At 38.3% G+C, this 57,735-nt stretch overlaps 4 protein-coding genes across 4 annotated transcripts; 2 read left to right on the top strand and 2 right to left on the bottom strand.

The window, feature by feature from the left end:
- Positions 1-7,642: 7,642 nt before the first annotated feature.
- Positions 7,643-8,080, bottom strand: LOC127748566 (uncharacterized). Its single transcript, XM_052263400.1, has one exon. The coding sequence runs from the start codon at positions 8,078-8,080 to the stop codon at positions 7,643-7,645; it is 438 nt and encodes a 145-aa protein (XP_052119360.1).
- Positions 8,081-23,527: 15,447 nt separating this feature from the next.
- Positions 23,528-26,253, top strand: LOC107492306 (U-box domain-containing protein 19-like). The gene has a single exon (XM_016113306.3). The coding sequence runs from the start codon at positions 23,690-23,692 to the stop codon at positions 25,772-25,774; it is 2,085 nt and encodes a 694-aa protein (XP_015968792.1). The 5' UTR covers positions 23,528-23,689; the 3' UTR covers positions 25,775-26,253.
- Positions 26,254-26,428: 175 nt separating this feature from the next.
- Positions 26,429-28,434, top strand: LOC127748565 (bidirectional sugar transporter SWEET5). The gene is made up of 6 exons (XM_052263396.1): positions 26,429-26,471; positions 26,802-26,838; positions 26,926-27,142; positions 27,313-27,474; positions 27,718-27,837; positions 28,330-28,434. Exons 1-6 carry the CDS (start codon positions 26,429-26,431, stop codon positions 28,432-28,434), a joined length of 684 nt encoding a protein of 227 aa, XP_052119356.1.
- A 1,897-nt stretch (positions 28,435-30,331) lies between these two features.
- Positions 30,332-34,063, bottom strand: LOC107492315 (serine/threonine-protein kinase STY13). The gene is made up of 6 exons (XM_016113319.3): positions 33,566-34,063; positions 32,915-33,036; positions 31,628-31,824; positions 31,352-31,526; positions 30,935-31,069; positions 30,332-30,841 (listed from the first exon to the last, which is right to left on the bottom strand). The coding sequence occupies exons 1-6, from the start codon at positions 33,900-33,902 to the stop codon at positions 30,635-30,637; spliced, it is 1,173 nt and encodes a 390-aa protein (XP_015968805.1). The 5' UTR covers positions 33,903-34,063; the 3' UTR covers positions 30,332-30,634.
- Between the last annotated feature and the right edge of the window lie 23,672 nt (positions 34,064-57,735).

Genomic DNA, 57,735 nt, shown 5'->3' with positions numbered 1-57,735 from the left:
CTGGTTGAGACGCCTGTAATCAATGCAGACTCTCCAAGCGTTCTGTACTCTAGTTGCTATGAGCTCTCCATGCTCATTCTTCACTGTAGTGACTCCAGACTTCTTGGGCACCACTTGTACTGGGCAAACCCATTCACTGTCTAAAATGGGATAGATGATACCTGCTTCCAATAGTCTGGTCACTTTCTTTTTGACAACTTCCAAAATAGTGGGATTCAGTCTTCTCTGGGGTTGGCGGACAGGTCTTGCTCCCTCTTCTAAAAATATTCTATGCTCACATACTTGAGGGTTGATGCCTACTATGTCTGCCAAACTCCACCCAATTGCTTTCTTGTGCTTCCTCGGCACACTAAGTAACTACTCTTCTTGTTCAGGAGTGAGGTCCTGTGCAATAATAACTGGAAACTTATGCTGGTTCTCAAGGTAAGCATATTTGAGGTGTGGAGGAAGAGGTTTCAATTCCAACTTCTGGTTATGGTCTGGCTCTGGATTATCTGGAACTGGTGGTAGTGGTAGAGTGCCTGCATTGTCCTCGGAATTCCCCACACTTGGATCTCGTCCAGTATACCTTTCTTCCAACTCTTCCTGGTGCATTTCAGCTATAGTTTCATCTATGACATCACATTGGAAGATAGAACGATCTTCTGGAGGGCTGTTTATGACTCCATTCAGATTGAAGATTACCATTCGGCCATCTATCTCAAAGGATTATGTTCCTGAAAAAGCATCTAATTTGAATTTTGATGTCTTCAGGAATGGTCTCCCAAGTAGGATTGATGATGGCTTATCCGAGTCATTATGGGGCATCTCCAAGATATAGAAATCAGTGGGAAATGTGAGCCCTTTAATGTTCACTAAAACATCTTCAGCAACTCCAGCCACTGTGATAATGCTTTTATCTGCTAACACAAAACGAGCTGCCGACCTTTTTAAGGGAGGGAGCCTCAAAACATCATTTACAGATAAAGGCATTATACTAACACGTGCTCCTAAATCACACATGCAATCATAAATTACTACACTACTAATAGTACAACTAACTATACAAGGACCTGGGTCACTACATTTTTCAGGTAAATTTCCCATTAAAGCAGATATAGAACTTCCTAAAGGAATAGTTTCTAATTCATTAATTTTGTCTTTATGTATNNNNTTACCTCAACCTTTTTGAAGATTTCTACCATTTTGGGGTCAGGTTCCAACTGCTTCCTGGGCTTCCTTGCAAGTTGTGGAAATGGAATGGGAGTGGTGTTTCCTGCAGTGTTTGCACCTTTTGGTGCTTCCTCCTGTGGTTGAGCTTCTTCTTCTTCAGCTATATCCTGTACGTCCTCTTCCTCTTCAACATCTTCTATTTCTACGACCTCTTCAGCTGAGGCGTGTTCTGGTGGGCTTGGCTCCTTCTGATTCCTCTCCTGCAATGTGGTTCTGGACCTTAGGGTGATGGCATTAATACCACCCTTTGGGTTGGGTAATGGTTGAGAGGGGAGTCCACCAGAACTTGAGGACTGATTGTTGGAGTTATTCATTGATCCAATCTGTGAGACAAGGGCTTAAAAAGTAGAATTCAAACCATTCAAAGTAGAAGTAAGGTTGTTTTCCATGGCCGGTTGCCTCCGATCAATAGATTGTAGTAATTCATCATTAGGAGATGAAGAGGGATAAGTGATCTGAGAGGTCTGCTAAGATGCTTGTGGCTGTCTTACATGAGGTGCTCTATAAGACTGATTCTGATTCTGTTGCCTGAAATTGTTATTGTTATTCCACCTCTGATTTCCATTGTTATCTCTGCCTCCTCTGTAATGATTATCTCTCCAACTCTGATTAGAATTATCTCTCCAGCCATGGTTAGAAGTATCCTGCCATCCTTGGTTGTAGTTGCCACCTTGATTGTACCCTTGATTGGGGTGGTCATAAAAGTTATGAGTGGCTGCTACAGTGTTTTCTTCTTGTTGGAGTTGCGGACACTCATCGGTATAGTGACTGTAATCTGCACAGACTCCGCACACTCTTTGTGGAACCAACTGCTGGCTATGCTGTGGTGGAGAGGGCTGAACTTGCTGAGGTTGTTGTTAATTCAGTTGCATCTGCTTCAGCAAGTTAGTCATTTCACATAAGCTCTAGGCTATAGCAGTAGTCTCTTTATTAGTGGATACCTCCGCAACAGCTCTTAACCGACTTTGTCTCTGCCTATGATTCCTAGTAGAGTCAGCTAAGTCTCTGATCAATTACCATACTTCTTCTGTAGTCTTGTATTTTTTCATAGAACCATTGCAAGCACCTTCCAGTGTGGTCCTATCTTGAGATCTCAAACACTGTGTAAAGTAACTGAGCAAAACTATCTTGTCAATCATATGATGGGGACATGCATCTCGAAGTGTATTGAAGCGTTCCAAGTATTCATAGAGGGTCTCAGATTCATCCTGAACGATCATAGACATGTCCTTCCTCAGCTTATCGGCAACTTCAGCTGGAAAGAATTTATCCAGAAATTCTCTACTAAGTGTATCCCAGTTGGAAACAGTTTCTCTGGGTTGAGTGTAGTACCACTCTCTTGCCTTTCCCTCCAGAGAGAATGGGAAGGCTTTCAGTAGAATAGAGATTTCATCAGTGCCATCACGCTTAACAGTAGAACAAGCGGTTTGGAAATTCCTAAGATGCTTGATAGGCTCTTGAGCAGGTAAGCCATGAAATTTGGGCATCAAGTTGAGTAGTGAAGATTTTATTTCAAAATCTACAGCTACTGTTGGGTGGTGCGCCTAGAATGGTTGGAGCGTAAAATCAGGGGCTCCTTCCTCCTGGATAGTGACTCTTCTGGGCGCTGCCATGTCACCTGCACGTAAATGAACTGGATTAGTAGAGAGGGGGTTTGTTTCTTCCTTAGATGACGGTTCAGGTTCGTCCTCAAAGAGGAGTTACCTATGCCTATCTTGCCTTATATGTGAAAGAGTTCTTTCAATTTCAGGGTCAAATGCTGGCAAGCTTGGATCAGGAAGCAAACGCGCCATTTAACGAAAGAAACGTATAGTTCATAGTGATAGAATGAAAAGAAAAAAAATTGCAATAAAAATAAATACCAATCAATAAATTAACACACTGTTGCAACTCCCCGGCAACGGCGCCAAAAATTGATGCGGCGGAAATTGGTGAATTAAAAATTATTAAAATGTGTACGTTGCAAGTATAGTTCTTAACTCACCAGAAATCCACTTATCAATTTAGAAAGATGTCACAGAAATTTAAAATTGAAATACTGGAAGTATGAATCCCAGGTCGTCTCCCAACGAGTTGCAGAAAAGTGTGTTATTTTTATTAATCAGATGTTTTCAAAAAAAAAGGTTTGAGTTGAGTAAACGGGAAATTAAATTGGAGAATTTGAATAATAATAATAAAGGCCTTGACTGGGAGTTAATTAGTTGGAAGTCCCGCTATTGTTGGATTACTCTCTAGATTAATTGATAATTAAAGGTTATCCTGTTTAGTTATCTATTACCAGGTAAGGGAAAGTCAAACAAGTTGGGATGCTATGCCCGTTCACAAGTTGCAACCCACTTAATTAAAAGGGATTGGTATTAGTGACTGGAGGGCAAGCCAACAATAAACCCAATTACAATCTTTCTTTTAAGCCTTCCAACTCAATTGGTTCCTTTCAATCAACTCCCCATCAAGTTAGGGAACTACTCGCTCATTGTGGATGTAAAATTCATAACATAAGAAAAGGAATTAATGAAAGACATTGTAAATAAAAATAAAAAATAATCAATTAAAAATAAAAGTCATCCTTGTATTAAATAAATCCTAATAATATTCCAATGGTAAAATTAACAAAGCAAAGGACATGGAAGAGTAAAGCCAAGTAAAGAAAACGAACTAGAATGACGAAGTCTTGATGAGGTAATAACTCTTCTCAGTATCCCAATGCAAAAAGTGGTAGAAAAATCAAATCCTAAAAACTATGAATGTCTAGAGAAAAAAACCTAGAGGAGGAGTAAAAACTAGATCTAAAACTAAAACTGTGTAGAATGAATGTTGTCTCTGGTTTCTGCATGTTCTCTGGCTCTAGTCTGTTGTTCTGGGCTAAGAACTGGGTCAAAATAGGGCCCGAAATCGCCCCCAGTAGAATCTGCAGATTATGCAGATTGCGCACGTCATGCGATCACGTCTTCCATGCGGACACGTCATTCGCGTTTTTCCCTGCCACGCGTTCGCGTCGTCCAGACCTCTGCGTCACTTGTGCTTTTCCATTCCGCGCGGTCGCGTGAGCCCTGCGGCCACGCCACTACGATTTCTCCTCTTTCGCGTGAACGCATGAGCCATGCGGCCGCGTCACTTCTCGCTGGTTATCTCCTCTATTTCTTGTGTTCCTTCCATTTTTGCTAGCTTCCTTTCCAATCTCCAACTCATCCATGCCCTATAGAGCCTGAAACACTTAACACACAGATCACGGCATCGAATGGGATAAAGGAGAACTAAAATGCATAATTAAAAAGTCTTTAGGAAGCAGTTTTCAACCATGTAATAATTTCAGGAAGAAAATATAAATGCATGCTAAATTAATGAATAAGTCACTAAGGATCATAGTAAAACCACACAATTAAACACAATATAAACCATAAAATAGTGGTTTATCAACCTCCCCACACTTAAACATTAGCATGTCTTCATGCTTAATTGAAGGAGATAAGATAAATAAGTATGAACATGCAGAAACTTATGCAATGCAATGCAACCTATATATATGAATTGCAACTATATGATTCTTGCCCACTTGATCAAAAGTATATAAGCTCTTCAAAACAATTGCAAATCAAATTCCACTATTTCTATCATTATATAGTAAGACAGATAAAAGTGCAAGAAGATAGCTCATTGAAAGCGGGGAACATGGAAATTCAAGCATTGGAAATCACTCTATCCTTCTCTAATTATGCTCTCTAACTTTTGTTTTTATCCTAACCAATCAACAACAGTTAATATACCAATGCAAATATCATGAGGTCTTTTTAAGGTTGTAATGGGGCCAAGGTAAGGATAGGGATATATATATATATATATGATAATTTTGCCCCCTTATTTATTTATTGATGATTTTTTTTGTATGCAGATGCAGATGCATGAAAGTACTGAGAAAGAGAAGAGTTATTAAATGGAAAAACTAAGAAGAAAAGAACGATCATACCATGGTGGGTTGTCTCCCACCTAGCACTTTGCTTTAACGTCCGTAAGTTGGACGCCCCACTAGCTCAATCTTCTGCCATGTGGGGATCTTCCAAGAGGAAGATCTCAAGCTCTTTGTTTTTCTGTAGTTTCTCTCCATGGTACAGCTTCAGACGTTGTCCATTAACTTTGATAAGTTCAGAGCTTGAAGGGTGGCTGAGGTGATAAACTTCGTATGGTTCGGCCTTCTCTACTCTATATGGACCTTCCCATCTTGATCTCAACTTGCCTGGCATGAGCCTCAGTCGAGATTTGTAAAGGAGGACTAAATCCCCAGGCTGGAACTCTTTTTTTTTTATGTTCTGATCATGTACAGCCTTCATCTTCTCCTTGTATATTCTTGAGTTCTCATAAGCTTCTAGGCGAAGGCTCTCCAGTTCTTGCAGTTGCAACTTTCTTTCAACACCGGCTTCCTCAAATCCTATGTTGCACTCCTTGACTGCCCAAAAGGCTCTGTGCTCTACTTCAACTGGGAGATGAAAAGCTTTTCCATAAATTAAGCGGAAAGGACTCATCCCAATGGGTGTTTTATATGCTGTCCTGTATGCCCATAGTGCATCTTGTATCCTGGTGCTCCAGTCTTTTCTATGAGGTTTGACTATCTTCTGCAAGATATGCTTTATCTCTCTGTTTGACACCTCGGCTTGCCCATTGGTCTGAGGATGGTATGCTGTTGCAACCTTATGAATTATCCCATGTTTCTTCATTAATCCTGTGAGTCTCCTGTTACAAAAATGGGTGCCTTGATCGCTCACGATTGCTCGTGGTGATCCAAAGCAGCAAATAATATGGTTTCTCACAAAGGAAACAATAGTGTTAGCATCATCAGTGTGGGTAGGAATTGCTTTCACCCATTTGGAAACGTAATCCACAGTTAACAATATATAAAAATGACCATTAGAATTTAGAAACGGACCCATGAAGTCAATGCCCAAACATAAAAAATTTCACAAAAAAAGCATAATTTGTTGAGGCATCTCATCCCTCCTGGATATATTACCAAATTTTTGGCATGGGTGGCAAGATTTACAAAACTCAGCAGCGTCTCTAAAAAGAGTAGGCCACCAGAAATCCACAGTCTAAGATCTTTCTAGTTGTTCTTTGAGGGCCAAAATGTCCTCCACTCTCAGATGAGTGACATGCCTCTAAAATGGACTGGAATTTTGATTGAGGCACACAACGTCTAATTACCTGATCAGCGCCACATCTCCACAAATATGGGTCATCCCATATATAATATTTATACTCGCTTTTCAGCTTGTCCCTTTGATGCTTAGAAAAGTGTGGGGGAAATGTGCGGCTAACTAGATAATTAGCTACAGGTGCGTACCAAGGGGCTACTTCAGATACTGCTTGCAGGTTATCCAGTGGGAAATTATCATCTATAGGAGTAGAATCATCCTTAATGTGCTCAAGGCGACTCAAGTGGTCTGCCACTAGATTCTAGTTACCACTCCTATCCTTTATTTCTAAATCAAATTCTTGTAATAGCAGTATCCAACGTATGAGCCTTGGTTTGGACTCCTTTTTAGCTAATAGATACTTTAAATCTGCATGGTCCGAATACACTACTACTCTAGTACCAAGTAAATAAGCTCAGAATTTATCCAGAGCAAAAACAATAGCAAGAAGCTCTTTCTCAGTAGTAGTATAATTGAACTAGGTAGCGTCTAAAGTCTTAGACGCATAAGCAATAACAAAAGGATCCTTACCTTCATGCTGAGCCAGCGCTACTCCTACTGCATGGTTGGAAGCATCGCACATGATTTCAAACGGTTGGCTCCAGTCTGGTCCTCGCACAATTGGAGCTTGAGTCAGGTCGGTCTTTATCTTATCAAACGCTTGTTTGCAATCCTCACTGAACTCGAACTAAATATCCTTCTGCAGTAATCTGGATAAGGGAAGTGCTACCTTACTGAAGTCCTTAATAAATCTCCTGTAAAAACCTGCATGGCCAAGGAACGAACGAACTTCCCTCACAGAGGAGGGGTAAGGTAAACTAGAAATAATATTCACCTTTGCTGGGTCTACAGAAATGCCAGTATTAGATACAACATGTCCTAATACAATCCCTTGTTTTACCATAAAGTGACATTTTTCAAAATTTAATACAAGGTTTGTATTGACACATCTATCTAATACTCTAGATAGTCCATCTGAGCAAAGGCTAAAAAAATCACCATAAACGCTAAAATCATCTATAAAAACTTCCATACAGTCCTCAATAAGATCAGAGAAAAGACTCATCATGCACCTCTGAAAAGTAGCTGGTGCATTGCACAAGCCAAAGGGCATTCTCTTGTAAGCATAAGTCCTAAAAGGACATGTAAAAGCAGTCTTTCTAAAAGGTCTTGGTCGGAGCTCTGTCCTTGGAGTGCTCCCTCGGCCTTTCCCCGCTACCGGGCTGTCGAGCTTGGTTGTAGGCGGGCTACCGCTTGTTGGCTGCCACGACCTGGCTAACTTCTTCATCATTGATATACTCCCTAGCCACGTTTTGGATTTCTTGCATCATCCACACGGGCTTGGTGGTAAGGTGCTTCCTGAAATCCTCGTTCAGCAACCCATTCGTCAAGCATAAACTGGCCACCGAGTCGGTTAGGCCGTCGATCTCCAAGCACTCATCGTTGAATCTGTCTAGGTATTTCCTGGTCGGCTCGCCGGCTCTTTGCGTTACCCTGAGGAGGTTGATCGGGTATTTTTCTTTTGCAATGCGGGTAGTAAACTGAACTAGGAAGGCGTGGGTGATGTCTGAAAACGCGACCACGGAGCCTTGTGGGAGCCTGTTGAACCACCGAATTGCAGTCCCTGCCAAGGTGACCGGGAATGCGCGACATCTCACTTCGTTGCCTACCCCTTCCAGATTCATCTTGGCCTCGAAGGCCGTCAGATGCTCCTATGGGTCTTGGGTCCCATCATACCTCATGTTCGTTGGCTTATCGAAGTGCTTCGACAGCAGGACCTCGAGGATAGAATGATGGAAGGGGGTTGCTCCCATGATTATGAGACGTCGTGTTCTCCTTGGTCTTTCTCTGTCGTCCTCTTGGTTCACCTCCGTGGCTTGTCTCCTCGTGGGTCGGGTATAAATCATGGGATCTCTCCGTCTTCTTGGCACCTCCCTGCTTTTCCCTCGATGACTTTTTGATTCTGATCGGGGGCTCGGTGTGCGTCTGGAGCGACTTCTTCGGGGACTTCTCTCCCTCCTTTGAGGGGATCGGGAGCAATTCTGTTCGGGAGCTGGTTGGTGATGCGCCCGACTCGCCAGCTCGCGTTTCAGGTTCTGGACCCTGTGTCGCAGTTCCTGCAATATTCTGGCACTGTCACTGCCTATTCCTCCAAAAGGGTGTCTCTCTTGGAAGCGCGAGGATGGCTCGGGTTGTCGTAGAGGGGACCTCGTGCGCTCGCGGGAGGAAGTCAGAAAGTCCATTCAGGCCAATCCCACAGACGATGCCAATGTTCGGTATCTCAGGATCCCTGATGGGTTAGTGAAGTGTCCCGACTGAGGAAGTAGGGATTAGCCTGACTCGGAATCTGTGTGCAAGATGCAGGGGTTGGCGATCTCCCGAGCTCTTCGTGAGGAGAGGGATGGTGCCACCTGCAATGACACTCCGACGCCCCAAGTCAGAAGGTATCCAGGTGGTATGAGAGTAGGGTGATGATAACGTACCTTGGAGAAGGGGTAGGACCCTCCCCATATATACCCTGTCAGTAGGATGAACCCCATAGGTGAGGTCTCCTTCTAGGAAGCTTCTTTTCCCACAGCTGTCATGTGATTGGCAGTAGGGATACAGATATTCGGGTTGTGATTCAGACGGGTTACGCCCGACAATTTGTCCGATCAGATCAGATTTCTCGTAGTCCAGATCGGTCAATCTGCCAACTAGGCTGGGCGTAACAATAAAAAATTTACAAAATCTTTTCAAAAGGAAAACTTTGTAACCACATCCAGTATCCAAAACTTTGTAACTACAATAAAGTTTTCAATAATTATTTGCTTTTCAAAAGGAAAGCTTTTCATTTCAAATGCATGAGAATAGTTTTCACGCTACATTCAAACAAATAATGGATATTCTGGGGGTACAACATTGTTATTGTATACCTATAGACACTGTATACTACCGAAGGAAGGAAGAGCTTTACACATACACGGTAGTGTCAGCTGATATGTATTCCTTCCCCCTTATTTATTTTTTATTATTCTAAACTCTTTTTGATTGCTAGTGCAAAATTGTTGATACATAGAAATTAAATTTTTGTTTATTATTCAATCTAATTAAGAACATTTAAAAGAAAAAGTGATCAATCAGATAAACACTGTCATTATTTTAAAACCTTTTCATCAAAGTGTGCCTAAGTGTGAAAGGCTGGTGGTATATTTAAGTAGTTAAATCCATATTATAATCCTTAGTTTCGTGTCGTCGTGGCAATACAAGAAGCTAAGCCTGGAAGAATGTTTGCTAAATAATATTAATCAACGCGTAAGAATAGACATGGCATGAAAACGACACTGCTTATTGCATTGTGAATCTATGATTTTCCAACTTTAACCATGTATCTAATGCATGTTTTTGGTTCTTTTGTTTTTTCAAAGGAGGCCAAAATCAGGTATTAAATATCTAAATTTAGGATAAATACATAGTAACTTTTGAGTAATAAAGATAATTTTTGTTCGTGTGTGTATCCAATGAAACAATACAAGTCCTTTCTGAAATTAAGAGAGTTTACTAGCTTTGGTTTTAATTTGTATCTGAGTAATTAACCTGTGTCCAGTGTGGATCTTACTTGGTAGTGCTATTTTATTTATTCCTTTTGTCATCGGTCAAAACAAAAAATATTTTAATTTGGTAGTTAATGATGTATAAAGAAACAAAACAAAACAAGATAGAATATTTTACTTGGGTTGAATTTATTGTCCCTTTCTTTGTGCTATAGCGTCTCACAACCAAAAATGACTATGACTTGTAAATTGTAATTTATTTCTCCATTATTTTAGTTAACATATATAGAGTCAGATTTTTCTTGTCATGTAGTAATCAGATCTTATTACTTTTTTCCGTCAAAATAATTGTGATCTAAGTTGCAAACGCGTAAGATGGGGCATCACGGGATTGGTCCACGTCAAGGTTGAGATTTTCATCAATATCATAATTAGATTAGCAAATTATTCAAGAAGCCATTGCATGGGATTGTGGCCACAAAATATAGGATTAACAATGTGAAAATACGGACTATGGAATAGGTAATGATATAAATTTGAAGTAATGTGATAAGGGCCCATTGGAGTTCCTCTGCCAGTTACTTTGACTATGTAATAATAATAATAAGAAGATTCCAATTTCCAAGACTAGAACTCCATGGCAATGCTTCTTAAATGCACGCATACAGTTTTGTATCTCATAAGCCGATGAAATTACGAGAAAATTCCAATTAGTTGTAGTACAAGTATTATATTAAAATTTAATTAGGTGGATATTCCAATAAAAATTTTGTAATTGTCTTCATATATATATATATGTATATATATATATATATATATATGAATATATTATGATATTATTCCGGATAAAAGAGAACATAACTGATGAAACAATTATGGCTATAACTAATTTTATGGGGTAACAGCTAGATACCACAACAGCTACGTTACCAAAATCTATAATCGCTGAATCTCGGCAATAATGTGTTACAACAAGCACTAAATGTCGAAAAAACGACAGCTCCAAAGAGCAAAGACGAAAAAAGGGATAAGTGACCAATAAGTAAACACAAGAGAAATTTACTTTACTACCTAGCACACTACTGATTTTAGTATCGGAGTGTCTTGCAGGTTACGTGTCCACCCGGCCTGGTTCTACACTTGACAAAGTTGGGATCCCTTGTCTCCACCTCTTTAGATCGTGACCTCGCTTCGAGCACGAACATTTGGCGCCATCTATGGGGATCCCGCTTTAAGCAAGAATCATGGCCGAACAACAGATTCATTCCACCGTCAATTTAAGAACGCTGTTGAAAAGCCAACAACAGGAGGATGGACATGAGACGGATGTCACACTAAATCACGAGGAAGTCCCTTCCCGTTACAAAAATCATGAACTTATTAACCCAAAACCCGTCATATCACTGGTTTCAGAGATGAATATCATCATGCCATGCAAGAAATGCGACATAGGGTGTAAGAATTAGAACGCTACTAATTAGAGCTTCAACAACAGTTGGCTGAGTATTCATTATTCAAGCAATCCCGTTCTCAGAGTCGCCCGACCAGGGAACGAGAAGAACATCATCCCGGAACTCATAAATAAAGGCGAAAACTTTAGAGGGGTTTACCTTCTCCCCCACATTGTAGAGACAAGAGAAGGTCACCCGACGACACAGCGATTCTCGGGCAAGAGAAGAATCACGATCTATCCAGTCTAAAAGAAGGTGGACTCCACATAGGAGTCCAATACCTAAAAGGCATAAGGAATCTCGAAAACACATCATCATGGGTCAGACTCCATTTGCCTCCTATGTTCTTCAAGATCGATTGCCAAAGCATTTTGACAAGCCTTTCCGATAACATTGTCAGGACTAGTAATTGTGTGGTTTAATATATTATCTTTCAGATCGATCTCTTCTTTTGTTGTCATCAAGGTCGAATTTCTGGCTCACTTCACCACCAGAATGACTCAGGCAAAACACCCAATCTCTCTATTGGGAGTGGAACAAAGGGTGGGTGAGAGTATCCGAGATTAGCTTGATCGGTTCAATAAGACGCTTCTAGAAGTGAACACGTGAACCCCAGAGATCGTATGCTTGTATTTGATTTTTGGGTGGTTGGAAAGGGACTTCCGTAGGCACTTAACTTCCAGAAATGTAAGATCCATAGAAGAAATCCACCAGATCACTTTGGAATACATGTGAGATGAGGACGTTTCGAAGGTGGTTTCTACTAAAAGAAAGAACTCAGTGCCGTCTCCTTAGAAATGTGAGACTTCGGGACAAACCTCATCTCCAAAACCTCTAATCCCACGGATCAAAAAGTTTGCCTCCTACACCCGTTTAGTAGTATCTCTTGTTGAGGCTTATCAACAAGTCTCCCCCCGAGGCATACTACCAAAAGCGAAGCTGATCCAACCCAGGTTCTCATTGAACAAGTCTCAATATTACGACTACCACAAGTCCTATGGTCACAAGACTGAGGACTGTATTGATTTAAAATATGCTTTGGAGCAAGCGGTCCAACTAGTACGACCGCCTTTGAGGATAGATATCAGGAAACCAGGAACCCACAGAATTCTAGACCCATGGATAGCATGGAAGACACAGCCCAGGTCGTGGTCAATGTGGTGGTTGGAAGGAATAGTTTGCCAAGATCTAACAATGCTGTCAAAAGAGATGTTAAAGCCGCGACCTCAGAAGTCCTCAAAGTAACTAGCATTCCAGCAGTATAGTTCACAACAGAAGACTTCCAGATTGCCACATTGGATGAGGACGAACCCCTAGTCATTGCGGCCAGATTGGGTAATGGCATTGTGAAGAGGATTTTCGTCGATACCAGCACGGAATCAAATCTTCTCTTTAAAAATTCATTTGATGTCCTAGGATCAACACTTAAAACCTCACCTCCCAGGGGTTGTTGGCTTGGGAGATCATTATATCAAGCCGAATAGAGCTGTAGGCCTCTTTTTTACCATAGGGGAGGGCATGAACATTAGGGTAGTACAGGCTGAGTTTGTTGTCCTTCAAGATTCTACCACCTACAATATAATTCTGGGAAGAAAAACACTTAATGATTTGTGCACGTTAATCTCGACTAAGTTTTTGGTCATGAAGTTCTTAACAGCAAAAAATCGGGTTGCAATGATCTGAGGAGATCGGGTGTCCACAGTCAAATGCAACAAAGCTATTCTTACACTCCGAGATAAGGCCAAAGAGTCTACTGGAATCTTCCTTGTTGACTTGGACTCTTGAGTTCAAGAGAACCCGAGGCCAGAGCCTAACGGAGAGCTTGAAAAATTTTATATTTGGGACAAGACAGAAAATACACCATGATTAATAAAGAATTGCCTTACCCCCTGAAATCGGAGCTTCAGAATTTCTTGAGAGGTAATATAGATCCATTTGCTTAGGAGCTTGGTGATATGACCGGAATAGACATTGCATTCATGTCCCATCAACTGGCTATTGATCCCGCCTTCAAACCGGTTGCGCAACGACATCGAAAGATGTTACTCGACCGAGCAGCCGAGGTCAAAAGCCAAGTTCAGGGACTATTGGATGCCGGGTTCATCCGAGAATTGAATTATTCAACTTGGCTATCAAATGTGGCGATGGTGAAAAAGTCTAATGAGAAATGGCGAATGTGTATAGACTACACGGATTTAAACAAAGCATGTCCAAAGGACTGTTTTCCTCTACCTAACATAGATAACATGATCGACTCATCCTCGGGATATCAGATACTAAGCTTCCTAGATGCTTATCGTGGTTATAACCAAATTCTGATGCACAGAGCCGACGAGGATAAAATAGCTTTCATCACCCCTGAGAGGATTTAATGCTATACTATAATGCCTTTCGGATTAAAAAATGTAGGAGCAATATACCAAAGGCTAATGGTAAAGGTTTTCAAGAACCAGATCAGGAGGAATATGAAAGTATACATTGATGATATAATGATAAAAACCAACGAAGATTCCAACCAGATCAAAGACCTCAAAGAAGTGTTTGATTGTCTCCGACTTCATAGGATGAGGTTGAACCCCGCAAAGTGTGCCTTTGGAGTTTGGAGAGGTAAATTCTTGGGGTTCATGGTTACCCAAAGGGGCATAGAGGATAATCCCAAGAAGTGCCAAGCAATCTTGGATATGTCGAGTCCTCAGAATTTCAAAGAGGTTCCAAGGCCGACAGGTTGGTTGGCTGCTCTATCAAGAATTTTGGGAGCTTCCACCACTAAGCCCAAACCATTTTTTAATTTAATGAGAAAAGATGTTGATTTTGCTTGGACGGAGGAATGTGAGGCTGCTTTTCAACATTTTAAAAACTTACTCTCATCTTCTCCTATTTTGGCAAAACCTAAGCACGGCCAGCTTCTATACCTATATTTATCCATGACTGAAGAGACCCTAGCCTCAGCCTTGGTCTTGAAAGATCAGGATAAGCATCAATGTCCAGTGTATTTTGTTAGCAAGTTTCTTCAAGGACCCGAGCTACGATACTCGAAAATTGAAAAACTTGCTTTTGCATTACTCATATCAGCACATTGGTTACACCAATACTTTCAAAGCTACTTAATAATAGTGTGAACTAACTAACCAATTAAGATGTTTTTGCAAAAGCCTGACCTAGCAGGTTGGATGATGAACTGGTCCATTTAATTATCCCAATTTGATGTGCGTTATGAACCACACTGATTTGATGCACCACTATTTCGTAGTACATTTTGTGCTTAATTTAGGTGAATTTTATCCACTTTACCCACATTTATCCAATGAAATGGCATGGTTTTATAATTTTCTTCTAATTTGTACTTAAGTGTGAAAACATACCTTTTAGGCCTTTAATTGATTGGTTTTGATTCACCTTTGATTTCACTAGATGCCTTGATGTGTTTGTTAAGTGGATTTAGGTTAAAAAGGCTAGGGATGGATCAAAGGAATGAAGAGGAAAAGCATGCAAGTGGAGAAATCATAGGAAACCAAGGATTTGGGATGCTGAGATCAACGCACAAGCGCAGCTGACGCACACGCGTGGAGTTGAAGTCGCATGGCGACGTGTACGCGTACATGACGCGTACGCGTGGATAGAAAATTGCCAAGCGACGTGTACGCGTCGATGCTCGCACGTGACCTCATTAAAGTGAATCCACTTGGGGCGATTTCTGGGCTTCCCAGGCCTAAATCCAACTCACTTCTGATGCTATTAAACCCAAGAAATGAAGGGGGATGAATTATCTAGTTAACCAATTAGTTATAGTTTAGTTTGAGAAGTAGTTTAGAGTTAGTTTTTAAAGAGAGAAGCTCTCTCTTCTCTCTAGAATTAGGATTAGGATTAGGTTTAATTCTTCTTCTCATCTACTTCTCCTTCTCAATTTCTTGTTGATACATCTTGTTCTTCTATTCCTCCTTTATTTTGTTCACTTTGTAGTTGATACACTCTTGTTCCTTTTATTTTCTTTTAATGCAATTTGAGGTAATTCATGTTAATTGTGCCTTCTTTGATTGTTGTTGTTAATTCTTTGCATTTAGTAGTTGTTAGATTTCATTCTTGTTGTCATTTTACTATGCTTTCTTTTTATACCTTCCAAGTGTTTGATTAAATGCTTGAAAGGATGCTAGAGTAGAATTTTCTCCTCTTGGCTTAGGTTGAGTAATTGGTGACTCTTGAGTTATCAAGGTCTCTTGTTGATTGATAATTAGAAGTTGCTAATTGATTTGAATTCCACTAAAGCTAGTCTTTCCTTAGGAGTTGGCTAAGACTTCAGGAATCAATTTGATTTATCTACTTGACTTTCCTTCATAGTTAGAGGTTGACTAAGTGGGAGCAATGGACAATTCTTATCATAATTGATGATGATAATGAGGATAGGATTTCCAATTCTCATTCCTTGCTAAGAGCTCTCTTAGCTATTAGTTTTAGAGTAAAGGACAAATTCGTCCCTAACCCTTTTTACCGCGGACATTTTTGTCTCCGAGGATTAGAAAATACTTAAATGTCCCTGACCCCGTTAAAAATTGGACATTTTTACCCCTCCGTTTGAGTGTCTCCATTTGCCTTGACAGAAAACGGTGACGTGGCTCCCGTGGCGCTGAGCTGGCCGTAACGGGCTACCACATTGGATGGGCTTTCCAAAAGAGGACAAATTTGTCCCCAGAGTTGAAAATGCTGCCGTTTCTCCCCCATCCCCAATGTATGAAATCCTGGAGCCCTAATCCTTCGAATGCATTCTAAGGGTGAAGCGGGAGAAGGAAGAAAGGGAGCATTTCGACCATGGCATCCGAAGGTGTGTCCTCAAGCTCGAGAAGAGGCCCAATTCTGACCAGCAATGATGGAAAAGAGGGTGTGTCACCAAGGTGCTTCTGTGGAGAAAACGCAATCCTGTTCATGTCGAGGACGACCAACAATCCGAAAAGATTGTTTCTGGGATGTCCCTTTTATAAGTTATGCAAAAGAAATCTGTGTAACTCTGTATGTGTTTGGATTTATCCTCAATTCCTGATTTTTTGAGCTTTGAGGATTGATTTTGTGTAGGTTAGACAACCATGTTGCAAGTATTTTCTGTGGCTGGACGAGCACATAGCTGGTCTTGGTGTTGGTGTTACAAGGTACCTGGGGCAGGAGGAAATTTTGCATGGTGAAGAACATCACTAGAATAAAGACATGAAAAACAGGATAATATTGATGGAGAAGAGGATAGAAGTGTTAGAGGTTAAAAAATCCATTTGGGTGGAACATATATGTGATGTTTGTTGTCCTGGTATTTGCTTTATTTAGTTGTAAGAAATGATATAAGACATGCAAAATATTGAAAATGAAATGTATTAATCATTTATGTATCTGGTATCACTTTGGGTCATGTTTGTGATTATGTATGTATGAAAAGAAAATTGGCAAAGTTACAGGAAATCAAAGTTTCAACCACTAATATTTAGATATGAAACTATACATTCATCATGTAAACTGACATCAAAATAAAAGGAAAGTAGTATGTCTTGCTACCATTAACATCTTCTTACTTCACAAGTAAATTTTGAACCAAAATAAAGACCCAAACCAAAAAAAGGAAATAGTATCTAGAATTTGTGGTTCAGTTACATTGGGTCACACCTAAACCAAAAAAAGCATAATATCGCCAGCCTTTACTCATGTTGATTCCTTAGTTGTTGGATCAGTTGATGTTGTTGTTTGGGAGACTTCCTGAGCTGGTGCTACTTGCGGTGTGCTAGATTGTCCTTGAACCAGTGGTGCCGGTAGCCTGAAGATCTTTTGCTTTGGTCTGAATTTTGATGGTTTCGGGCGAGAAATGCTGTTAACCATCGATGGAACCTTGCCTGGATTTTTTCTTGGAGGGGTTGTAGTTGGGGCTGGTGGCCTGAATGGAGTGACTCTTGCTCCCAGAGGTGGTATCACAAGTGTGGATCTAGTAAACCTGGATGGAGCTGGTGCAACAGTTGCAGGATTTGGTACAGCTGCACTCATAACCTGCACACAGGAGCAGACCAACCCATGGGAAAAAAATAAAGCACATCAAGTGGGTTGAAACAAGTCATATATGAAATTGATCACAAAGACAAGAAATTAAATAGTTACAGTAGTTGGTTGTTGCAGGGGTGTTGTGTTACTTGGTTGGCTACTTGAAGAATCTTGGAGAGTTAAAAAACATGATCTATCAGTATGATAGTAAGACAGATTAGTCCCCTAAGTTTTCTATACTAAGACATACTGATCCTTTATGAATTCTATACTAATACTCATTAACCCCTAACCTATGTGGCAAAGTTATTTCTAAATCAGCAATTATACAGGAGTGTGTAATTCAAACCAGAAATAGAGAATGCAAACTTACCCTGGGAGTTGGAGCTGACTGTGATAAAGGAAGCTTAACCAGTTGTTGAGAGCTGCTTCCTTCCTTCTTCTTAGGCTTCTTTGTTTTCGGCTTTCAATTGGGGTTTGATGGAGCTCCCTTGCAGGTTTTGTAGTTATGGCCCTTTTCACCACACTTACTGCAAGCCATTGAGAATGACTTCTTTAATTTTCTCCCTTGCATCAATGGCTCAGCAGGATCTTTCTGTCTGTTGTGAAATTTTGGCTGGCCAATAGGTCTCTTGATGATGGGGGGTTCTGGTTGCGAGTACTCAGTTCGGGGCCAAAATTCTGTACTAGGGACTGGTTTGATGCAGTGTGAATAAGTCCTCTTGATTGATTCCATACACAACCAGGGGTGCACATAATCTTCTGCCCTGGTACGCCTCTTTAGTATAACAGCAAGTGCATGTGTGCATGGCATCCCTAACAATGTGACTGGTATCCCAAACCCTTAAATAAGGTTACAAGGTCCCCGAAGTTTACAAAATCTAGGTCCATCTTCGGGAACTTCTCCTCCTTACCATTTTGATATACAAGGAAACCATCACTACTTCTCACGAAGTTGCCTTCGTGGTGAAAAACTGGCACTACAAAAACATCCACCATCTGAAATTCACCAAGAAACAACTTTTTGTCAGTACTGGGATACATTGAAAATTTATTTCAGAACCCCCTTGCCCTAACATAATACTTCCTACTACTACTTCTACACACCATGTTCTAAAACCCATTTTTAGCCCTCATTACACCAGTGTTACACAGTGTCAACATGCACACATGATGACTTCACCCTTAGTACAAACATGAACTACAGAAACTTCAGGGGTAAGGAAGGCGATCTTACCTTGACAGGAAGACGGCAGTGCTGACCTCGCTAGTAACCTTCTTTCCTACCACCGACAGCAACTCCACTGCACGCCGATTGCTCTTCTACGTAGTGTAGTTTTTGGAGGGAGAAACAGGGGAGAACTTTGATCGTTTTGGTGTTATGGGTGTTGCGTATGTGAGTTAAGGTCAGTTTCGAAAGGTTGGGGAGAAACGGTAGCGTTTTCGACTCTGGGGGACAAATTTGTCCTCTTTTGGAAAGCCCATCCGACGTGGCAGCCCGTTACGGCCAGCTCAGCGCCACGGGAGCCACGTCACCATTTTTTGTCAAGGTAAACGGAGACACTCAAACGGAGGGGTAAAATGTCCAGTTTTTAATGGGGTTAGGGACATTTAAGTATTTCCTAATCTTTGGGGACGAAAATGTCCGCAGTAAAAAAGGTCAGGGACGAATTTGTCCTTTACTCTTAGTTTTATTCTTGTAATTTACTTTTCTTATCCTTAATCCAAAACCCAAAAATATACATCTCATAACCAATAACAAGAACACTTCCCTACAATTTCTTTGAGAGATGACCCGAGGTTTGAATACTTCGGTTATTAATTTTAGGAGTTTGTTACTTGTGACAAATAATTTTTTGTATGAAAGGATTGTTTGTTAGTTTAGAAACTATACTTGCAACGAGATTCTATTGTGAAATTTTAAACCATCAATTTTCCATTCATCATGAGCCATTAAATCCCAAACGATAGCCGATTTTCTAGTTGAAATGACACACCTAGATTCCGACATACCGGTATGGGAGCTTCACGTAGATGGAGCTTCCAATGTCTGATATGGCAAAGCAAGCCTCATCCTAACCAAAAGGAAAGATGTGGTAATTGGGGACTCTATTAAGTATGACCTAGAAGTTTTTGGGTAGGGGACTCAGTTCTAAGGCAAGATAATGCTAGGGTACCGGGAACACGAGGTAAGCTAGCTTCAACATGGAAAGGACCCTTTAGAGTGAAGAAAACGTTGGAGAAAGGAGCATACAAGCTGGAAACTTTAGACGGCACCGAGACACTAAGAACTTGAAATGCAACCAATTTAAAGAGGTACTTTTCTTAGAAGATGATAGCAATTTCAAGTAACTTTCTTTTACTTTGTTAAATAAAGGGCACTCTTTTCCTAGAAAACTAAGTTTTTAACGAGGTCCCACTTACATTATTCGAAAACTCTTTTTTGCAATCTTCTACTTGAATATTTGAATTGTTTAAAAGTCTTTTGAGTCTTACTATAAATCCGATGATTACAAAAAAAAAAACCATCAATTTACTCGTTTAAAATTGAAATTGAACTAAAACTAAAGTTTGAAGCAAAATAATTTAACGAAGAAAAAGACATACGATAAATGGTACAAAATGAAACGCTAAGCATTCAATAAGTCAATCCTAAACATAACGGGAATAAATAAATGTTAAGTCTCGAAAAAAACGGAAAAGATACTACAAAAGTGTCACAAACACCGAGGTAATAAAATATTTTTCTCAGCATCAAAAACGCCGTCAACCACAGCCTGCTTGGCCTTCCTAATTGACAAATCAAGTTCTTCAATCTTTTTCATAAGTTTGACAACCTGTTTCTTCAAGGCCCCCTCATTTAAGTTGGAAGCAACTTGGGCCGACTTCAAATCTTTCACCTCATTCTGCAGGAAAGTCTGCTTACTTTGAAGAGTGGTAACCGAGCTATTGAGATCCTGGATCTGCGTGGTGGCCTAAAAAATCATCTTGTCCTTGGCAAGGAAATTTGAGACGAGGCTCATGATCTCCACCTCTACGTCTCAGACATTAGTCACGAAACGCAGGAGCATCCTTTAAACCCGGGGAAGAGTGTCCTCCAGAGGTATCTTAGCAAGAACTGCCCTAGTGTCCTCATCCATAAAGTGCTTGTCCACGAATTCGGGAGCATAGAATCCCTCGTCCAATACATGCCTGAAGACCGGGGTATAGAAACAGCAGCGTCATCCTGAACAACATTTTAGGCAATTTTCTAGATGGGAGTTGGCAGGAGAATCCTCCTCGACGACGTGAATCTCGGGACCTTGCCCCTCCCCAGTCGCTTTAACCTTCCGAGGTTGTGCTTGACGACTAACAGTGGCAGAGGAAGAAACTCTATCGCCACAAGCTATGATTGGAGGCTGTGTCGCTAGCCTTTTCTTCATCTCAGCGATAGCAGCGAGTCCCCCTGCCATGTCAATTGGGAAATGAAGGCAAAAAAGTAACTTGTGAGATGAAGAAGTTAAAAATAAAATAAAGCTGCGAAGAAGTGAAGGCTTACCGATGGCGTTCCGAGCAGCTTGCTCCTTTATAAGGACGTCCCTTAGAATTATCGGACACTCATTCCATAGCATTATTAACAAATTGATGCTGAGGAGTTCATCAACACTCATGCTGGATAGTCGAATTTTTGGTGTAGGGACATTATAATTCCAATAGAGATTGAATCTCTTAGCACCTTCCAAAGTCAGGAAAAAGGAGTGGTGCCCTCTACCCCCTCAATATTAAAATTTTTTTCCTTAAATCCATGATAGGATTCTTTAAACAAAGTAAAAATTCTTCTATTCCAAACACCTTGAAAAGAGATGAACCCGCAACCCTGAGACCTAAAAGAAATTGTCAAAGTCAAAAAAGTAGAAAAAGACCCTAAGTGTGGGTTCGATATCCAAAAATGAGCACAGGAGCTCAAAGCCTCGGATAATCGCTCAAGTATTAGGATAGAGTTGCGAAGGGGCACACCCCGTGTGAGTCAAAACGCTCACCTGAAAATCGAAAAAGGGTAAGCAAATCCCAATCCAGGAGAACAAAGTTTCATACATCCATAACCAATCCAGGACAGTACTGGTGTGCTCATTTATGTGGCACAGATGGTTCTCAAATCTCGGAACAGAAAAAATATACAAGTTGCTAATATCAGAATAAAAAATAATTCAAGCTTCTCGGAGATTATCAAACTCTTCTTGAGTGATAGTGGAAGGAGTGGTTTGAATCTCCTCAGACACCCAAAAATAGATGTCAACCTCGAGTTTGCTATTCATCATTTTAATAGGAGCAGGTCAGGGCCTCGGCAAATCAGCACCGCCACGCCCACGAGTCGCAATAACCTTTTCCTAGCCATCACCTACAAGGGCACCACCACTACATCACTACCACTACCAGAAAGCAAAAATTCTAAGCACTACAAAATTTTGGATATCTCAAAGATACAAAACAAATCCAGAAAAGCATAAACAGTGGGGACAAGCAAAATCATCAATGATTTGAGAAAAACTCAAATAATGGTTCTCCAACTATATTGGGCCTAAATAAAAAAAATAAACAAAGCAAATGTGAGAAAAAACTTTAAAACAGCACCAAAATAACATCAACAAACATGAAGAATGCATAAAAACTCATGTACAGGAAAGAATTTTAAAAAGAAAAAATCGCATGCAAGAACAGCGAGGTATCAGAATCACTAATCTTGAAAATGTGATAGAAGGAGTGTCGGCGACAATGAACTTGACGAGGGAGAAATATAGAAAGAAAAGAAACTACTCGTGTATAGAAAAGAAGAGGACACTGTTCGCACGAATGGGAGAGTTTTGGTAAAAGATGAAAATGAAAGATTTTGATAAAAGATAGAAATAAAAGGTAAAGAGAAAAATAATAAAAGGCTATTTAATTTTAAACTAAAATTGCATTTATTACAGAAAGAGAGAGAAAGAGAGAGTAGAACTATCGAATTGTGGAATGAGGGAATTAGAACTGCTTTTGAAATTAAAAAAACTGTTCGGTTCCTTCAATAAATTCCACGAAATTCTTATCTAAAATCGGCATGACTTTGTAAACTCGAATACCCAAGATCCTAGGACTCGGGTCTAAGAATCCGAGTTGGGAGCATTGTTCTAGATAAAAGAAAAGATAATGGATGAAGCACGAAGCAATCAAGGCTATAAACTGACTTCACAGAATAAGGTTAGATACCATAATGACTATGCCACTAAATTCTATAACTGTAAAATCTTGGTAATAATGTACTACAATAAGCACTCATTGCAAAAAAAAAAAAAAAATTCTAAAGAACAGACTAGAAAAAGAGAAACAACTAACAAGTAAATAAAATTTATTTTATTATCTAATACATTATTAATTTTAGCCTTAGAGTATCTTACTTGTTGCTTATCTAATCTGATTCTGCATTTAACGAAGTTAGAATTTTTTGTCTCTACTTCTTCAAATTGTGACATCCCTTCGAGCACGAACAAATGGGTTAACAAAAATTACCTGAAACCACTAATTAAACTCCGTGTCTCCTTAATTATTACCTTGTACTGCGGCCGTGCAATCTGTTCATGCATTGCATGCACAACTGACCCTAAACCATAAGAATTAATAATCAATATTGATTTGCAAGCGTACAATTTTGAAAAAAAAGACATAAACGTGGCAGTATTTAACTAAGCATGGTTGTTGTTATTCGGAAACCATGATTGAACCTCAATTGGACGTAACTAACATTTAGTTAATGAATCAAGGCCAGCAAGTTAACAGCAGAGTGAGAGAAAGTGAAACTGCGAAAGTAACGTTCAAGACCTTCCCTGCAGCACACGTCGGCAGTCGATTACTCCACCTGTCAGGTCGGTTCATGGGTCCCACAAGCCATCACTTCTTAGTTCTTCTCCCCTCCCAAACCTAAATCCCAATCCACTTACCCATTTGCTATCTTTACTTTCCCACCTTCTAAGCAACCATTAACCAAACATTCACAACAAAAAAAATAATAAAAAAAATAAAACTCACCTATCCACGTGTCCCTTTTCCTCCAAAAATCAGACGAATCTCTTTCTGCATTCCCTACTCTTCATCCTAGTCAACTCACAGCAGATCTCCTTCACAGATACACGCCACGTGTCCACAAGATAATCCAGTCAGCACTCAGCACAAAATGCGACTATATCCCTTCCTATAATAATTCGGGTTGGAACTTGAATCCAACTCCCAAAACACTCGGAGAGAGTAATAAACACTAGAAAATTGGTTATTATTCCATTTACTACTTAGATAAATGAATCATAACAATAGTAATAATCTCATTCATCAAAGGGACCGCCGTGTGCTATCACTACCGGCGGTGCACCCTTGCGAAGGGATATCTCCGAACACCCTCATTTCCTCCCTTGTTACCCTCTCCCAGAACATATGCAACTACCAACACAGCTTCTTCGCAACACAGAGACGAAACGCAAGAGAAGCAATCCGCCAAGTCAGTATCATCCTCTTCTTCCTTCTCGAAATTCAAGAACGAAGCTTACCAATCCCTCAATCCACCGTCCTCAGCCTCTCGGAACTTCACTTCACGTTTCAGAAGATCCACTTCTTGCTGCAAGATTGCGTACTTCAAGGCGCGCGCCTCTTGCTTCTCGCCAAGTCCAACCACGTGGCCTCCCTGTTTCAATCCCTAGTTCGCGCAGTGGCGACTTCCCTCGACGTTCTTCCTCTCCACGAAATCGAGGTATCCGGCGAGGTGAGGGAGCTGGTGGAGCTGCTGGCGAAGCAAGCGAGGAAAGCAAAGATGGAGCACGAGCCTAAAGACGAGCACATGAGCAAGAGTGTTCATTCAATTCTAAAACAGTTGGAAAAAGGAATCGAAGTGGATAAGAATGCATTGAAAGAGATCATCGAGTACCTAGAAATCAAGACGTGGAACGAGTGTAACAGAGAGATAAATCTTTTAGAAGAAGAAGTCGCTTTAGAATGCAGTAACTGCAACGAGCGAGAGCATGAGCGAGACGCTCCTCTATTGAGTAGCTTGTTAGGGTTGATGAGCTACTGCAGGGTAGTGATCTTCGAAACACTAGAAATTAGCAATAACAGAGAGAAATCAGAAACGAGAATGAGCACGGAAATGATAACGTCCGTCAATCCAGAGGACTTTCGCTGCCCAATATCTCTGGAGATGATGACGGATCCCGTGACGGTTACAACTGGACAAACGTACGACAGAGCTTCCATCAAGAAATGGCTGAAAGCAGGGAACACCATATGCCCTAAAACAGGGGAGAATCTCTCAAACACGGAACTCGTCCCAAACACAACCCTCAAGAGACTCATCCAACAGTTCTGCAATGATAACGGCATTTCCCTCTCAAAATCAACCAACCGTAACCGCGACTTAGCCAATACAATATTACCAGGCAGTGCGGCCAACGCTCACGCCATGCAGTTCGTCTCATGGTTCCTCACACGGATGCTCGCCTTCGGTACGGACAAACAGAAATCCAAAGCCGCTTACGAGATTCGGTTACTTGCTAGGTCCAATCTGTTCAACAGAGCGTGCTTGATCCAACTTGGAACAATTCCGCCTCTGCTTGATCTTCTTCTCTGCACGGACGAGAAATCCACACAGGAAAACGCAATTTCCGCGTTGATGAAGCTTTCTAAGCATGCCACTGGGCCCCAGCACATCATGGATTCTAACGGTCTGAAACCGATTCTAACGGTTTTAAAGAAAGGGCTCAGCCTCGAAGCACGGCAAGTTGCGGCGGCTACTGTTTTCTACCTTTCGTCAGTGAGGGAGTATAGAAAGGTGGTAGGGGAAAACCCTGAGGTGGTTCCTTCTCTGGTGGAGTTGGTGAATGAAGGAACCACGTGCGGGAAGAGGAATGCAGTGGTTGCGATTTATGGTTTGGTTCTTGTTCCAAGGAACCAGAAACGAGCAATCGAAGCGGGTGTCGTTCACGCGCTCGTTGGCGTGTTGGGATCGTCCGAGAAGGACGAGCTTGTAACTGAATGTTTGGCGGTTTTGGCCGTTTTAGCTGAGAATGTGGAAGGAGCGAACGCGATTTTGCGCGCTTCGGCTCTGTCGTTAATTACTGCGATGCTCCAAACGGCGTCGTTGCGCGTGGGGAAAGAGCACTGTGCTTCGATTTTGCTTTCGCTTTGTGTTAACATTGGTGCTGAGGTTGTGGCGGTTTTGGCCAAGGACCCTTCGGTGATGCCTCTGCTTTACTCGCTTCTCACGGAAGGTACTTCCCACGCGGCGAAGAAAGCAAGGTTCCTCATCAAAGTTCTGCAGGATTTCAGTGAAACCAGAGCTTCGGGTTTCAAGGGTTCCTCTGTTCCGCAGGAACCATCGCTTCCTGTTTGGTGAATCAAGTGTGCTATTAGAATTTAGAAAGCACATTATTTTTAAATTTTTTAAGGGGGAAAAAAGATCAAGTCCCTGCACTTTTGTTGTGTAAATATTGCAACATTGGTTGCTGATGTCATATTTTTAGATTTGTGAAATTAGCTCCTTGTACTTTTTTACTCCAGGAGCTAAATTTCAATAAGTAAGCCTCTCTAGTTTACGTTACAAGTTTTGTATATATCAATTTGAAATGGTGTGAAATTAGTTATTGAAGAAATCATATCCTCATGTTTGATATAATGTTACAACCGGGTCAAAATCATTTCAAAGCAAAGTCTATAAATAATCAATACGTCTGAGGATTTTGTGTCTGTTGTTATTTTTAGACAGTGTTATTCCGAAGAAAGAGAGGCTACTTGTGGCTAGGACTGATGAGAGTTCAGAGGTCAACTCTTCAACCTGTTTATATGTTGCGGTTAAGATTTAGACTACTTTTTTATCCCAAATTAGTTGTGTTATATATGATTACCTATTTATCGCATATCATGAATTATTGTTACAAATAATTAAAGTTTACTTAGTGGTCACATATTTGCTTTCTTCCTAGTGTTTTCACCCTTTCACCCTTCACCCTTCTTCCTTCTTCCTTCAGTTTGTTCTTTCAATACTTCAGATATGGCTGACCTTAATCTAGCAAGACTAATTATCGGAATAATTGGTTGGTACAAGAAATCCTCCATGTTTTTCCTTTTTCTTCCACTTTTCATTTCCCAATTCCATCTTAATTTGATTGATTATATTCTTTTTTTTTTCACTGCATAGAAAAGAACAAATATGTGAATGTATAAACAACACTTGTTTAATTTTCAGAAAATGTTTTTAAGTCAGTAATAATGAAATGTATGCAATTTAATAACGAAAATGAGAATAAAATGGAATGAATTCCATTAATAAAACCTCAAAAGAAGCCATGCATTTTATATAGCCATTTATGTTTGATCATGGAAAGTTTCTAATAATATGTGCTTGATTGATATTAAATTTGCAGGAAATGTCATCTCTTTTTGCTTATTCATGTCACCAATGTAAATCTCTTATCTCTATATAATATATATCTCTTTCTTTTTTAATAATAATATGATAATGAAATCAAATATATTTATAAATTGCAGGCCTACATTTGTGCAAATATGCAAAGCAAAATCAGTGCAAGATTTCAAGCCAGATCCTTATGTAGTGACAGTACTGAATTGTGCAATGTGGTCATTCTATGGAATGCCATTCGTGACCAAAAATAACGTTCTTGTTCTCACAATCAATGGCTTTGGCTTCTTCCTTGAGCTCTTCTACACTGGCATCTTCCTTGCATTCTCACCTTGGGGTAAAAGGGTCAGAAACAAACTAAAATTAAACAAGAGCATCCTTAATTCTCAATTATTTGGACTTAATTTGTATTCAACTCTTTTTAATTCTTACAATGCATAAGAATTAATTAAACTCTATATTTACTTGCTTGGTCCATGTTGGTGATGATCATTATTAAATTTAACAAATTTCAGAGGAAGATTCTGCTAGCCCTTTTAGCCGAGGCCATCTTTGTTGCTTTGGTGGTATTTTTTGTGTTGTATTTCGTTGAATCCTTGAAGGAAAGAGCCTTAATTGTTGGACTCATATGCATCTTCTTCAACATCCTTATGTACTTTTCACCCTTGACCGTCATAGTACGTGCGATATCTATTTCATTTTTTTAAAAAGAGAAGAAAATATTTTTTTTTTTTATCTTAAGAATACTATAATTTGACTACATTGCTAGTATGAAAATTTGGTTACTATCAATGTATTAATTAATATTATAGTGTTCTCAAAATAAAGAGTAGCAGTAAAATAACACCCATTACTACTTTCCCTATTTATTATTTATTATTTATTTATTTATGAAGTAATTCCTTTAAAAAATTGAACAGCGTCAAGTAATCAAAGACAAAAGTGTGAAGTACATGCCTTTCTGCCTTTCCCTTGCTAACTTCTGCAACGCTGTCGTCTGGACGGTATATGCATGTCTTAAATGGGATCTTTTCATTCTGGTAAATATCTAATATTAATAGTATTAATTTTATTTACTTAAATTTTTTAGCTATATATTGTTTGTTACATTATATGCTTCTCTTGCTTGAATTACTTCACTAATAGAGCTATTGAACTTCTATTTTGCTACAAGGCGATTCAGTTATTACCAAAAACCTGCTTCCTGGCTGTAACACATTACACATTAAAAAAAATGTATATACTTTTCATTGGGTACATTAAAGAAGATATATACTAAAGCTAATTAATATAGATACTCCTAGATACATATATTTATTCAACAAATTAGATAATTTGTTAAACTTAAATTGTATTTGAGATTGTGTATTAGCTTTTGTTATTGTGTTACATTTTCTCTTGAAACCGTCCAAATATGTTAAGGGATCATACAATGAACAAATGTGTTGGAACTTGGAAGCTTTTTTATATGGCTTTGATTGCTGTAGGTTATTATGAATTATGAGTGCTCTGATTAAATGTTTGAATGGTAGATTCCAAATGCCTTAGGAGCACTTTCAGGATTGGTGCAACTTATTCTCTATGCCGTTTTTTACCGATCAACTAACTGGGACCAAGAAAGCGCAATCGAAGTATAGTTTCTGCATGCTTTTAATTTAAAGCAAATAGACACACACAGTTAAAAGAAAAAGAAACACACACAGATAATTGAAGGGAAATAGAAGCTCATACATTGACAGAATTCTAGTTCTTGGGTGTCTTTCATCCAATCAGTTGCTAGTACATATGTAGTGAATAGTGATAGCATACTCTAGTTTAGTGTTATCTGCTTCTTTGCAGCAATTTTGTTTAGTATTCTAATTTTATTCGTTAATTAATTTTCTACCGCAATAAATTTATTTGTTTTCTCTTTATTCCTTTTATCTGATTGTTGTAACAGAGCAGCATTTGTTGTCTTGTAGCATAATAGCAGTATTGAAGAAAATATAGTGCCACGCAAACTACTTATCTATAGTTTGAAGGGGGAAAAATATAATCTTTATAAGAATCAACAAGTCTAGGTGTTTAAGTATTTTCTAAACCAAATTTTCAATCAAGTCATCCGGTACTTCTTTTTCTTTGTATGTACTCAGATGCTATTGTTGTTACTTCTGCTGTTTTTTTTCATCTTCCTCTTTTTCCTTTTTTTTTTATTATGTCGTCATCTTTTTTTTTATTGTGCGCTTTTTTCTTTAACATTGTTGCTGCGCTGTTACTATTATTGTTGTTGTTTAATTTCTTCTCCTTTTTCTTTTTCTTTCTCATCCTCCTTTATTGTCCTCGTCATTTTCTTCACGACTTCATCTTCTATATATGTTCCGAAAATTAGAACACATAAATTTTGATGTATAATACATAAATTTTGATACATACCACATAAATTTTAATATACAACACAAAAATTTCTGAAGAACTATATTTTCAAAACATTGACATCTAACCAACAAAATATGCAGTATAGAAATTCGGTACACAACACATAAATTTAGATACACAACACAAAAATTTTGATGCACAATACTTGAAGGACTACATATCTAAAATATTGACACACAATCAACAAAATATGCACAATACCTAAATTTTGGTATACAACTGCATAATACAAAAGAAATGTTAGGGAATCAATAAAATTCATTATTTTTTACAAGCAATTCCTTAACAATATTTAAAAGTGTGAATAAAAAGTATGTTATTATATTGCTAAACTAAAAAAACTGGGCTAATTGCTAAAATGTTAGCCAAAAATAATAAATTATGTTGGCTTTTGAGCTTTTCTCATATAAAAATTTTAGTGCACTACAAAAAAATTTTAAAAGGCCACATCTGATGTCCAGAGATCAACTCACCCAATCAACAAATTATATTTGCAACCAAAATTCATATACTATATGCAAAAAGTTTTATATTATATCAATAAATTTGTGCTACATGCAAAAATTTCTGTGCTATATTTATAAGTTTATGTGCTTTACAACCAAATTTTTTTGCTGAAGAAGCACAGAGATAAAGATGCAATAACGCATATGCGTTTTTTTCGATGGACTTGTACTTACTTTATTAAACTTGATTACAAAAATATTTATATACGTAGTATCACAGTATAAAAATAGTGCCACTATTATAAACCGTTGAACAGACCAACTAAACTAGCCTAGAGCAAAAAGAAATGGTATTAAACTTTTATTTTGATTATATTTTTCTCCATTATATGGTTATTGATACCAAGTAGAGCATTCGAAACATCATTGCTTCCCCGACACACTCTAGAAAGAATTTGGATTCTCTAAATTTTATATTTTCACTTTAGAGGATAAAGTGAGATCTCTCACCATTGAATACTTTATCTTTTATATTTTCTCTTAATCCCATCTATAAAATAAATAATGATAGATTATACTTTACCGAATCCAAATTCCTCTGGACAATATGAGAAGTTATCAAGTGAACATGAGTACATGATACATAGAGTAGAGATTAGGATACAAAAGCAAATGGATCCAATATAATCACATCAATTATGATTGCAAATTTGCAGCAGTATATCCTGCTAGGATGTTACAAGGCCAGGCTGAAAACTAATAGCATACATACCCACAGAACCCAAATCAAATGGGCAAGAATCGGTAAAAAAATATGAAAAGAAAATCATTGACATGTCACCAACTCCTACCTATATATATATTCCTCTCATTTCGGTTTCCAATTTCTGTTTTCTCCATAGATACAAAATCATTCTTCAAATAGTGAAAAAATCACTATACCCCAATTGTTTTCTTGGACTAAAGAATAAAACTTTCAAGGACCTCTGTACTTGCGGAAGCAAAGACAACCCTGTTGCTGATCAACGGGAATCATGCCTCCGCCTTTGGATGTGTCAATGGCCTCCAACATCGAGACCACCTCGTCCATCTCTGGCCGCTTATCGGGACTCGCATCCCAGCATTTCTTCATCACATTTGCTAGAGAGCTTGGGCAACATCTTGGTATTTCTGGTCTCAGATTCTAAATTTACAAAAGGAAATGATGGATTATATTATAATGGATTCAAACATAGAATAAATGAGACAAGGAATCAAATAAAGAAGGAAAATGTACCTGGCGAACCACGGCTGAAGTAATTTCTGAGAAACTTAGGTCAGGATATGGCATGTCACAACAATAAATCTCCCACAAGCAGATTCCAAAACTGTACACATCACACTTCCTGTTATAGGGGTTGCCATTTAAAACCTGTAAGCCACCATGAACAGTCAATTACGTAGGCTGTCTCTTTGTTTTTTATCAAATAAAAAATTTTCATCAGATCATTTTGTCTTCATATTCACAAGCTAGTTGCTGACATTAAGGTCAGTATTTTTCATCATTGATGAATCCAATGATATGAAACCAGAGATTGAAAACATTCATCCCCATTTTTGGATGAAACATGGAAGCCAGATATTTCCATTCCCTGTTGGATGAATTATATTTGGATAAGTGCAATTCTTTGCACTAAGAATACTAACTACACACCTCTGGAGCCATGTAACCAAGAGTGCCAGTCTCCCCAGTCATATCATTAGGATTTGATGCCTCCACTCGTGCAACCCCAAAATCGGCAATTTTAACTGTACGTGTCTTATCCAATAGCATGTTTTCTGTCTTTACATCTCTATGGACAATCTTCTGCGAGTGAAGGTAACTCAGCCTGCAAAAGCAGAACGAAGTGAATTCAATTTGGATGATTCTCCAGATTACGAGAGTTTTACATTCAGAGCATGCTAAATCACAATCAAAATGGATAGATACCCTCTTGCAAGATCAAGTGCCAGCTGGATGACAACCTTAAAGGCTAGTTTCCTCCTCCTGTTCTTTATTAAGTAAGATTTAAGTGTTCCTCCTGGAAGATACTCAACAACAACACAACAGATATTGCTCGGCATGCTAATTACACCATTCTCGGTTTGTATCTGTAGTTCTGAAGACCCCATAGTTGCACCTATAAACTAAAAAATGAAAAAGTAAATAGTTTAATATGGTGGGGAAGAAAAACGGCTGCAAAAATGTGCATAATAACTTTGAAGAGAGTCTGAGAGAGAAATAGAGAATCAACGATTAAATATCACGCAATGCGATTGAAGGAAAGAGATGATCTCAAGAAGAAAAAAAGAGCATATGAGGCATTATGATTGTCATTGTCCTCTGTACTTGCATCCATCTTTTGTCCAACAAAAGACTGAACGACTAGGACAAAGACCATGAAACACCCCAACTTGCCCAACATAGCATGTGAATGGACTTGAATGTAATGCATATATAGCATATCTCTGCTTGCATCAGAAAATGCCTAACTTCATATAGGGAAGAGTTGTTACTATTACATTATTACTAAACATGTGAACTGTTCCAAAGAAAAAATTCACCATGAATTGTAGGACCGTAAGAAAAAGCTTCCATGATTAGTAGATTTCAAAACAAAGAGATGCTGAGCCAAAAGGAAGTGCCTATTCACATCTGTTTATCCTCCTCCAACTTATGGATACCTCATCCTACATTCTCCTAAACCTCAAAATTATTTCAATCTTCTATACCCTAACTAAATACTAGAAATCTAGTCCAGGAGAATAAGAGGAAAAAATAAAATCAAGGTCAAGGGCATCCATGCTCCTGTGTTGCAAATAAGCTTCAGTAATATTGAGTTTCTTGTATTTCAGAAATGAAAAAATATCACATGAATAACAGCAACAAAGGACACTTGTTTCCACAACAGAAAGCAAATTCATGTTAAACTTAGGCAAAGGTTGCAGATAAGGTGGTAAGAACAGAAATGGAGACTAATCCCTCAGAAGCTGAAACTACCTAAGTTGGCGTCCTTGGGCGTTAAAGAATTACAAAAGGCCTAAACACTTGACCATTGACACCTCTATAAAAAAAAATTAATACAACAACAAAATAAAACACAAAACCGAAAGGTGATATATACAAACGTAATATGCAAATCATACTAGCATATGCGTCACTGGAATGTACAAGCTCAAAAAAGGTTACACACAACAGCACAAACACCACAAAACAAGAAAAGGTATTCAAATTAACCTTTGTGACATTGGGATGGTCAAGTTTGTGCCATACAGCAACTTCCTGTATAAAGGCTGACCTCAAAGAATTAACTTCGGCTTCCGTCCTTTGCCCTTCTTCGCCCCAATCCAGCAATTTGACTGAGCATTGAGCAAGTAATCACAAATAACTATGATGAGCAAAAATCGGCTCAAAACAACAACCAACCAAACAATAGATTCTGTATTCATTTGATTCACCACACCTAAAGACTAACACCACCACCAAAGGGGGGTCACATGAAAAAGTAAGACACAGAAATCATCATCGAAATCACCAACATTTTTTCACAATTTGAACCTAATTACCTAACTCCATGTTGCAAGTTAGACGCTGCAATAGGAAGGCACCCAGTACCATCAATTAGACTAAAAGTCAACTCTTTTCAAGAAGAATTCAAAAGAGCAAGGGACAAAGCGAAATTGAAGTTGAATTGAAGCAAAAACCTTGCTTAGAAATCAGAATTCTTTACAATTGCAACAATTCATGTTCATTAACCAAAACCAAAACAAGTAAACAAACAAAAAAAAATCGATCTTTAATCGCAAGAACAAAAAAACTACGATTGCGTAAGTTAAATTAAAGGGGAATTGAACATCTAAACCAGATAAAATAAAAATAAAAACTAACCAGCAACATCTTGAGAATCATAGAGAGCACGGTGAACAGTGCCGAAAGTGCCACGCGCTATAACGGACTTAATGATGAGCTTGGAAGGGTCAATTTCCCAATCCTGCCTCTGCTTCTTGAAAGGACTACTAACGGGACTCTTGAATTTGGGAGAAGAAGAAGCGCTTGTGGTTGTGTGAAGCTGAGGAAGAAGGTTGTGATGGTGGTGAAGGTCGTCGTCGAGGTTCTTCTTCTTGTCCATGGTGATGACCTTGTTGAGATGCCTCTCGAGCTGCTCATCTATGCTCTTCAGATCAATCTGATCGGCTCTCACGAACCCCTCACTACCCTCTTTCATCTTCTTCTTCTTGAAACACAATCACAAGCAGCGAATGAAAGAGAGAGAAAGAGAGAGAGAGAGATATGTGAGGTTTGAGGAGTTGGTTATTGGTGTGTTTTGGTGTTTCTTGTTATTTCTCTGAACCATGTGGGCACATGGAATTGCCTGCTCATAACGTGTGCCTCTGACCCACTCACCTCTCTCTCTTTCTTTCCCTTCTCTTCTTCTTTTTCCTTTTTTTTTTCTTAGACAAAAATAAAATAAAAGTAGACATCGTCAATTAAAATCGTATAAATGTAACATATATTTTAAATATGGAAAAATTTTTAAATTTTCTATAATTTTTGTACTCAAATACTTATAATCAACGGCAAATTAATCGTTATGTTCATTATTCAACCATGATATTTTGGTAGTGAAAAAATGTAACACCGTGCTACACAAAATTTTATATTCTAATCGTAAATTAATGATAGTAAAATGTTACCACACTTAAAAAACATACATATATATAATTATAAAAAAGATAATATTATAACTAGAAGCTCATAAAAAAAATAAGTATTGAGTCGTTAATCACACACGAATGTGTTATCACAATTAATCGTCGCATCCTAAAGCGGAAAATATTATAAGTTCAAAATTGAGGCTAAAGAACTTGACTATGGTTAGTGGTGTTTTAGCTAGAAATGGGTGTAGTACATATATTACAAATTGGTGGAAGTGTCAGATAAAAGATTAAACACGCGGAGGGCATATTGAATACAACATGTGGGGGCCGTGATTACCATGTGGCGAAGTCTAATTGCATGGAGTTGTAGCATATGGGGAGGTGCTGAGTCAGCACAGAAAGTGTGTTACACGTGGCAAACTGTCATTGGCTGATAAATCAAAAAGTGGGAAGGGGGCGGGAAGCGTGTTGAGTTAGCACGTGGGGGGCGTACTGAATGCTCCCCTATATATATGGCAAAGCTCGAGTTGAAACCCATTTTGGCCCCTAAAATTTTCGATCGGCCTCAATTTCGACCCCCAAATTTATAGTTACCCAATTAACACCCTCAAATATTAGATTGTGTCCCATGTTTACCCCTGTAGCTATCTCCGTTAACGGAGATTTGATGTGGCACGTTAAGTTGACAAAGTGTGTATCCACGTGGCACCCAACTTGCCAAAATGGATGTGTGATGAGTGAATGACGTGGCAAAAGTTGAATGAACTCAATTTCTCTAGTAAAGTCTCGAACATATTGGGAAAAGAGGGTTGCAAATTGAGTTCATTCAACTTTTGCTACATCATTCACTCATCACACATCCATTCTAGCAAGTTAGGTGCCACGTGGATACACACTCTGTCAACTTAATGTGCCACATCAGATCTCCGTTAACGGGGGCAAGCGTGGGGCACAATCCAATATTTAGAGGTGTTAATTGGATAACTATAAATTTGGGGGTCAAAATTGAGGCCGGTCGAAAATTTCAGGGGCCAAAATGGGTTTCAACTTGGCAAAGCTCGGTACCATTTTCATTGCGAGGAAGAGTGTTCTTTGAGTGTGTTGCTAGTGTAATGGAGGGTACTGCAAACTTGATAGTGTATAGCAATGGTGAGATTATACAGAATACTCATGAAAGAGTGAGGTTTGTGTGTCAAAATCCATTTTCATTTGTGGTTCCATGCACCATGACGTTAATGGAGCTTCAGAACGGTCTCTGTCAAAATATGGAGAACAGTATATTGACGAGAGTGAGTAGTATTTTGTACAGGAATTAGTTTTTGGTGGTCTAATACAGTTTGATATTATGCCGATCATTGACGAAGCGAGTATGCAGAATATGTTCCAAATTCACCGGCAGACTCAGATGCGACAGCCACAGATTGAGCTGTATGTTGAGTTTGAAAACGTAGAGGTAGATAGGATTCAAAATGATTTACATATAGAGGATGATAGAGCTGCAGTGTACCAAGGAATGAACAATGACAGTGAAAAGGACTTTGAAGCCATTTATGAAGCTGGCGATGAAGACGAGGATGGTGATGTGGGAGTCGAGACATCAGTGGAGAATGTAGTCATTCATCCCGCAGTTAGTCAACCGATAAACGTCCCACCTTTTATGCGTAACTTGGATCTTGACGCCATGAATGCACCGGAATTCCTGGAATATGCAAACATAGGTACGTGATGAGTGAATAATATGTTTTTGTGTTTTTATATTTTGGATGGATCAATGAATGATGATTTCTGGTTTCTGTAGGTGTTGCTGACCCTGAGGACGAAAAGTTCAGGATTGGAATGGAGTATACTTTAAGAAAGTCTGTCGTCACAGCAATTAGAAGTTACACTATCTCTAGAGGAGTCGACTACAATGTTTATGAGTTTGAACCACAAACGTTCTATATGTAACACCCTAATTACCCTAAGCCTTACCTCATGCCATAAACCAAAGGTTAATCAAGGGATACGATAATTCTAAGGCTCATACATAAATACATATATAGAAGGAATAATAATTCTAGAAGCCCGATGAAGAAAATAACTCAAATACAGGATTTGAAAAGCGTAAAACGTACTCACGAAGCTACTAACTTAACGCATAAGATATAGATATAATATAACAAAATATAAAAGTATAATAGCATAAGAATCTTGCCACGGCTTGCGGAGTTTAAGTCGGCTAGCAATATACAGACAATACAAAAATCTGAAGATTTAAAATAGCTTATACAAGTTTTTCCTCTCAAAGTAAGCCTCTACGCAAAAGTAAAAGCAAAAGTGAGAGTACAAATCAAAATAACTTTACTAGCAACAAAATAGAATAAGATCCTCCCCTCTGTTACCATCAAACAACTCACTGAGGTGGGTTGCGACCTACATCTGAAAAACAACAACAACGTATGGAATGAGAATCGAAGGTTCTCAGTATGGTAACACTACCTAGTAATGTAAGACATAAGACCCCGGGACGCCAGAGACAATCCTAGAGCTTCATACCAAACAGATATTTAAGCTTAAACGAAATAAATAAATTAAACCGTAACCAATAAATAAAGGTATCTAAACTTAGGGGATTTCTATCTAAAACTAGCCACCATTGTCCCACAGCTTTCACCAACCTACCCTTCGTGCGATCCCATCACCGACGCCTACCTAACCTCCTCAACGCCGAACAACCACAGATAATGCAAGCAAGGAAAGCACAGATAGTATTCATATATATAACAAGTAATTCAAGAAGCAAGTAGACATGTTATACAATTAGGAAAGCTCAAGTAAACAAAGCAAGCAAGCATAAAGAAGATGCATATGATGAATGTCTGTCCTATTGGCTGTGATATCACGTGTCGGTTGTTGTGCCAAACCTGACAGAAAATCTGGACGGCAACTCCCGGATCAGTATCTCTATTGCGCATACTAAGGAGGAATAACTGATGGATAAGTGCCCTACCACCTTCTCCTTCAGAGGAAAATGTTCCGAGGGAGAGTGTCCTACCACTTTCCTCTGGATACTGCATCATTCCGTGGGTTAGTGCCCTACCACCTTGCAACCAGAGAGAAACCGATGCTCAGGAGGAAAATTCCGAGGGAGAGTGCCCTACCACCTTCTCCTTTCAAAGGGAAACATTCCGAGGGAGAGTGCCCTACCACCGTCCTCTCGAGCAATAATATGAGTGAGAAGCCCAACTTCAAGCCTCACATCCGAACGTAGGCGGGAGACTGTCACAACCCCTACGACGGATAACAATGCATATCATAATCATGTATTCAATCTTAGAGGCCACTCCTCATAGCACACCTCCACTCATACTCATTTCATCAACCATAATCATTCATTTCCAAGTTTCAACTCATCACAACCATCATCAATTCATAACTTTCCATCCCGAACCCACAAGTTCTTTAATTTTCTCAATTCGTAGATCTCTCTTCTTTCGCACTCCACCAAACCCATCATCAGTACACAAGAAACCTAAGCATCCGTTCTCTAACTTTTCAAAATAATACCAAACCAAACCTCTCAGGACCTTTCCCATGTTTTAATACCCAAAAATAAGCCCAATAGTCTTAAAATGGTGTCACAGAAGCTTATAATCTTGTTGAGAAGGTGAAATAGTTGAAAACAAAACTTAAGTTTGAAAAACAAGGCGTGTGCATACGCACAGGGGTGTGCGCGCGCACGCCCAGGAAGTTTTCAAATGTGTGCGTGCGCATAGAGGTGTGCATATGCACAGGTAGTAAAAATTTTAACTCTGTTCATCCGCACAAGGCGTGCGAACCCCCTAAACAGAGTGCACCTTCCAACGTGTGCGTGTGCACAAGGCTGTGCGTGCGCACATACCAGAAATCACAAAATTATGTAACTTTGCATAATTTTATATTTTGACACCCAACTTTGAATGATCATAACTTCCTCTACAAAATTTCAATTCTTACAAACTTTATATCAATTTAAAGAGTTTTTAATAAACTTTAATTTAAAGCAAATTTCAAATTTAAAAACTAAGGCTCGAGTTATGATCCGTCAAAGTTCACCAAAAATATGTTTTTACCAAACACTAAAAACTCAAATTTAGCCAACTCTCAATCCAAAAACCAACTCAAACACTTTTCAACCATACCAAACCAACCCAAAATTCATACCAAGCATTGCTTCAACCATTTTCTCAATCACACAACCTCCTAAACCATTCAACAAGTCTAAATCTAACCTAATTCACATAACATTTTCACCCTAAACCAACACAAAACCATAATCCTCAATCAAGATTCTCAATCATCAACAATTTACACAATTCCTACATCAAGAATCCAACATAATCAACTTTAACATAATCCCACTACTCATAGGCATCCTCTACCCTATCTCATCATAATTTCACATAATCACAATAATCCAATCGCAACATCAACAAATCATAGTTGTTATTCTTCCACACAATCATCACTATTCAACATCATAATTCAACAACATCATCATAATCTCCATTATCACCAACCGTCTATTCATCAATTAATAGGTCACATATTCATAATTCCAATCCATCATAAACATTGTACATTTACATATTACCATGAATTTTCATAATCCTCATGAGTCATCAATATAATCAATCACCATCAATACTCATCAACACCAATAATTTCCAACCATAATTATCAACCACCATAATCAATAACAACCAACAATAAAAAATCGTCATGAATACCCATCTTCCAATCTCAACACCCACCAACACAACTCATCAATAATCATCATCAAACATACATTTATATAGAATTAACCATACAATCACACCTTTCAACATATCTTATGGTCAATTAGCCTAAGTGTCCATGAATATTATATATTACATAGAGGAGACTGAAACTATACCTTGGCCATTCCCCAAAAAGTACACCGCACCAAGATTGGAGTCCAACAAGCCACCAAAGCTCAAACTAACATCATATATATACCAAGATCAAAACCTACAATACAAAAAACAACTAAACACAAGGGTTTAGTGAAACCTTATCTTAACCAATGAGATTAGGGAGTAAAATCCAATAATTACCCGCTACTAGAGATCACCTAAACAAGCAAAATCACAAAATCTACTCAAAACCATGACTCCAAAAATGCAGAATTCTAGGGCTGGAAATTGGGGATTGAGATGCAATTTCTTACCAGGTTTTCTTAAATAGAATCTAAGAGCTCGACGAGAGCTTCATGTGGTCGCAAACGACTCATCAATCGGAGGTCCGTAGCTCAAGTTATGGCTCCCAGAAGGTGATGATGAATAGTACCACCGTCTCCTCTCTCTCAATCAGCGCCTCTCCTTCTCTTTGTGCTGGAAAAATGAGCTCAAAGCTCATTTAGTGAGCTTATATATGTTGGGCCTTGGGCCCGGTTTGGGCCTAGTCTAATTCGTTAGCGTTTTTTGTCCGTTTGGCCCACTTTGGGCCAAAACCTTTAAAACTAACACTCGGTTTTCAATTCTAAATTATTTTTATCATTTCAAAACAATAAATCAATTTCTCAAAATCTTATTTTCCAAAATACGCGGTACTAGACGGACTAGAGCCGGTACTTCCAGCTTAAAGTGCCAGTACACAGTTTTACAAAATCTTTTCGAAAAAGATACATTTTCAACTCAGAAAAATTCATTGAAATCAAATTTCACCTTTTTATTTTCAAATTAAAACTTCTAAATTTTGAATCTATTCCGGGTACTAAAATTATTTTACTAAAACGGTTTTACGTGAAAACTCCGGTTATTACATTCTCCCCTCCTAATAAAATTTTCACCCTCGATAATTCGAATTCGACTTCCGCTGCGTCACTCTGATTATCGTCACTAAGAATCCAAAATTTTCCTGAAACCAAATACCAATTTTGTGATATTTTTCAAAACCTTTAAAACAAGTTCAATCCAAATGAGTTCATTGTTAAAACCTTCTCAAAAGAGTCAAAGATCATTTATTTGTAAATCAATCACTTTGAAGTATGATTTTCCCAAATTCATTAAAATCTTAAATAAGAATCTTTAAATTTGAATCCATTTTGATAAGTTAACTTACAAACCAAAATCACAGGCTAACAAAATCATAGAACTCACTTTCCTTTGTAAAACGTATCATTTGATCAAAAAGTTCCAACCTAGTTTCAAAACCAAATCATTTAAACCAAAGTTCCGAACCAAAATTAAAAATCATTCTAAGCTTTAAAACCTTTTAAACACGAACGGTGATATTCTATACTATGAAAATAAGTTAAGGTTCGATTACCAGCTTCATAATTACCTCAACCCCGTTGTTGTGATCGACCCGCCTCATGTGTTCCTCGGTGTGGACAGTCTCTAACCAAATATCCCGGTGCGCCACACTTGTAACATACTTTCATACTCAACCGGCATGACTTATTCGGATGGTAGTTCCCAAACTCCTGACATTTCATATCCGAGGAGTAAGCTCTTGACCGCTTCCCTTCACTATTTCTCTTGAAGTTTTGTCCCCTTGATTCAAGGTACTCGTCACGTTTCCTACTAGTATTTCATCTACGAGTGTCCCTTGACGAGGCTACCATCTGTACATATTCCTCAACAACTCTCGCCTTGTTCACCAGATCAGAGAAAATCCGAATATCTAAAGAAGCCACAGCAGTCCTGATGTTATCCTTCAAGCGCCTTTGATACTTGATGCACTTCCAACTTTCATAGGTTTCCGGGGCATCCTGACACGCCCTAGAGAACCTACAAAGCTCCTTAAATTGGTTAGTATAGTCCGCCACAGACAAGGAACCTTACTTCAGCTGCATAAGTTCCATCTCCTTTGTTTCCCTTACAGATTCAGGAAAGTACTTCTTGTAAAAGGCCGTTTGGAATACATCCCAAGGAATATCGGCATTCTAAAGCTGTAGCAAGCGACACTCTCCTTGCCACCCATGCTGAGCCTCTCCCAAAAGCTGATACGCAGCAAACTCAACATATTGGATGTTCGGGACATGCTATGCTTGCAACGCGCGCTCTATGGCCTAGAACCAGTTATCCGCTTCTGTAAGGTTGGTTGAACCTCTGAAAGTCAGTGGGTGAACTTTCAGAAACCTAGCCAAGGTCATTAGAGCACCTCCCAAGTCATCACCATTTCCGTCTCCATTTTCGTTCTCATTTCCATTACCATTCCCGTTTCCTGCCGGTTGACTGGTGAGGAATTTATAACCCACAAAATAACCGGCAAGTACACCGGATCGTACCAAGTAATACCTCAGGTGAGTGAGGGTCGATCCCACGAGGATTGATGGATGATGAGCGGATAATTTATACGCTTTTTGGCATTGTTTTTAGGTAGCTTTTAATAGGTTTTAGTTATTTTTTAGTATATTATTATTAGTTTTTATGCAAAAATCACATTTCTGGACTTTACTATGAATTTGTGTGTTTTTCTGTGTTTTCAGGTATTTTCTAGCTGAAATTGAGGGACCTGAGCAAAAATCTGATTCAGAGGCTGAAAAAAGGACTGCTGATGCTATTGGATTCTGACCTCCCTGCACTCAAAGTGAATTTTATGGATCTACAGAAGCCCAATTGGGGCGATTTCAATTGCGTTGGAAAGTAGACATCCTGGGATTTTCAGCAATGTAAAATAATCCATACTTTGCTTGAGATTTGATGGCTCAAATTGGCGTCCAAACGCCACCCAAAGACCTTTTTCTAGAGTAAAACGCCAGAACTGGCACCCAAACTGGCGTTTAACTCCAGGAATAGCACAAGCACGTGAAAGCTAGGAAGCTCAGTCCAAACACTCACCAAGTGGGCCCTGGAAGTGGATTTCTGCACTCTCTACATCTAGTTACTCATTCTCTGTAAACCTAGGTTACTAGTCTAGTATAAAAATTACTTTTAGAGATTTATTTTGTACCTCATGACATTTTTACACTTTCATATTGTACCTCTGATGGCATAAGTCTCTAAACCCCATGGTTGAGGGTGAGGAGCTCTGCTGTGTCTCAATGAATTAATGCAATTACTACTGTTTTCCATTCAATTACGCTTGTCTCTATTCTAAGATATTCACTCATACTTCAACATGATGAATGTGATGATTCGTGACACTCATCATCATTCTCAATTCCATCAACGCATGATAACCACTTCCATTCTGTCTGAGCTCAACGTAGTCATTGGGTGACAGCTTGAGTGTGTATCTCTTGGACTCCTAATTCACGAGTTGATTGCCTCTCCTGACAACAGAGCATTCAATCCGTGAGATCAGCATCTTCGTGGTAGAGGCTAGAATTAATTGGCAGCATTCCTAAGATCCGAAAAGTCTAAACCTTGTCTGTGGTATTCCGAGTATGATTTGGGAAGGGATGACTGTGACGAGTTTCAAACTCGCGACTGTTGGGCGCAGTGACAATGTGCAAAAAGATCAATGGATCTTATTCCAACACAAGTGAGAACCGACAGATGATTAGCCATACGGTGAGAATCGTAGCCAGACCATTTTCATTGAGAGGACGGATGGTAGCCATTGACAACGGTAATCCACCAACATAGCCTGCCATAGGAAGAGCCATGCGCAATTGGAGAAGAAGACATTAGGAAATCAGCGATTCAGAAGACAGAGCATCTCCGGATCCTCAACCTATTCCTCATCACTGAATCACAAGTATCATTTATTTCATGTTCTTTTACTTTTTACAAATAAAACTAAGAATTGTTATTGATATCGTGACTAAGAATAATAAGATAATCATAGCTTGCTTCAAGCCGGCAATCTCCGTGGGATCGACCCTTACTCACGTAAGGTTTTACTTGGACGACCCAGTGCCCTTGCTGGTTAGTTGTGCAGAGTTGTGGATAGTGTGAATCACAATTTCGTGCACCAATGGACTAAGCAACAATGGTTGATTAAATTACTTAGTTAGACAAACAGAAAAGAGCGTTTGGGTCTCAATAACATTAAATAATAAATTCAGAGAATTAAATAAGCAAGCAGTAAACAAGTTGTGAAATATATATGGAGAAACAATTAAGGCTTCAGAGTTATCTATTTTCCGGATTGACTTTTCTTACTAACTATTTTAATCATGCAAGATTTAATTCATGACAAACTATATGTGACCAAACCCTAATTCCTTAGACCTTTTTAGTCTCCCTTAACTCTCATCAACCGCCAATTCCTTCATCAATTAATTCCAATTAAAGGGTGAAGTTTAATTCTAGTTATTATGCCACAAAAATCCTAATTATCCAAATATAAGAGGATTATATGTCATGTATCTCGTTAAGTCCAGATAATTAGAATTTAGGAGAAATTATTTTCAAGCTGTTGTTCAAGTAATGAGTTTTTCCAAATTATACAAGAACTCAATTAGAAAGAGGGTCATAGTTCCGTTCCACCCAAATTCATAAGATAACGAACGAAAACAATTCTTGAATTATAAATCAATACATGAATTAAAATAAAAAAACAATAGAATCAATCCATAATATAGACAGAGCTCCTAACCTTAACAGTGGAGGTTTTATTGCTCATGGTTCAGAGTGAGAAACTAGGATTCAGGTAAAATGTGAGGTAGAAGAGAAGAAAGGAGATTCTTTTCCCTTTTATATCTAATCCTAATTAATGTAAAATATATTTCCTAAAACTAAATAATATCTTTTTATATTTTTAAATAAAATAAAGTTTAAATCAGAATTAATAGGAGATTGCGTGCTTGCTTCTTGGAGAGTTGGGGACCACTTGATTCCTTAATAATCCACGCCTAACTTGAGAAATCTCAAGTTAGGCGCAGCCTTGGCCGGATTGATGGAGAAGAAGTATGGACTATTTAATATCGTTGGAAAGCTCTGAAAGTTAGCTTTTCAACGCCACTAGAATCATGTCAATTGGACCTCTGTAGCTTGAGTTATTTAGGTTTGAGTGCAGAGAGGTCAGGGTTAACAGCATCATTCGCCTTCTTCTCTTTTTTTGCGGAAACTCCATCAAATCCATCTGAATGCTACCTAAAATAAACAGAATTACACACGACTCAAAGTAGCATCCATAGTGGCTAAGAGATAATTAATTCTTGATTAAACTCAACAAATTAAATGCAAATTCACTAGGAAATGGTTGGAAAGATGCTCACGCATCACAACACCAAACTTGAATTGTTGGTTGTGAAAGATGCTCACGCATCACAACACCAAACTTGAATTGTTGGTTGTCTTCAAGCAACCAAAATTAGTACATGATTAAGATGTGAATTTGCATGAGAGGTGAGAGTTCAGTTATGCTCATGTCTCTTCTTAAAGTGGAGTTTATCTATTGTAATTCTGAACAGTTTTGGCATCTCACTCTCCTTTGAATCAGAGGAATGTCACTATCATTCGGAATTAGAATCCGGATCATATTATGAATTCTCTGCTCTTTGTACTCCAGCTTAATCCTTAAACACAGCATACATCCTTTACTTCTCAATGAATTGGTGCTTTGCACCTTGAGTCTAGCCGTGACTTTAAATATTTTGTCTCAAGCATCACTTGATACAAAAAACACCACAAGCACTTGACTGGAGAATTGTTTTTTAAGTTCTGATTGCTCTTTCAGCTTCTCCCAGACAGTGGTGCTCAAAGCCTTTGGCATACTCTGCTGAATGCATTTGGTCACGACTCTAAATATTCCGTCTCAAGGGTTACTTAAAACAAGAATACCACAAGCATATAACTAGGAAAACAACTCTTTGAGCTTTTAATCCTGTCAGACCTCCCTAGTCATTGATGCTCTGAGCCTTGGACCTTGCTTTTATTTTTCTTTTGCTGTTTCTTTTGCTTCAAGGATTAAGCTTTTGTTTAATTCAGAGAATTCATAATAGTTCTCTAAATTCCTACTCTTCATGTATCAATATCCTTTGATTCAAATTCAAATATGTACTGTTCATATTATGCATTCAAAATCACAGATAACATCACCACATTTAAGTAAATAAGACTATTCTTAAATATAAACTCAATTTCTTATGCAATACATCACTTCGTTTTCTTTTTTTTTTAGATTCAAGCTCAGTAAGTGGTACATGAGACAATTATTTTTTTTATTTTTTATTTTTTTCTAAAAGCAAATAAAAGAATGAAACTAAATCTAAGAACTGAAAGTACTATAGATCATGTAGGTAATCAAAGCAACAGAAAATAAAAGACAACAAAATAAGAACGGAAGAGAAATAGAATGAAAGGAACTCAACCACTTCAGTTATGCTTGTGGCCATCTCATTCCTCCATGAAGAACATTCATCTCCCTTTGGTGCTATTAAAATAAACAGAAAAGGCCAAAAGCGAAGCGATAACACCAAACTTAAAAGTTTGCTTTTCCTCAAACAAAGAAAAGCTGAAAACAGGGTGTAAAAAATTCTTCTTAATTGCTCCTGTTCCTATTCTAATCATTTTGCATGACTAAAACACATGTAAAACAAGAAAAATTCTAAAAAAATTTAGATAAAGTAATTTAAAACCAAAACTAAAATAACTATAATGTAAAATCAAAATAACTATAAAATTAAAACCAAAGCAACTGAAAAACCAAGGATACTAGTAGTTAGGTTGCCTCTCAACAAGCGCTTCTTTAATGTCACTAGCTTGACACTTGATTGTTGAATTTTCTTCCTCTTCTTCCAGTTGGTTAAAAGAAATGACTCCAAGTGGGGAGAGGTGAAGATTAGTGCCCCCTGATATAAAGTCCTCCTAACAAGCTTTCTTTTATTGTGATTAGCTTGATTCACCTTACTTGTTGGGGTAGAGGTTGAATTATTTTTTGCTGACCTTTTCTTCTTCATAGATATTTTCTTTTATTTCTTAGTCACAATCCCCTTTTCAGTGCTTTCCTTGGTTGCCTTCACTTCTTTGATTTCAAAAATTAGGTGTTGTGTGATGGTTGGAGTGTACCCTTCATCAAGAACTTCTTGAATTGGTAGTTCAATAAACTCACCCTCTATGCCACTCTCTGCTTCATCGGAGTGTAGATTCCCATAATTATTTTCATCCCTTAAAACTTCCTTTGTTTGTGCATCCTCCTTCTTTGTTGGTGCATCTTCCTCCTTTGTTTTTGCATCTTCCTCTTCTTCCATGTGTGAGGGTGAAAAGTTCTCTAATTCACTGGAGTATGAACTCCTTTGATTGATTTTCTCACTTTCTTCCATAGGATCTTGCATTATATCTCTTGGTAAGGAATTTGCTTGTTCCTCTTCCTGGGACTTGATAATCAACTGCACATATTTCTCTACATTTTTTACACTCGTCCTTATATCATGTATGAATTCTTTCATGAGAAGCTCAATAGATGATGGTTCTTGATATGAGTAAGGAGATGGTGGCTCTTGATATGAATAAGAAGGAGATGATGGTTCTTGATAAGAGTAAAAAGAGGATGGTTCTTGGTATGAATAGGGAGATGGTGGCTCTTGATATGAGTAGAAAGATGATGGTTCTTGATATGGATAGAGAGGTGGTGGTTCTTGGTATGAATATGGAGATGGTGGTTCTTGATAGTTGGAACATGGTGCACTGAAGTTTCTTTGGTTTTGACTTTGCCAACAAAAATTTGGGTAGTTCCTCCATCCACAATAATATGAATCACTACTTGGATGTGAGTAGTAACTCATGTGATCTCTCTCCATTATTTTTCCTTAGCACAAAGCACCAAAGAGAATTAAACGCACCATGTGGTAAACAGGCAAGCAAAGAAGAAAGAACATAAAGAATTTTTTTTACGTTAAAAAAATGTATATATAATTTTTTTATCAAAAGAAATAAACAAAAATAAACAAAAATAAAATAAAATAAAAGAAAAAGAAAAATGAAATAAATAAAATAAAATAAAAATAAGCTAAATAATTAAGAAACTAATAAAAGAAAACAAAAATTAAAAAGGAAAATAGAAAAAAAGGACGAAAGAATGTTAAAAAAAATCAAAATTGAAGTTATAGAAATAAAAAATAAGAAGAAAATGAAAAGAAGACATGGTGACAGGGAAAATGCGAACGAAAAGAAAAAAAAGAAAAAAATAGAAAATAAAAATTAACAATACTAAAAAAATTAATTTAAAGAAAAAATTATCTAATCTAAGCATTCAAACAACGAGTAGTTGTCAATCACAATCAATTCCCGGCAACGGCGCCAAAAACTTGGTGCGGAATTTATAACCCACAAACTAACCGGTAAGTGCACCGGGTCGTACCAAGTAATACCTCAGGTGAGTGAGGGTCGATCCCATGAGAATTGATGGATTAAGCAACAATGGTTGATTAAATTACTTAGTTAGACAAATAGAAAAGAACGTTTGGGTCTCAATAACATTAAATAATAAATTCAGAGAATTATATAAGTAAGCAGTAAACAAGTTGTGAAATATATATGGAGAAACAGTTAAGGCTTCAGAGTTATCTATTTTCTGGATTGACTTTTCTTACTAACTATTTTAATCATGCAAGATTTAATTCATGACAAACTATATGTGACTAAACCCTAATTCCTTAGACCTTTTTAGTCTCCCTTAACTCTCATCAACTGCCAATTCCTTAGTCAATTAATTCCAATTAATGGGTGAAGTTTAATTCTAGTTATTATGCCACAAAAATCCTAATTATCCAAATATAAAAGGATTATATGTCACGTATCCCATTAAGTCCAGATAATTAGAATTTAGGAGAAATTGTTTTCAAGCTGTTGTCCAAGTAAAGAGCTTTTCCAAGTTATACAAGAACTCAATTAGAAAGAGGGTCATACTTTCGTTCCACCCAAATTCATAAGATAACAAACGAAAACAATTCTTGAATTATAAATCAGTACATGAATTAAAATAGAAAAATAATAGAATCAATTCATACAATAGACAGAGCTCCTAACCTTAACAGTGGAGGTTTAATTGGTTTAGAGTGAAAAACTAGGATTCAGGTAAACTGTAATTTACAGAATGAGGTAGAAGAGAAGAGAGGAGATTCTTTTCCCTTTTATATCTAATCCTAATTAATTTAAAATTAAAACTAAATACCTATTTTTAAATAAAATAAAGTTTAAATCAGAATTAATAGGAGATTGCGTGCTTGCTTCTTGGAGAGTTGGGGACTACTTGATTCCTTAATAATCCACGCCTAACTTGAGAAATCTCAAGTTAGGCACAGCCTTGGCTGAATTAATGGAGAAGAAGTATAGACTATTATATATCGTTGGAAAGCTCTAGAAGTTAGCTTTTCAATGCCGCTAGAATCACATCAATTAGACTTCTGTAGCTTGAGTTATTCAGGTTTGAGTGAAGAGAGGTCAGGGTTGACAGCATCATTCGCCTTCTTCTCTTTTTCTGCGAAAACTCCATCAAATCCATCCGAATGCTACCTAAAATAAATAGAATTGCACAAGACTCAAAGTATCATTTATAGTGGCTAAAAGATAATTAATTATTGATTAAACTCAACAAATTAAATGCAAATTCACTAGGAAAAGGTAGGAAAGATGCTCACGCATTATTGACCCAGCCTCTGCATAGCTTGCAAAGTCGCAGCAGCATTCGCTTCCATGGTATTCGCAAGTTTAGCCATTGCCGCCATGAACTCGGCATGATTATCGGCCGGTTGCTTGTTTCTACTCTCTCTTCGTCAACGTGTACGACCTCGTCTGTGAGTAGCCATTAGGGTTCCTGTCTACACCAAACATTCAATATCAAGGTGATCAGTCTCAATGTCAAAAGCCCAGTGCTTCAATTATCCCAAAAAGGCACTAACAAACAAGCATGCTATAAAATATCAAGTAGATAACCTAAATAGCATGAATGAAAAATGACCCAGTGTATGTAATGAAGCACAATCGGTCCATCCCTCAGGCTCATGAGGACGCACCGCTCTGTTACCACTAAATATAACACCCTAATTATCCTAAGCCTTACCTCATGCCGTAAAACAAAGGTTAATCAAGGGTTACGAAAATTCTAAGGCTCATGCATAAATACATATATAGAAGGAATAATAATTCTAAAAGCCCGAGGAAGAAAATAACTCAAATACATGATTTGAAAAACGCAAAACATACTCACGAAGCTACTAACTTAACGCATAAGATATAAATATAATATAACAAAATATAAAATTATAATAGCATAAGAATCTAGCCACGGCTCGGGAAGTTAAGCCGGTTAGCAATATACAGACAATACAGAAATCTGAAGATTTAAAACATCTTATACAAGTCTTTCCTCTTAAAGAGTAAAAGCAAAAGTGAGAGTACAAATCAAAATAACCCTACTAGCAACAAAATAGAATAAGATCATCCGCTCTGCTACCACCAAACAACTCTCTGAGGTGCGTTGTGACCTGCATATGAAAAACAACAACAATGTATGAAATAAGAACCAGAGGTTCTTAGTATGGTAACAGTACCCAGTAATGTAAGATGTAAGACCCCAGACGCTAGAGGCAATCCTAGAGCTTTATACCAAACAGATATTCAAGCTTAAAAGAAATAAATAACTTAAACCGTAACCAATAAATAAAAGGTATCTAAACTTGGGGGTTTTCTATCTAAAACTAGCCACTGCTATTCCACAGCCTTTATTAACCTACCTTCCGTGTGATCCCATTGCCACCACCTACCTAACCTCCTCAAAGTTGAATAACCACAGATAATGCAAGCAAGGAAAGCACAGATAATATTCATACATATAACAAGTAATTCAAGAAGCAAGTAGACATGTTATACAATTGGGCAAGCTCAAGTAAACAAAGCAAGCAAGCATATAGAAGTTGCATATGATGAATGTCTGTCCTATTGGCTGTGATATCACATGTCGATTATTGTGCCAAACCCGAAAGAAAATCCGGACGGTAACTCTCGGATTAGTCTCTCTGTTGCGCATATTCAGGAGGAATAATTTCGAGGGATAAGTGCCCTACCACCTTTTCCTTTCAAGGGGAAACATTTCGAGAGAGAGTGCCCTACCACCTTCCTCTGGATGCTGCATTATTCTGTGGGTTAGTGCCCTACCACCATGCAACCAGAGAGAAACGGATGCTCAGGAGAAAAATTCCGAGGGAGAGTACCCTACCACCTTCTCCTTTCAGAGGGAAACGTTCTGAGGGAGAGTGCCCTACCACCGTCCTTGACGTTAGGATTTTTGCCAGTAAAGAATTTCATAAAAACAGTCGCGTTGTAGATATAGTCTCTAAACCGACAGAATCCCTTCGTACAAACGTTTTGGTTGTCACAAGTAACAAACCCCTTGGAAATTGATAACCGAGTATTCAAACCTCGGGTCGTCTTCTCAAAGAATTGCAGGGAGGTATGTTCTTATTATTGGTTATGAGTTGTAAATTGGGGTTTAGGAGGTAAGGAGGGAATATGTTAAATGACAAATCAAATAAAATAAAATAATAACAATAAAATCTCTTGGCAAGGTATAAGAAATTGGAAGTCCAGACCAAATTATCCTTATCAATGATAATAAAAATTGAATCTTAATTTCACTTAGTTAACCCTAAAGCAGAGGAAGGTTAAGTGACTAATTAGTTTGATCTTCAAATCTGAGTTAATTCCTAAGAAAAGATTGGGATTATTGAAGTTCAATTCAATTAGAGGAGATACCAATTATCAATTATGCTGTTGAATTGGATAACTTCCTGAGTTACTGATTTCTTAACCAAAACCAAAAGGAAAGGAAATTGAAGCTGCTGGAATAAAAATGCCTTTAGATGGGAAGCAATAATCATGTAAATAAAAGAAAGCAATATTAAACTGAAATACCTCAAATAACATTAATTTAAAAGAGTAATCTGTAACATGGAAGAGTTCATAAATTAAATTGGGATAAATAAAAATAAAGAACCTGGGATTGAGAGTCACTCCTAAAACTAAGAGAAGTCCTAAATCCTAATCCTAAGAGAGAGAGGGGAGAGAGCCTCTCTCTCTCTAAAACTACCTCTAAAACATGAAAAGTGAATTATGAAAAAGCATCCTGAGTCTCTGCAAGTTCCCTGACTCTAATCTGTGTTTCTGGGCCGAAAACTGGGTTGAAATGCGGCCCAGAATCTCCGCCAGCGACTTTTGTAATTCTGCAGATCGCGCATGTCACGCGTTCGCGTCGTCCACGCGACCGCGTCACTCAGCGTTTTTCGTATCACGCGCCGCGTCGTCCACACATTCGCGTCGTATATGCAGCTTCCAATCCACGCGGTCGCGTCAGGCACGCGATCGCGTCACTCCGATTTCTTCCATTTCACGCGGTCGCGTGAGCCATGCGACCGCGTGACTTCTCGCTGGTCACCTCCTCGATTCCTTGTGTTCCTTCCATTTTGGCACACTTCCTCTTCATCCTCTAGTCTATTCCTGCTCTATGAAGCCTGAAACACTTAACACACAGATCAAGGCATCGAATAGTAATAAGAGAGAATTAAGATTTGCTAAATTAAGACCAAATAAGCATGTTTTCAATCATGTAATAATTTTAGGAAGGAAATATAAATACATGCTAAATACATGAATAAGTGGGTAAAGATCATGATAAAACCACACAATTAAACACATTGTAAACCATAAAATAGTGGTTTATCAGTCCTCTCGAGCAATAATATGAGTGAGAAGCCCAGCTTCAAACCTCACATCCGAACGTAGGCAGAAGATTACCACAGTCCCTACGACGGAAAGTCAAGCCATTCATGTCCGACCGGAATGGTAAGTATGGGCTAATTATGCTGGCCAGACTGACCCTCGTGGCTGTGCTGAGAGAGCTGAGAGTGCTGACTGTACTAACTATGCTGACTGTGCTGACTATGCTTACTATGCTGACTGTGCTGATTGCGACGTCTGTGATGACTGCCCTCGCCGTGGTCACCAGACTGAATATGGTGGCTAGACTCACTGTGGTGACTGTGATGGCTACCTTGACTGTGGTCTGGTGGATGTGGTATATAATAAGAAAACGGCTGAAGCACTGCGTATTAAGGTGGACCCTGAGGTGCTGGTAGCTGTGGTGCTGATGGCTGTGGGGTCGGTGGCTGATATGGATGTTGAGGAACGTACTCCGACAATCTCAGCAGATGTTCGTACGAATGCACGTACCAATTCTGGTACTCTGCCGAAAGTGTAAAGTCCCAAGTCGAAAAGGGGTGCAGATCCCACAACCGAGTGTTACGACGGTTGCCCCATTCCTCAATCCATCCCCATGTTAAACTATCCAGTCATAAAGTTACACTCCGCGAAGAGTAATGCATTGCTCTCTCGATGGAATGTCTCTTGCTACCAGCGGAGGGGGTTATGCATACCCAAACTGACGCATCACTCGGTTCACAGGGTGCCATATGACACACTCGAATGATACTAACGGAGCAACGATGTCACATACCTCAAAGTGTCCATGTCATTGGGTATGATCAACCCTTCGTACGGCTGCCACACAAACTGCCACATATTATTAGAAAATTAGAACCCTATATTAATGTTTGGATATGGGAATCATAGGAATCCTAAATATTTACCTCGTCCATGTAGTCTATTTCATTCCTAAATATCACTACGGTCTTCGATAATAACGCTGAGCTCTGATAGGAATTACTCCACCTAAAACATGGTTCATTAAAAAAATTAAAAAAGGTTACCGTCAATCAAATATGCATTGTCAATATAATGCAAAACTAAAATAGGAACTGTTACCTCATTGAAACTGGTATCTCAGCCGGTGCAACAGACTGTCTAGGTACAGGCGCAATACACGACAGTCGTTCCCATGCTCAAACAAACAACAGATTAAGAGTGTCATCCATTTTCTTAGTATCATAGCGTGATGCACGACATAGTGCCCTGTAAAGATGCGCGAGACATGCTGACCCCAACTATAAGTATGGATCCACTCGAAATCACGAAACAACGGTAGATACTTGGCGTGAGCATATGCGGTCGACTTATCCGTGAATAGGGTCGAACCTAACAAACAAAAAATCTGGCATCTGAAATATCTCTTAATAGACTCGTCGGTGTCCAATGGCTCTGCGTCTCTGATACCCCAAACCCAACACAGCTTGCTATAAGATTTTGAAGAACTACTGACAACCGGTTCGCAACCGAATATTGCGATGCTCTAACTCTGTAGGAAGTCGCTACTGCTATCTGTCCAGCAGCTCACAGACCCTCCATCAATGGGTAAGCCAAATATATGAGTGATATCTTCTAGTGTCATAGTAACCTCACCCACCAGCAATACAAAGATATGGATTTTTGGTTTCCACCTCTCCACCAAAACAGCTAATAAGGGATAAAATCCTTTTATGAACCCAATCCTAGAGACATGGTAGAATTATGTTGAGTGTAATAAGTAGTTTTCGACCATTGGATTCTACGTCTGCGGCGGATCCAATTTACGAACCATCAAATTCCTGTTTGGCTGGTTCAACAACAATATATTTATTCACTAAATATTAGTTTAAACAAATACAAATCATTAGAAATAATATTTATAATAATAATTTACATAAATAAAAAATATTATTATTTCTAATCATAAATAAAAAACATTTACTTATTTAAATATTATAAATAAATACATTTAATATTTATATTCAAAAATTATTGTATTTTCATATAATACTAACAACAACAAAAATTAAAAAAATTTAATTTAAATACATAAAATAATAAAATTTATCAACTTACATAAATTGGATGATCTAAATAATTGATGATATGTTCTTCGGGTGTTGTATAATCACATACCATTTTTAATCACCACAAACTAATAATTTTTTTTAAACACACCTAAATCCTAACTCTCAGTATAACACACACACTCTTCACATCACAATACACGGTTAGCTTCCTGTCTTCTTCAGCTTATTTTCTTCTTCTTTCTCAGTATAACACACACACACTACACATGATGCATTCCATCAATAAGCTCAATTTATAAAGCTTCTTCAACGAGAGACGCTAGTTACCAGGGTGGGGGACTATCCCCTGCATGAAAACCACCTGCAACACTCCCCTATATTGCTGTAGGCTCTTTGGAAATAAGCAGAGACCTATAACACTTTTAGGATTTAGAGGCAACCCGCCCCCTGTGTGTTGCCACCCGTACCTGCCAGCCACATCACCACACCCCTTGCGTATTGCTAGGGAACTGCCACACCTCTGACAGACCTGTCACCCCGTCCCCCGGCGTGTTAAACTTAACACCTACAACGGTACAAAACACCTCCTTCTCCAATATTGGGAAAATACACCAGCGTATATTCCATATCAAAAATAATTTCTGCAAAAATGAAGATACATAATAATGTATATACATAATAGTCACTAGTCTTGACCCACAAAAAAAGGCTGGCTTGAATTATACATCACTAGAGAAATTACAAGACTCTAGGAAAAAATTAAGATATACAACAATGCATTTTTAAAAGAGGAGAGAACTCTAAAGCCAAAATAAATCTTAAAAGAATCTTCTTCGAGTCATCACCTAAAATCCCCCACTCTTAACGAGATGTATTGCGTCTGATATCTGAAAAATGAGAAATCAACGACGGGTGAGAACGCGAAGGTTCCCAGTAGGATAACAGTTCCAAATAAAAGACTACATACAAAAATATGAACCCTCTAGGTAATCCTGATCTCCAACTTCACAGGAATCCAAGCTTAGGGTTTTAACTAATCCATACTAGGTTAATTTTGCTATGGTCAAAGTACTTTAATCCACTACTAGTCTTATCCACTACCAACAGTCATCTTCATTTTTCTCAGTCTCTATACTTTTAGTTAAATGCAAACACAACCAAGCAATCATAGCCAACAATCATAAATAATAATATTTAGACAAGTAGTACAATTAGCAGTTAAACAATATTATCAAATAAGCAAACCAAAATAATTATGCATACCCAAGTAATTGCAACCAAATGCACATGATGCATGCCTGTCCTACTGGCCGCGAGCTCACGTGTTGGTTACGTTGCCAGGCCCGACACATCCAGCATCTAACATGGATATCATCTCTCTGTTGTGCATCCCTAGGAGGAATTATCATCGAGGAATCATATGAAATAAAGGAGTGCTTTCTCACCTTCTTTTGGAGGTATAAGCTGTGTCGTGCCATATAAAATAATAGAGAGTGTCGTCTTACTGAAAGGAGAGTACCTTCAATTCGCAATTACAGTAAAGTGGGACTATGCCACCATCCTCATCGTGGGTGGGACAAACCACCATCCCCACAACGTTTAAAATATTTCATTTTACAAGTTTTATAGGGGAGTAACCCAATTTAAATTCATTAATCTCATCCCCAATACAATCAAGGTAAAAAATATGGTTTTCAGAGTTCATACAGAGATTACAGAGGGTTAGAAGCTTGCCGAAAAAGTTCAACAGCTCAAAAACAACATTTTAGAAAAATCAGCACAATAGTGCGTATACGGGCTTCATACATATGCACAAAAGTGTAATGATACATACACAGTATAGATGCGTACACGGAAGTCTACAATCATGCGTACGCGGGATAGGTGCATACGCGGAGAACCTGATTCGGCCACTAACTCTGTAGAATCTACATAATTCAATTTTAACCTAATTTTTAAACACCCATAACTTTTTCTACAAAAATCGTTTTTCCTCCGTTCTTTGACGGTCTTAAAGTAGACATTCCCAGTTTTAATTCAAGATAAATTTCATTCATTTCCAAGTTTCGAGCGCCAACTTATGGCCTTCCAAAGTTGACCAAAATTACCAAATTACACATTTTCTACAACATTCAAATTTACACTACTCAAAACCTTTTATTTTTGAAAACATTACCCAATAACCTCATCCAAGTCCAAACCTAACCAATCCATCTTTCACTCTTCAACAACTCATCCAACATTGGATTTTCACCTAAATTATCACTTAACCTTTCATTAACCAAACTTACACAATTTTCTCAAAATCAACAATTAATCATCCCAAATCCAATTTCACATACTATCTACAATGATTCAACCTTAACAAGTGCACAACATCACATCAATACATATCAAGAGATATAACTCAATTAATCACGGCTTCTAGCCCAAAATTTATTCAACATTCAAACCATATTCAATTTTAAACATTCATGCTAAACCATTAACATCAACGACATCAATCCAACAATATCTTAAAGTCAACTAGCCGAGGATTTCACATAGCATTATATAGTGATTATTCGAAACCAAAATCCGTAGACCTTAGTTGACGGCAGTTCTAACCTCTTGGGTCCTTCTCTCCGGCCAATCTAAGCATCAATTAAACCCTCTCCAATCCATGTTTCAATCAACTCTAATATAATTTTATTCAAATCTCACATTCTTCATACTAGGGTTTTCACATAAATTGGAGAAAGTGGAGGGGAAGAGTTTCCCTACCTTATTCCATATAAACATGGGTCAAAATTCCGCTAGAAATTAAACTTAAGCTTCCCCTAAAACATCAAAATCATAATTTTCAACGGCCACATACCCAAAATGCAAAACAAAGAAAAATAGAGAAATGAGATTGAATTCTCACGATTACTCACTGAAAAAATCATATAAAAACGTAGAGGGGGTTGAGAGGAATGCGTGGCCGTAAATGAGTCGTTGATCGGAACTTTAGTTTTTGAGAAAAGTGGATTTGAAGGTGAAAAGTGAATAGTGTTTAGGTTTTTCCTTTCTTTTCTTCTCTCATGCTTGAGCTCTCTGATGCATGAAAACTTGTCTCTCAACAAATTTCCCTTCGGCAAGTATACCGAATTGTCGTCAAGTAAAAACTCACAATAGAGTGAGGTCGAATCCCACAGGGATTGATTGGTCAAGCAACTTTAGTTGGAAGAGTATGCTAGTTGAGCTAAATAGTGTGTAGTTGATGTTGCAGGAAATTAAATGGCGGGAAAGTAAATTGCAGGAAATAAAGTACATAATCTTAAATGGGGAAACGGGGGGATGAACATGGAAATAAATGGCAGAAAGTAAAGAGAATGGGTGAGATCAGAAATGGGGAATTCATTGGGCTCAGGAGATGTTGTATTCTCCGGATCAAATTCATTTTCATCTCTTCCTCAATCAAAGCATCTATTGATCTCCTTGGCAATCTTAAGTGATTGTGTTCCAATTCTTTGGCAACCCAATCTCTCTAAGCTTGAACAATTGCCCAATTCTTTGATTTAATTACTCATGGGAAGAGATGAAGTGTGGTCACTGATTATACCACATGTATTTCCAAATCAAAGTGTTGGGAGGATTACATGTCACTATATCCGTCCAGACCCCAATTTGGTCCAACATGAGAAAGCATTTCTAGCATGATCTCCTAATCCCTTTTCCAAGGCTCAAAGGAGATCCAATTATGGAGAGTTTCTTTTCCAAGACAACTAACCAATTGA

The sequence above is a fragment of the Arachis duranensis genome, chromosome 1 (genome assembly GCF_000817695.3).
Source record: "Arachis duranensis cultivar V14167 chromosome 1, aradu.V14167.gnm2.J7QH, whole genome shotgun sequence".
NCBI lineage: Eukaryota > Viridiplantae > Streptophyta > Magnoliopsida > Fabales > Fabaceae > Arachis > Arachis duranensis.
Note: the sequence above shows the minus strand (reverse complement) of the source record. Positions and strands in the feature narration are given on the sequence as shown.

What these genes read in the sequence shown, in the direction of transcription:
- LOC127748566 (XM_052263400.1), bottom strand. Translation starts at nt 8,080, where the DNA reads ATGAATCTGGAAGGGGTAGGCAACGAAGTGAGATGTCGCGCATTCCCG.
- LOC107492306 (XM_016113306.3), top strand. Translation starts at nt 23,690, where the DNA reads ATGAATCATAACAATAGTAATAATCTCATTCATCAAAGGGACCGCCGT.
- LOC127748565 (XM_052263396.1), top strand. Translation starts at nt 26,429, where the DNA reads ATGGCTGACCTTAATCTAGCAAGACTAATTATCGGAATAATTG. An exon ending in ACTAATTATCGGAATAATTG is followed by an intron (nt 26,472 to 26,801) that starts GTTGGTACAAGA and finishes TTAAATTTGCAG; the next exon opens with GAAATGTCATCTCTTTTTGC. An exon ending in TCTCACCTTGGGGTAAAAGG is followed by an intron (nt 27,143 to 27,312) that starts GTCAGAAACAAA and finishes AACAAATTTCAG; the next exon opens with AGGAAGATTCTGCTAGCCCT.
- LOC107492315 (XM_016113319.3), bottom strand. Translation starts at nt 33,902, where the DNA reads ATGAAAGAGGGTAGTGAGGGGTTCGTGAGAGCCGATCAGATTGATCTG. An exon ending in ACCATCCCAATGTCACAAAG is followed by an intron (nt 31,825 to 32,914) that starts GTTAATTTGAAT and finishes TTCATTTTTTAG; the next exon opens with TTTATAGGTGCAACTATGGG. An exon ending in CTTCAGCCGTGGTTCGCCAG is followed by an intron (nt 30,842 to 30,934) that starts GTACATTTTCCT and finishes TTGTAAATTTAG; the next exon opens with AATCTGAGACCAGAAATACC.